The 72089-nt window shown below is 42.7% G+C and overlaps 1 protein-coding gene and 2 long non-coding RNA genes across 4 annotated transcripts; all 3 read left to right on the plus strand.

Annotated features, from left to right (window-relative positions):
- The first annotated feature begins 27067 nt into the window (after positions 1–27067).
- Positions 27068–27465, plus strand: LOC127329946 (uncharacterized). The gene is made up of 3 exons (XR_007869062.2): positions 27068–27198; positions 27275–27318; positions 27391–27465. It is a non-coding gene; the product is annotated as an uncharacterized lncRNA (long non-coding RNA).
- Positions 27466–27731: 266 nt separating this feature from the next.
- On the plus strand, positions 27732–28393 carry LOC127329945 (uncharacterized). Its single transcript, XR_007869061.2, has 2 exons — positions 27732–27854; positions 28171–28393. It is a non-coding gene; the product is annotated as an uncharacterized lncRNA (long non-coding RNA).
- Positions 28394–34307: 5914 nt separating this feature from the next.
- LOC127332220 (uncharacterized) lies at positions 34308–37835 on the plus strand. Of its 2 annotated transcripts, none has more exons than XM_051358493.2 (4): positions 34308–34466; positions 36237–36422; positions 36621–36660; positions 37520–37835. In XM_051358493.2, the coding sequence occupies exons 2-4, from the start codon at positions 36240–36242 to the stop codon at positions 37573–37575; spliced, it is 279 nt and encodes a 92-aa protein (XP_051214453.1). In that variant the 5' UTR covers positions 34308–34466; positions 36237–36239; the 3' UTR covers positions 37576–37835. The 2 variants fall into 2 exon arrangements, with proteins under 2 accessions (XP_051214453.1, XP_051214452.1); XM_051358492.2 differs by having other exon boundaries at positions 34310–34466; positions 36219–36422.
- The last annotated feature ends 34254 nt before the right edge of the window (positions 37836–72089 follow it).

Below are 72089 nucleotides of genomic sequence, written 5' to 3' on the forward strand. Positions count from 1 at the left end.
TGCGTGATTGCTGCTACACCCTACACGTACTAATTAATCCATTGTATTCGTAAGGGTCTTGAGCTATCAACTTGCTATGGGGTACCAAGCAAAAAAATATTGAAATTCTGCTAGGCAGAAACAAAGTTATCAAACAACATCGGTCTTTTCTGCGGACCTTATTGTAGTTGACTCTGATTTCGCGCAGAGTTGCACTAAATTAGGGTAAATTAATAGGAAACAGAGGGAGTACTGCCCAACTACCATATCATCCCCAAATGTAATCCTGTTACTGTTGTGTGCACTATGAATTTGTATCCAAAATTAACCGATCGTTTTCTAGCCCACAACGCATCACAACTTTCACAAAAGAGAAGCTTGATTATCATGAAAAATGAATCGCTGGTTCTTCCTAAGCTGCTGTGAGTGCATGCAGTGCGGGATCGCCAAGTGGGGAAATGCCCGATTATTAGTGTGCTCCCCTATAGTCCACTAAGGTACGTATGCTGTATGCAAACGCCAACCACCGCACAAAGCATCTTTGTCTAACTGCATAGATATGTATGTAGGAACACTAGTAGGCGAACTAGCATAAATATCCTCTTCGATCGCCCCTTTTGGAGCTTAATTAGACATCCTCTTGGCCTCATCTGCTTGCATACTCGTAGTGGTTGGAGTGGGGATGCATGATGACACGGGAGCAACGGTTCATGTCTTAGCTTCAGGCACCCTCCTGGTTGCACGGCTGAATGCGCAGAGAGTGCCAATTGACCTGCTCCTCTTGGTGATGCTAGCTAGTTAGTGGCTACGAGAACATATCTAGTGATACCACCCTTTAAATGATACCATGATACCGTACAAAAAAAGTATTTTTATACGTGCTAAAAAATTATACGAAAAATTGTGAGTGCTCATGAAGCATGTTCCTACATCATCACAAAATTTCATATCCAAACTCGACATGGACACTGAGAAACAAAAAAGAGAAAATCAGCATGAATAGTGTAATATATGAAATTTTGTGATGATGTAGGAACATGCTTCATGAGCACTCACAATTTTTCGTATAATTTTTTAGCACGTATAAAAATACTTTTTTTATACGGTATCATGGTATCATTTAAAGAGTGGCTACGTGCTCACGCCAGCTCGTCAAGGAAAACACTGCACATTGTCTGGCACAGTTTGGCTAGCTTATCTATGCACATGTAAGACACACACACAAAAATCAAACAACTTTATCAAGGAAGAACCTGAGTATGCTGCCGGTGTCAAGTGGGCGTGGAGTTTCCTGACAATGGCAAGTGGGCGTGGAGTTTCCTGACAATGGCTGAATTCACAGAGTGCCAATGGATCTGCTCCTCTTGGTGATGTGCTAGCTCGTTAGTGGCTACGTGCTCACGCCAGCGTCAAGGAAAACACTGCACATTGTTTGGCTCACTCTGGCTAGCTTGCCACATGCAAGACAAGAAAAACCCCAACAGCTTTCTCAACGAAGAATCTGAGTTTTCTGTCGGCGTGCATTGGGAACTCTTCGGAGCCACCGGTGCTTCTGGTACCGTGGTCCGTGGGAAATTTTGACAAAAGAGACTACCTACCCGAATGAATTGTCAAAAAATACCACCTCTCAGAAAAATTGCCAAAAGAGACCACATCCTCATGGCGGCAGGACCTGCCTTGCGGCACGTGGCACTTGCCGCCGTGAGCTGTGGCGGCAGGCCCTGTCGCCGAAGCTAGTGGCGGCACGTTTGGTCGGACAGGATTGTCGTTAACGGAGATAGAGCAAGGTGGGCCCTGCCGCCGTAGCCCCTGGCGGCAGGATGCGTACGTCTGCTGCCTGCAATGCATGCGTGTGCAGGAGATGTAGCTAGCTAAGTTGATTTGTCTATGCTCCATTTACATCATTAACCTAGCTTCCTGCAAATACCACTTCTGATGAGTTCTGAGCAGGAGCAGGCCAGCAGCCGTATGTAGATAACCCACGGAGCTTTGCTCAGCTGCATGCATCTCGTATAGACATTTGCCATCACGACAGCCTGCCGCCAGGGGCTATGGCGGCAGAGCCCACCTCTCTCCATCACCGTTAGGCCTGATCTTGTCCAGCCAAACGTGCCGCCACTGGCTTCGGCGGCAGGGCCAGCCGCCACAGCTCATGGCGGCAGGTGCCACGTGTCGCCTGGCAGGCCCTGCCGCCACGGAGAGGTGGTCTCTTTTGGCAATTTTTTTGAGAGATGGAGAGCTAGTGGCGCGGCATTTCTCATCACACGAGTATGTTCATTTTCGCACCCATGCTTGTGGAAAAGATCAAGGATGATCGAGGCAGCGAGGTGGTGTCTCGCCGAAGCTAAGGTCCTAAGGGTTTATTTGGTACATGCCATAAGCTTACCGTAACAAAATATTGGTAACCATTGGCTACCCAAAATATTGGCTAGAGATTTCTTGATCCCACATTGACCAAAAAGTTGTAAGATTTGTTAAGGCATTGTGAGAGGAGTTGGCAAGATTCCATTGGCAACCAACCAAGCAAAGACCAAAATATTGTAGGCTGCCAAAAAATTGATAGGCAAATTTGGGCACCAACCAAACATACCCTAAGTAATGTAGCGCCACCAAAGTAGTCTTTTGTTGTTTGCATTAGGCTTTTGGCCAAGATATGGTTTGTAAGACCTCTTAAACCTTCTACTTAATTAATTAAAATGGCAAAAAATAATAATTTAAAGTGTGTTTATTTTCTGTACTACGTAAGGCATTCACCATGTATCAAACCAAACTAAGGCCTGGATGTGTCAGGCACTGCGCCAAAAAAAAGTGCACCGTTTCTCATCCGGATAGAATTGTGAGCTTATTACCGGGCGGCAGGCCCTGTCAGCAATCAACACTTAAGAATTGTGAGCTTATTTTAGTTACAAACAGTCAAATTAGTAGGAGTAACAAAGATTGCTGATATTACTAGATGAGCAACGATACACCTATTATTCAAGGTAAAATTAACCGAAAATTCCGAACTTTCTTATTGAATCCACGAGATGACAAGTCGCTCAATGACACATAGATAGTCCATACATGGGAAACATTTTTCTTCAGAAGTAGTCCATTTGCGAAGCGCAATACCAGAACCACTGAACCAGAGTTACCAGACTAGAAAAAGTCGCGAAGCAATACCGACAGGGGCGGGCCATTAGGTCGGTTTGCCCTCGGTGCGGGCTTCGGCTGCGAGGGCCCCATAGCAGCGGCCGCTCCATACTTAGTCGCCATTGTCGCAGCAATCGACTTCTTCCCAGCGGGCTTCATTGCAACCGAAGGCTTCAATGGCTTCGGCTCGGTCGGCGGCGCGGGCTTCATTGCAACCGAAGGCTTCAATGGCTTTTGGCCAGCAGCATCGTCCGGCGAAGCCCCGGGCTTGTTCATGGCTTGAGAGACGCTGTCGATCTGCAGGTGGTGACGTATCTTCGCTGACTCTAGAACTGATTGGTGATGACGAACAACATCCCGGGCGAGTATTTATAAGCTAGCTGGAGCGGGTGAATTGATTGCAGGGCGCGATGGCCGAAGCGGCGACGACTCGACGTTTCTTGTTCTGGGGAACTCCACCGGACGGCGACGAATGCATGCGCACGGCGGGGATTGGAAGAGGGAACGCCAAAAAACCAAACTCAAACTACGATGAAGGAAGGAGAGAGAACTGGAAAATAATCCACCTGACGCGTGGCAAACCGCCATCAGCCTGTACGACCAGGTCGTATAGGATTATTAAGGCTAGTCATAATGGGGAGTAACTTAGACTAGTAACATGACATATGTTACTAATCTAAGTTACTATCTTCATAGTGGGTAGTAACTAATATGTGGTGTCATGCATTGTGTCATTTACTATGGTGTAGACTCAACTTGTCTTCGGGTGTCTGATGTTATGGAAACATAGCTAGTTACCACCTCACTCTTTTTCTTCATTCACTGCCATGCCATGTCACCAGGGCCGGCTCTGACCCATGGCAGGCATGGGCGGCCGCCTAGGGCCCAGGCCGGGGGGGGGGGGGGGGCAGGGACCGGACCTTCTCTATACTGCTATGGGCTGGAAAAATGTTTCGTATGAAATTGAGAAAGGCAAACAACGTAAAGAATTCAATGCCTGACCTTTCGGTCCAGCCCCCATCGCCATCAAGCATGAGCAAGGCCGCAAGAGATGTTCACGAGGGGAGGCCACCAGTTCGCGCAAATGCGTGACGCCGCTGTTTGTCCGATCGGTCTGACTCCCTGCCTGGCTGCCTCGATCAATTCATATATTAAAGGAATATACGATCGCTAGTTTATGTGTGGCTGTGTCTTTCCCATCTGTCTCGCGGAGTGCTTCTCGCTGGTCAGCGTTTTGCCCCTTCGTGTAAGTCCATGATGAAATCTCTTCTCTAATTTTCATCTTATTCTTGAAGGCATTTGAAAAGGTGTTTGGTTTCTTATTCAACTCAAAAAAATTGAAGTCGTTGGATGATAGTAATCTACGAAAACGTTGCACTACTTTTGCACAAATGTTTACTCAAAAAGGGGCGTCTGATGTTGATCTTGATGATTTTCTTTCTGAATTGAAAGTGTTGCAAGTAACTTTGCCGGATGATTTGTTAGCACTTGAGATTCTTCAGTTTATTACAATTGTTGATTGCTATCCAAATGTGTCAGTTGCATATCGTATTCTCTTGACTATACATGTGACTGTAGCCTCGGCTGAAAGAAGTTTCTCTAAATTGAAGTTACTGAAAAATTGTTTGAGGTCAACTATGTTACAAGATATGTTGAATGGCTTGGCTACATGTTGTATTGAGAAGGATATCATGGACAACATTGATCTTAAAATTGGTCTTGATGATTTTGCATCTAGAAATGCATGAAGTTGCTTTTCTGTGCAGCATTGAAATATAATTGGTGACAGAGTCATTGTAATTTGATATTTATTTGAGTTAATTAAACTAGTAAAAAATACTTACTATGTTTTCTACTATTGTATTGTTGTTTTTATCGTAAATATATGTACACATATTTGTGTTAAGGGGCCTTTTTATCGACTTCGCCCAAGGGCCCCGAAAAGCATAGGGTCGGGGCTGCATGTCACCAAAATATCTTGGGTTGTGTGATGTTACTAGCTAAGTTACTCCCACTATGAGCAGTCTTAGAGCAGTGTTTGGTGAGCATCCGTATCCGTCTATACTGCATTAAGATCTGTCTAAAAGTTTAATGGGGACATCAGTTTAATGGGGTCTCTTGTAGATCATTGATAGCGGGTACTCCTCTGAATAATTCGACGTGGAAAATTCTTTGGAACCTCGATGTACCGGCAAAAGTCAAAATATACTGCTGGAGGATTCTCCATGGTGTTTTGCCATTAAAAGCTATTCTGTTTAGGCGGCATATTGGTACTGATGGTTTATGCCCAGTATGTAAATTGGAAAATGAAGATGTTAAACACATGGTGTTTGTTTGTAATGAGGCGGAGCAAATCCGGAAGGGGCTCGGTATCTATAATGCTATGTTACCTGGACGCTCAGGTTCTGAAGTTCTTGGCTCACTTCTTAATGCGCCTCAAGGCCCTGTCCCAGGCTTTGACTTGATCCATATGAGAGAGCTAATTGCGGTGACTGCATGGTATATCTAGTGGCTAAGAAGATGTCGATCTCATGGCGAACAAGTACCACCTGTGTTCAAATGTGTCACCTCTATTCGGGCGATTACAGCTAATGCGGTAAAAGCAAAACCCCAGGGTAATCTGACTATGGTCAATAAGTGGTTACGACCCCGGGGTCGGTTTATAAAAGTAAATGTGGATGCAGTGTTCCTGGAACAGGAGGATGTAGGAGCTTCAGCGGCCGTTCTAAGAAATGACCAGGGTCTTTTCATTGCAGCTGCGGCGACCTTTATACCGCATGTGGGATCGGCGTCGATGGCAGAAGCTTTGGCCTTGCTCCACGGGTTAAAATTGGCTATGAATATGGGTTTCACCATGGTAGAAGTTGAGTCTGATTCTCTGGAGGTCATACAGTACTGCTCGGGTGCGGAAAGAATTTGGAATGATGCGACAGCCATTTATGCTGAGATAATCTCTGTGGCGGGAGGTATTGGTACGGTCGAATATAGTCATTGTAGGAGAGAGATAAACAGAGTAGCCCATGATACTGCTAGGTTTTGCATTGAGTCTAGGACTGATTGTAATTGGGTCGATGAACCCCCTAGCTTTCTTCTCCAACCTCTCCTCGATGATGTAACTCTCCTATGACAGTAAGGTGGCAAGTTTCTTACGTACTCTTTTCCTTCCAGGGTATCTAAGGGGGCTGGAAGGTTTTTAATGAGGCGGCTTGCTGACCTAATATATAGATGGTTTATTTAAAAAAAAAGATCTGTCTAAAAGTTTTTCTCTCTCAAACAACTTCTTATTTTTGTATTTCTCACACCACACATTGTTTGAACTTAAAATTTGCAGATCCCTTAAATATAATAATTAGAATGTGGGAAAAATATTTTGGACTTTTTATGTCATTATACATATTTTTTTTCAAAATTTTATTTTGAATATTAAATTTGAAATTTGCACACAAAAATTCTGAACTATTTTTTCTCCATTCTATTTGTTACTTTTGAGTAAATTGCAAAAAATCTAATTAAAATATTATATAATTTGAGAGATAAAAAATGAAAAATGAAAAAAAAAGAGAAGGTGCGTGGAGCGCACCTGCTGCATTCGTGTTTTCCACGAAGGAAAGCCGAAAATGAGGTGAATTGGAAAATATTAGGGTATGTTTGGTTTGTGCCCTACCTTGCCCTCCCAAATGTTGGCAAGAATTGGCTTGCCAATATTTTTGCCAAGAAATCCTACACCGGCACTTAACTAATTATTTGGCAAAATCAAGTGAGATAAATGGTGGGATACCGATTGCCAACCAAATTTTGGCAAAAAAACAAACATATACCAAAATAAACTAGGCAACCAATTTTTTGGTGGGGCTAACGTGGATAATGAACCAAACAGAAACCTTAGTGTCCAATCAACAGATCTAATGGTCAAGTTTATTCAATACTACCTCCATTCCAAAAGTTAAGGCTTATATTTTTTTTTAAAAAAAGTGAAATTAAATAAAGTTTCTCCAAACTTTTAGAAGAATCTATCAACAAATATAATATTTTATAGATATCATATGAAAACATATTTAATTATCTATCTAATGATATTGATTTATATTTTGCATGTTATTGATTTTTGGTAAAAACTTAGTCAAACATAGTTTAACTTTCTGAAAATGATACAAGCCTTACACTTTGGGATGAATGTAGTACTATACCCCCCCTCGAAATAGCCTAGGCGATAGTGCCATAATTTCGATGATTCATCAGTTCTTTTTCTTTTCTTTCCTTCTTTTTCCGATGAGGGTATTTATTCATTCACTTTACACACAGACAATACTTTTTCACGCAAGGACAATAAATAAAGCTCATCATGGAGTAAAGCAATCCCAACATAAGAATTATTACACCATATGGCACATTTGCCATGTCCTTCCTGTCCATGTGTACTTTTCTGTCACCAGTTGCTTCAGCAGCTGGGTCTGCTGGCGTGTAGGGAGTTAGAAATCCCTGGGGTGTAACAGCGCCAGAAAAGTAGCTGCTTGTGACGGTAAAGAACACGTCCGTTGGGAACCCCAAGAGGAAGGTATGATGAGCACAGCAGCGAGTTTTCCCTCAGTAAGAAACCAAGGTTATCGAACCAGTAGAAGATGAATGCCACGTGAAGGTTGTTGGTGGAGGAGTGTAGTGCGGCGCAACACCAGTGATTCCGGGGCCAACGTGGAACCTGCACAACACAATCAAACTACTTTGCCCCAACTTAACAGTGAGGTTGTCAATCTCACCGGCTTGCTGAAAACAAAGGATTAAACGTATGGTGTGGAGAATTATGTTTGCTTGTAGAAAACAAAAGAGAACAATGATTGCAGTAGGTTGTATTTCAGATGTAAAAGAATGGACCGGGGTCCACAGTTCACTAGTGGTGTCTCTCCAATAAGATAAATAGCATGTTGGGTGAACAAATTACAGTTGAGCAATTGACAAATAGAGAGGGCATAACAATGCACATACATATCATGATGACTACTATGAGATTTACTTAGGGCATTACGACCAAGAACATAGACCGCCATCCAGCATGCATCTATGCCTAAAAATTCCACCTTCAGGTTAGCATCCGCACCCCTTCCAGTATTAAGTTGCAAACAACAGACAATTGCATTAAGTATTGTGCGTAATGTAAACAATATAAATATCCTTAGACAAAGCATTGATGTTTTATCCCTAGTGGCAACAGCACATCCACAACCTTAGGGGTTGCTGTCACTCCCTCAGATTCAATGGAGACATGAACCCACTATCGAGCATAAATACTCCCTCTTGGAGTTACAAGTATCAACTTGGCCAAAGCCTCTACTAGCAATGGAGAGCATGCAAGATCATAAACAACACATATATGATAGATCAATAATCAACTTGACATAGTATTCCATATTCATCGGATCCCCACAACACAACATGTAGCATTACAAATAGATGATCTTGATCATGATATGCAGCTCACAAGATCTAAACATGATAGCACAAGAGGAGAAGACAACCATCTAGCTACTGATATGGACCCGTAGTCCAAGGATGAACTACTCATGCATCAGTCCGGAGGCAGGCATGGTGATGTAGAGCCCTCCGGTGATGATTCCCCTCTCCGGCAGGGTGCCGGAGGCGATCTTCTGAACCCCCCGAGGTAGGTTTGACGGCGGCGGCGTATCTGGAACTTTTCTCGTATCGTGGCTCTCGGTCATAGGGTTTTCGCGACGGAAGGATTATATAGGCGAAGGGGCAGCGTCGGGGGGCGCCCGAGGGGCCCACCCCGTAGGCCGACGCGGCCAGGGGCCCCACCGCGCCGCCATGTGGGGTGGCCGCCTCGTGGCCCCTCTTCGTCTCCTCTTCGATGTTCATGAAGACTCTGTGGAAAATAAGACCGTGGGCTTTTGTTTCGTCCAATTCCGAGAATATCCGTAAACTAACTTTTCTGAAATAAAAAACAGCAGAAAACAGGAACTAGCACTGCGGCATCTTGTTAATAGGTTAGTCCCAGAAAATGCATAAAAAATTATAAAGTGTGAGTAAAACATGTAGGTATTGTCATAAAACAAGCATGGAACATAAGAAATTATAGATACGTTGGAGACGTATCAACCATCCCCAAGCTTAGTTCCTACTCGCCCTCGAGTAGGTAAACGATAAAAAGAATAATTTCTGAAGTGACATGCTACCAACATAATCTTGATCAACACTATTTGTAAAGCATATGAGATGAATGAAGTGACTCAAAGCAATGGTATATAGTTTCCTAACAAAAAGATAATGACTAAACAACTGAATCATATAGCAAAAACTTTTCATGAATAGTACTTTCAATACAAGCATCAAAAAGTCTTGCATAAGAGTTAACTCATAAAGCAATAGATTCTTAATAAGAGGCTTTGAAGCAACACAAAGGAAGATTTAAGTTTCAGCAATTGCTTTCAACTTTCAATATTTATATCTCATGGATAATTGTCAACACAAAGTAATATGATGAGTGCAATAAGTAAACATGTAAGAATCAATGCACACACTTGACACAAGTGTTTGCTTCTAAGATAGAAAGAAGTAGGTAAACTGACTCAACATAAAGTAAAAGAAAGGCCCTTCGCAGAGGGGAGCATGGATTACTCATGTGCTAGAGTTTTTTATTTTGAAAACATGGAAACAATTATGTCAACGGTAGTAATAATTCATATGTGTTATGCATAAAAATTCCTATAAGTTGCAAGCCTCATGCATCGAATACTAATAGTGCCTGCACCTTGTCCTAATTAGCTCGAACTTCCATGGATTATCATTGCATTACATATGTTTCAACCAAGTGTCACAAAGGGGTACCTCTATGCCACCTGTACAAAGGTCCAAGGAGATAAATCGCATTTGATTTCTCGATTTTGATAGATCTCAACTTGAGGACATCCATACCGGGACAACATAGAAAACAGATAATGGACTCCTCTTTTATGCTTTAAGCATTCAACAACAGATAATATTCTCATAAGAGATTTGAGGATTAATGTCCAAGCTGAAACTTCCACCATGATACATGGCTTTGGTTGGCGGCCCAATGCTCTTCTCTAACAACATGCATACTCAAACCATTCAACTCATGGCAAATCTCCCATACTTCAGACAAGACGAACATGCATAGCAACTCACATGATATTCAACAAAGGTGTAACAGGTAGATGGCGTCCCCAGATAACATGGTTACCGCTCAACAAGCAACTTATAAGAACTAAGATACATAAGCGACATATTCATTACCACAATAGTTTTTTAGGCTACTTTCCCATGAGCTATGTATTGCAAAGAAAAGGAATGAATTTTTTAAAGGTAGCATGCAAGCAATTTACTTTGGAATGGCAGAAAAATACCACAGAGTAGGTAGTTATGGTGGACACAAATGGCATTGGTTTTGGCTCAAGGTTTTGGATGCACGAGAAGCGTTCCCTCTCAGTACAAGGCTTTGGCTAGCAAGGTTGTTTGAAGCTAACACAAGTATAAACCGGTACACCAAAACTTACACAAGAACATATTGCAAGCATTATAACACTCTACACTGTCTTCCTTGTTGTTCAAACACTTTTACCAGAAACTATCTAGACCTTAGAGAGACCAATCATGCAAACCAAATTTCAACAAGCTCTACAGTAGTTCTACATTAATAGATTTAAACTACATGATGCAAGAGCTTAAACATGATCTAATTGAGAGCTCAAAACAATTTCCAAGTATCAAATTATTACCACATGAAGCATTTTCTGTTTCCAACCAAATAACAATAAGTGCAGCGGCTTTCAGCTTTCGCCATGAACATGAAAAACGAAGAACACAAGTGTTCAAATGAAAAAGCGGAGCGTGTCTCTCTCCCACACAAGGATGTTTAGGATCCGATTTTATTCAGAGAATGAAAATAACAAAACGAAAATAAAAGCACACAGACGCTCCAAGTAAAGCACATAAGATGTGACGGAATTAAAATATAGTTTCACTAGAGGTGACCTGATAAGTTGTTGATAAAGAAGGGGATGCCTTGGGCATCCCCAAGCTTAGACGCTTGAGTCTTCTTGAAATATGCAGGGATGAACCACGGGGGCATCCCCAAGCTTAGACTTTTCACTCTTCTTGATCATATCATATCATCCTCCTCTCTTGATCCTTGAAAACTTCCTTCACACCAAACTCAAAGCAATCTCATTAGAGGGTTAGTGCATAATCAAAAATTCACATGTTCAGCAAGGACACAATCATTCCCAACACTTCTGGACATCACCCAAAGCTACTGAAATTTAATGGAGCAAAGAAATCCACTCAACACAGTAAAAGAGGCAATGCGAAATAAAAAGCAGAATCTGTCAAAATAGAACAGTTCGTAAAGATGAATTTTTTCGAGGCACTTAACGAGCTCAGATGGAAAAGCTCTAGTTGAACGAAAGTTGTGTACATATCTGAGGATCACGCATGAAGTTTTTCAGCATTTTACGAGTTTCCTACAGAGAGATCAACTCAAATTCGTGACAGCTAGAAATCTGTTTCTGCGCAGAAATCCAAATCTAGTATCAACTTTACTATCAAAGACTTTACTTGGCACAACAATGCAATAAAATAAAGATACAATGGTATTGCTATAGTAGTAACAAGCACCTTGACTCAAATATAAAACAAAAATAGTAGGAATAAAATAATGGGTTGTCTCCCATAAGCGCTTTTCTTTAACGCCTTTCAGCTAGGCGCAGAAAGTGAAAATCAAGTACCATCAAGAGAAGAAGCATCAACATCATAATTTGTTCTAATAATAGAATCAAATGACATCTTCATTATATTTCTAGGGAAGTGTTCCATACCTTTCTTAAGAGGGAATTGATACTTAATATTTCCTTCTTTCATATCAATAATAGCACCAACGGTTCGAAGAAAGGGTCTTCCCAAAACAATAGGACAAGATGCATTGCATCCAATATCCAAAACAACAAAATCAACGGGGACAAGGTTATTGTTAACCATAATGTGAACATTGTCAATTCTCCCCAAAGGTTTCTTTATAGAATTATCAGCAAGATTAACATCCAAATAACAGTATTCCAAAGGTGGCAAGTCAAGCATATCATAAAGTTTCTTAGGCATAACAGAAATACTTGCACCAAGATCACATAAAGCATTACAATCAAAATCATTTACCTTCATTTTGATGATGGGCTCCCAACCATCTTCCAACTTCCTAGGGATAGAAGCTTCAAGTTTTAATTTCTCTTCTCTAGCTTTAATGAGAGCATTTGTAATATGTTTTGTAAAGGCCAAGTTTATAGCACTAGCATTAGGACTTCTAGCAAGTTTATGCAAGAACTTAATAACTTCAGAGATATGATAATTATCAAAATCAAAACCATTATGATCTAAAGCAATGGGACCATTGTCCCCAACACTTTGAAAAATTTCAGCACTTTTATCACAAATAGTTTCAGCAGTTTCAGGCAATTTTGCATGCTTTGTAGTAGAAGTAGAAACATTGCCAACACCAATTATTTTACCATTGATAGTAGGAGGTTTAGCAACATGTGAAGCATCAACATTACTAGTGGTGGTAATAGTCCAAACTTTAGCTATATTATTCTCTTTAGCAAGTTTTTATTCTCTTTCCCACCTAGCATGCAATTCAGCCAACATTCTAATATTGTCATCAATTAGAACTTGGATAGCATTTGCTTTAGCAAGAATTTTGTTATATTTATCTTCATTAGGCATAACTTTCAGTTTCAAAAGATCAACATCACGAGCAAGACTATCAACCTTAGAAGCAAGAGCATCAATTTTACCAAACTTTTCCTCAACAGATTTGTTAAAAGCAGTTTGTGTACTAATAAATTCTTTAAGCATGACTTCAAGATCAGAGGGTACAATCCTACTATTGTTGTAAGAATTACCATAACCATTACCATTATTAGAAGGATATGGCCTATAGTTGTTGTTACCAAAATTATTCCTATAAGCATTGTTGTTGAAATTATTATTTTTAATGAAGTTCACATCAACATGCTCTTCTTGAGCAACCAATGAAGCTAAAGGAACATTATTAGGATCAACATGAAATTTACCATTAACAAGCATAGACATAATAACATCAGTCTTATCACTCAAGGAAGAGGTTTCTTCAACAGAATTTACCTTCTTACCTTGAGGAGTCCTTTCAGTGTGCCATTCAGAGTAGTTGATCATCATATCATCAAGAAGCTTTGTTGCAGCATCCAAAGTGATGGACATAAAAGTACCTCCAGCAGCTGAATCCAATAGGTTCCTTGAAGAAAAATGTAATCCTGCATAAAAGGTTTGGATGATCATCCAAGTAGTTAGTCCATGGGTAGGGCAATTCTTTACCAAAGATTTCATTCTCTCCCATGCTTGGGCAACATGTTCATTGTCCAATTGCTTAAAATTCATAATGCTACTTCTCAAAGATATAATTTTAGCAGGAGGATAATATTTTCCAATAAAAGTATCTTTACATTTAGTCCATGAATCAATACTATTTTTAGGCAAAGATAGCAACCAATCTTTAGCTCTTCCTCTTAAGGAGAAAGGAAACAATTTCAGTTTTATAATATCCCCATCTATATCCTTATACTTTTGCATTTCACAAAGTTCAACAAAATTATTAAGATGGGCAGCAGCATCATCAGTACTAACACCAGAAAATTGCTCTCTCATAACAAGATTTAGTAAAGCAGGTTTAATTTCATAAAATTCTGCTGTAGTAGCAGGTGGAGCAATAGGAGTGCATATGAAATCATTATTATTTGTGATAGTGAAATCACACAACTTAGTGTTCTCAGGAGTATGCATTTTAAAAGTAATAAAGCAGACCAAATTAAATAAAGTAAAACAAGTAACTAATTTTTTTGTGTTTTTGATATAAAGAAAGTAAACAAGACAGAAAATAAAATAAAGCAAGACAATAAACAAAGTAAAGAGATTGGATGTGAGAGACTCACCTTGCAGCGTGTCTTGATCTCCCCGGCAACGGCGACAGAAAAGTAGCTGCTGGCGTGTAGGGAGTTAGAAATCCCTGGGGTGTAACAGCGCCAGAAAAGTAGCTGCTTGTGACGGTAAAGCACACGTCCGTTGGGAACCCCAAGAGGAAGGTATGATGAGCACATCAGCGAGTTTTCCCTCAGTAAGAAACCAAGGTTATCGAACCAGTAGGAGATGAAGGCCACGTGAAGGTTGTTGGTGGAGGAGTGTAGTGCGGCGCAACACCAGTGATTCCGGCGCCAACGTGGAACCTACACAACACAATCAAACTACGTTGCCCCAACTTAATAGTGAGGTTGTCAATCTCACCGGCTTGATGAAAACAAAGGATTAAACGTATGGTGTGGAGAATTATGTTTGCTTGTAGAAAACAAAAGAGAACAATGATTGCAGTAGGTTGTATTTCAGATGTAAAAGAATGGACCGGGGTCCACAGTTCTGTTGGAGATATGCCCAAGAGGCAATAATAAAATGGTTATTATAATATATCTTTGTGTTTATGATAATGTTTTCATACCATGCTATAATTGTATTAACTGAAACATTGATACATGTGTGTTATGTGAACAACAAAGAATCCCTAGTAAGCCTCTTTATAACTAGCTTGTTGATTAATAGATGATCATGGTTTCGTGATCATGAACATAGGATGTTATTAATAACAAGATTATGTCATTATATGAATGATGTAATGGACACACCCAATTAAGCGTAGCATAAGATCACGTCATTAAGTTATTTGCTATAAGCTTTCGATACATAGTTACCTAGTCCTTTCGACCATGAGATCATGTAAATCACTTATACCGGAAAGGTACTTTGATTACATCAAACGCCACTGTGTAAATGGGTGGTTATAAAGGTGGGATTAAGTATCCGGAAAGTATGAGTTGAGGCATATGGATCAACAGTGGGATTTGTCCATCCCGATGACGGATAGATATACTCTGGGCCCTCTCGGTGGAATGTCGTCTAATGTCTTGCAAGCATATGAATAAGTTCATAAGAGACCACATACCACGGTACGAGTAAAGAGTACTTGTCAGGAGATGAGGTTGAACAAGGTATAGAGTGATACCGATGATCAAACCTCGGACAAGTAAAATATCGTGTGACAAAGGGAATTGGTATCGTATGTGAATGGTTCATTCGATCACTAAGTCATCGTTGAATATGTGGGAGCCATTATGGATCTCCAGATCCCGCTATTGGTTATTGGTCGGAGAGAAGTCTCAACCATGACTACATAGTTCACGAACCGTAGGGTGACACACTTAAGGTTTGATGTTGTAATAGTAGAACTTGAATATGGAATGGAGTTCGAAGTATTGTTCGAAGTCCCGGATGGGATCCCGGACATCACGAGGAGTTCCGGAATGGTCCGGAGAATAAGATTCATATATAGGAAGTCATATTCCAAGTTTGGAAATGATCCGGTGCATTTATGGAAGGTTCTAGAAGGTTCTAGAAAAGTCCGGAAGAAATCACTAAGGAAGGAGGAGTCCCGGAGGGACTCCACCTCCCCATGGCCGGCCAACCCTAGAGGGGGGAGTCCAAGGTGGACTCCACCAAGGGGGCCGGCCACCCCCCTTCATGGAAGGGTGGGAATCCCACTTGGGTGGGAGTCCCACCTTGGGTAGGTTTCCCTACTACATGGAAGGTTTTGGGTTCGGGTCTTATTCGAAGACTTGTAGTCCAACACTTGGGGTTCCACCTATATAATGAGGGGCATAGGGGAGGGGGCCGGCCACTATAAGCCACCAAGCTGGCCGCACCCCTTGAGGCCGGCCACCCCCTCTCCCAAACCCTAGCCGCCCCCTCTCTCCTCCACCTCTCCCGCACGCTTAGCGAAGCTCCGCCGGAGTTCTCCATTGCCACCGCCACCACGCCGTCGTGCTGCTGGAGTCAAGGAGGAGCTACTACTTCCGCTGCCCGCTGGAACGGGGAGAAGGACATCGTCTTCATCAACACCGAACGTGTGACCGAGTACGGAGGTGCTGCCCGATCGTGGCACCGTGATCAAGATCTTCTACGCGCTTTTGCAAGCGGCAAGTGATCGTCTACCGCAGCAATAAGAGCCTACTCTTATAGGCTTTGGAATCTCTTCAAGGGTGAGACTCGATAATCCCCTCGTTGCTACCGTCTTCTAGATTGCATCTTGGCTTGGATTTCGTGTTCGCGGTAGGAAATTTTTTGTTTTCTATGCAACGAATCCCTTCAGTGGTATCAGAGCCGTGTCTATGCATAGATGGTTGCACGAGTAGAACACAATGGTTTTGTGGGCGTTGATGCTCTTGTTGTCTTTAGTTTGAGTACTTTGCATCTTTGTGGCATAGTGGGATGAAGCGGCTCGGACTAACTTTACATGACCGCGTTCATGAGACTTGTTCCTCGTTCGACATGCAACTAGTATTGCATAAGAGGCTTTGCGGGTGTCTGTCTCTCCTACTATAGTGAAGATTCAATTTACTCTTCTATTGACAACATTAGTATCACCGTTGTGGTTCATGTTCGTAGGTAGATTAGATCTCTCTCGAAAACCCTAAACCACTTAAAATATGCAAACCAAATTAGAGACGTCTAACTTGTTTTTGCAGGGTTTGGTGATGTGATATGGCCATAATGTGAAGATGAATATGTATGAGATGATCATTATTGTATTGTGGCAACCGGCAGGAGCCTTATGGTTGTCTTTAAATTTCATGTTGAGTAGTTTTTCACAATAGTTGTAATAGTTGCTACATGAGGTGAACAACCATGAAGATGGCGCCATGGACCTTGACGCTACGCCGACGATGATGGAGATCATGCCCGTTGATGATGGAGATCATGTCCGTGCTTTGGTGATGAAGATCGAAGGCGCAAAGACTAAAGGGCCATATCATATCACATATGAATTGCATGTGATATTAATCCTTTATGCATCTTATTTTGCTTAGAACGTGACGGTAGCATTATAAGATGATCCCTCACATTAATATCAAGATAATAAAGTGTTCTCCCCTCGTATGCACCGTTGCACAGTTCGTCGTTTCGAAGCATCTCGTGATGATCGGATGTGATAGACTCAACGTTCACATACAACGGGTGTAAGCCATGTTGCACACGCGGAATACTTGGGTTTGCTTGACGAGCCTAGCATGTACAGACATGGCCTCGGGACAACGGAAACCGAAAGGTTGAACACGAGGCATATGGATGATATGATCAACATGTTGATGTTCACCATTGAAGCTACATCATCTCACGTGATGATCGGTTTTGGTGTAGTGGATGTGGATCGTGTACCACTTAACAACTATGAGGGATGTTGTATTAAGTGGGAGTTCATTAGTAATTAGATTAAAACATGAACTAATTATCATAAACATAGTCTGAGTAGTATTTTGAATTAATTTTGTAGTATTGGCATCTGTATTCTACCATGCGCTAGTCTTGTAATTGAGATAGAAATACTGTTAAAATCTGACAAGAAACTTTACGGACTGGTACCGTATTGTTAAAGAATCAAGAAATGATTAAGTCCTATTGCAAACTTTTAGTAAACCTCACATTGTTAATTCAAAGAGCTATGGTTTCAATTAGTACCTAAAGTTATCTTGTCTCCGTGAAACTTGAAGTTCAAATCTGTTTGAAAAGTAAGGAGCTGAAAATTTAGTTTTCAGAAATAATCAAGGTATGAGATATATGTGATATCTAAGACCTTATTGCAAGATGATAGAATATAATTTGGTGAGACTACATAAACTCATAAGTTTTATGGGAATGTAGGAAGGTTGAAGACGCAAGGCGTCCCAATCCTCCAACTATTGGGGCACTAACGATATTCGCATATCCATGAAGTGATCGTCCTTAGTATGCACCGTTGCTAAGACTCGTCGTTTCGTAGCATCACGTGATGATCGGGTGTTATAGATTCTACGTGTGCATACAACGGGTGCAAGCCAGATTTGCACATGCAAATACTGAGGTTAAACTTTACGATCCTAGCATGTACAGACATGGTCTCGGAAAAGTCGTCATGATATGATGGATAAAATTATGAGTGAAATTGTTCATCATATTACAAAGTTACTAATAGTGAAATCTGAAACACTTGTCATATGATGATCAACTTCAAAGTAAGAACCTCAAGGTTATTGGTATTTGACCAACAAACCTAGAAGTTATTGAAGGTGAAGTATTTTCTGAATAATGAGGAAAGCTAAAAGAGAAACTACAAAAGATATTTTGGCAGAAAGAAAAGAGAAGACTAGAAAGTCTAGCTCAGGTGTATATACATGATATACATGTTATGGCTGTATTCCTAGTTTTGTCACACAATTAAATTCTTGGGTATTAGTACCATATTGGTTGGTATGAAATGCCATACAAAACAACGCAATACAAGAATACAATGGCCTAAGTGACTGACAAGGAATATGATAGGAATGCACTTCTGGAACAAAAATAAAATGTTATTATGTTCGTCGTTGGCATCCTATCTAGCCCTTAGAATTTATAATAAAGAACTTAATAATTGTTATTTTGCTATGGTCAAATGAAAACAATGAGTTGTTCAAATTATGACATTACTCCATGTATGATGGATAAGTTATTATAAATCTTAATGGTGAAACACACATACATAATACTGACGCTAAAATGCCATAAGGAAAATGATTTGAATTCCACTTATTTGTGGAACCGCCATTTAGGTCATGTTAGAAAGGAACGCATGAAGGAACTCCATGCAAATGGATTTTTGGAGTCATCTGATTTTTGAATCATTTGGCGCTTGCAAATCTTTTCTAAAGAGAATGACTGAAATACCGTTCATAGACCAAGAGTTGAATGGGCAACTAACTTAGTGAAAAAATACATGATGATGTATGTGGTTCACTGGGCATAGGTTGTGCGGGAGATTCTTCTACTTCATGAAAACTTCCAACAATGAATTGAGTATATATATGTGGATATATTCGATAAGGATGGAGTTTGAAACATTTGAATGGATTCAAATAAATTTCAGCATGAGGTGGAAATCATCGTAATAGAAAAGTCAAATATCTATGATTGGATCATAGTGGAAATATTTGAATTACGAGTTTTAGCGAACATCTAAGAGAGTTATGAAATTGTTCTACAACTCACGTTTCTTGGAGTATCATAGTGATGATGGAGAATCCGAGAGATGTATCCAAACCTTGTTGGATCAATGATGAGATAAAATTTTGATGCCATTATATTTTTTGTGGATTATGCTTTAGAGACTACCGCTTTTACACTGAATAGAGCATCATCATGATCCGTTGAAATGACACCATACGAGTTATGGCATGGGTATGAACCCTAATAGTCCTTTCTTAAATTTTGGAATGCATAGCATAAAGTAAATAAGTTTACAACCAAAATCGGATGAATGTCTTTGTTGGTTATCCCACAGAATTGATTGGGAATTCTTTCCACTATGGAGACAAAGACAAAAGTGTTTGTCAATGTTTCTTACTTATTTCCAAGAAATTGTTTTTAGCGAAGTATTTGAGTAGGAGGACAATAGAACTTGATAAGGTTTATGAACCTGAGCATAAATGATCAGAGTAGCGCAGCATCGGAATTGGTTCCGGAAGCGGTCACGACGATCATGGCTCCCATGTCTACAAAATGTTATAGTCATGGAGATCGAAGTACTTATTGAACCTTGTAGATATGGTTTACTTTGTGATCAAATAAATGATTTTTGAACAAAGGATTGTTTTTGAACAATGATAAACCAACTACATACAAAGAAGTTATGATGGGCCCTAACTCCGTTAAAATGGCTATACGCCATGAAATCCAAGATAGATAAATACTTTTTGAAAGTAAATAAATCTATGAAATTGATAGACTTGGATGAAATGTCCTTAAAGAAGCTAGGCTTGTCGAAAAGTTGTTTACGCCAAAGTTCAAAGAGTTAACTACGATAAGATTAGATCTTCCGTAGCAATGCTTATAGTCTATGTGGATTATTCTAGTATTCACTACATATTTCTTTTATGAGATATGTTAGTAGGATGGCAAAATATATTACTTAATAGAAGTGTGTATTAAAGGTGTATACAAGATACAACCAAGAGTTTTGCTAGTCCGTAGAATACTAGATAGGAATACAAACTTCAATTAGATGAAGTGAGTATTGCGGAGTTGGAATCTTCACCGGATGAAATGATCAAAGAGTTATGATTTCATTAGAGACGATGAAGAGGCTTGCATTTGCAAGAAATTAAGTGGGAGCGCTAAGACATATTTGTAATACTTTATGTAAGTGACATATCGTTGATTATAAATAATGTAATTATATAATTGATTAAAAAGGTTTCATTGAGAATTAAACTTCAATGAAAGGATATGAACTGAAACATATTTAGTGTCAAGATCTATGAAGATGGATTGAAACACATAAAAGTTTAAGTTAAAAAGTACATAGAATGAATATTGAAGTAGTTCAATATAAAGAAGGTGTTCTTTTCATGTGAAGGTTTTACAAGACTTGAGTGTATTTGACACTCAATGAGTAAAAACACATGAGTGATTTTAGATCACGAATTATATGTACAATATCAGATGTCCTATGCTCTAAATGGTTAGGAGCATATACCAGAATGATTCATGTGATGATCATTGGATAAACAGTAAGAATATCCCTGAGTACTTTAGAAAAACCAAGGATATATAGTTTTGTATGAGTAATGACAAACAAATCGCTGTAAGGTGTTGCACCGATATTAGTTTGGTCACATATAAAAATAAAATTTCAATCTCAAATTAGGCTAAGTGTTGTTTAAAAGGTAGCACAATGCTAGATTTAGAATAGTTCTAAAATATTGTGACGGATTCTACAAAAGAAGGCAGAGTATGTCATTGTTTTGACAATGATTGAGGATGTTAAGTCAAGAAGTTCTTTGTGAACTTGGTGTAGTTCCGATAGTGTCAGAATTTTGAAGCTATATTGTGTAAGACAATATTAGTGACATATTTCAGACCGCGGAATTAAGGTTCCACCAGAAGACCAAACATATTTAATGCCGACTCATTTGGAAAATGAGTTATGCGTTGAGACGCAAATGAATTGCAAAATACATACGTTTCTGAGCATGTCAGATCCGTTGACTAAAACTTCTCGCGTGAGCAAAACATGATAAAGCACCGGAAGGCCAAGGTGTTATATCTTTACAAATGTAAACTAGATTATTGACTCTAGTGCAAGTGGGAGACTGTTGGAGATATGCCCAAGAGGCAATAATAAAATGGTTATTATAATATATCTTTGTGTTTATGATAATGTTTACATACCATTCTATAATTGTATTAACTGAAACATTGATACATGTGTGTTATGTGAACAACAAAGAGTCCCTAGTAAGCCTCTTTATAACTAGCTTGTTGATTAATAGATGATCATGGTTTCGTGATCATGAACATAGGATGTTATTAATAACAAGATTATGTCATTATATGAATGATGTAATGGACACACCCAATTAAGCGTAGCATAAGATCACGTCATTAAGTTATTTGCTATAAGCTTTCGATACATAGTTACCTAGTCCTTTCGACCATGAGATCATGTAAATCACTTATACCGGAAAGGTACTTTGATTACATCAAACGCCACTGCGTAAATGGGTGGTTATAAAGGTGGGATTAAGTATCCGGAAAGTATGAGTTGAGGCATATGGATCAACAGTGGGATTTGTCCATCCCGATGACAGATAGATATACTCTGGGCCCTCTCGGTGGAATGTCGTCTAATGTCTTGCAAGCATATGAATAAGTTCATAAGAGACCACATACCACGGTACGAGTAAAGAGTACTTGTCAGGAGACGAGGTTGAACAAGGTATAGAGTGATACCGATGATCAAACCTCGGACAAGTAAAATATCGTGTGACAAAGGGAATTGGTATCGTATGTGAATGGTTCATTCAATCACTAAGTCATCGTTGAATATGTGGGAGCCATTATGGATCTCCAGATCCCGCTATTGGTTATTGGTCGGAGAGAAGTCTCAACCATGACTACATAGTTCACGAACCGTAGGGTGACACACTTAAGGTTTGATGTTGTAATAGTAGAACTTGAATATGGAATGGAGTTCGAAGTATTGTTCGAAGTCCCGGATGGGATCCCGGACATCACGAGGAGTTCCGGAATGGTCCGGAGAATAAGATTCATATATAGGAAGTCATATTCCAAGTTTGGAAATGATCCGGTGCATTTATGGAAGGTTCTAGAAGGTTCTAGAAAAGTCCGGAAGAAATCACTAAGGAAGGAGGAGTCCCAGAGGGACTCCACCTCCCCATGGCCGGCCAACCCTAGAGGGGGGAGTCCAAGGTGGACTCCACCAAGGGGGCCGGCCACCCCCCTTCATGGAAGGGTGGGAATCCCACTTGGGTGGGAGTCCCACCTTGGGTAGGTTTTCCTACTACATGGAAGGTTTTGGGTTCGGGTCTTATTCGAAGACTTGTAGTCCAACACTTGGGGTTCCACCTATATAATGAGGGGCATAGGGGAGGGGGCCGGCCACCATAAGCCACCAAGCTGGCCGCACCCCTTGAGGCCGGCCACCCCCTCTCCCAAACCCTAGCCGCCCCCTCTCTCCTCCACCTCTCCCGCACGCTTAGCGAAGCTCCGCCGGAGTTCTCCATCGCCACCGCCACCACGCCGTCGTGCTGCCGGAGTCAAGGAGGAGCTACTACTTCCGCTGCCCGCTGGAACGGGGAGAAGGACGTCGTCTTCATCAACACCGAACGTGTGACCGAGTACAGAGGTGCTGCCCGATCGTGGCACCGTGATCAAGATCTTCTACGCGCTTTTGCAAGCGGCAAGTGATCGTCTACCGCAGCAATAAGAGCCTACTCTTATAGGCTTTGGAATCTCTTCAAGGGTGAGACTCGATAATCCCCTCGTTGCTACCGTCTTCTAGATTGCATCTTGGCTTGGATTTCGTGTTCGCGGTAGGAAAATTTTTGTTTTCTATGCAACGAATCCCTTCAAGTTCACTAGTGGTGTCTCTCCAATAAGATAAATAGCATGTTGGGTGAACAAATTACAGTTGGGCAATTGACAAATAGAGAGGGCATAAAAATGCACATACATATCATGATGACTATCATGAGATTTACTTAGGGCATTACGACCAAGAACATAGACCGCCATCCAGCATGCATCTATGCCTAAAAAGTCCACCTTCAGGTTAGCATCCGCACCCCTTCCAGTATTAAGTTGCAAACAACAGACAATTGCATTAAGTATTGTGCGTAATGTAAACAATACAAATATCCTTAGACAAAGCATTGATGTTTTATCCCTAGTGGCAACAGCACATCCACAACCTTAGGGGTTGCTGTCACTCCCCCAGATTCAATTGAGACATGAACCCACTATCGAGCATAAATACTCCCTCTTGGAGTTACAAGTATCAACTTGGCCAAAGTCTCTACTAGCAACGGAGAGCATGCAAGATCATAAACAACACATATATGATAGATCAATAATCAACTTGACATAGTATTCCATATTCATCGGATCCCCACAACACAACATGTAGCATTACAAATAGATGATCTTGATCATGATATGCAGCTCACAAGATCTAAACATGATAGCACAAGAGGAGAAGACAACCATCTAGCTACTGCTATGGACCCGTAGTCCAAGGATGAACTACTCACGCATCAGTCCGGAGGCGGGCATGGTGATGTAGAGCCCTCCGGTGATGATTCCCCTCTCCGGCAGGGTGTCGGAGGCGATCTTCTGAACCCCCCGAGGTAGGGTTGACGGCGGCGGCATCTCTGGAACTTTTCTCGTATCGTGGCTCTCGGTCATAGGGTTTTCGCAACGGAAGGATTATATAGGCGAAGGGGCAGCGTCGGGGGGCGCCCGAGGGGCCCACCCCATAGGCCGGCGCGGCCAGGGGCCCCACCGCGCCGCCATGTGGGGTGGCCGCCTCGTGGCCCCTCTTCGTCTCCTCTTCGATGTTCTGGAAGACTCCGTGGAAAATAAGACCGTGGGCTTTTGTTTCGTCCAATTCCGAGAATATCCGTAAACTAACTTTTTTGAAATCAAAAACAGCAGAAAACAGGAACTGGCACTGCGGCATGTTGTTAATAGGTTAGTCCCGGAAAATGCATAAAAACATTATAAAGTGTGAATAAAGCATGCAGGTATTGTCATAAAACAAGCATTGAACATAAGAAATTATAGATACGTTGGAGACGTATCAGGGTCGCACATATCTTTGAAGAACTAGTGAACTGGCTCTTTATTCTTTCAAGATACTCCCCTACGGAAGCACACTCTGCAATTGAGCCCACAATAGCGTTCTCAATTGTATTCTTTATAAATGTCACTTAGCCACTTTTTATACTGCCATGCAGCATCATCTTTCTTGTCATTTCTGACTAGATCTTTTGGTCTGGCCGGCTGTGGGAACCCAGTCCACCTCAGCATAAATCGACCTTCTTTTCTCCATTCAGTGTAGTTGTCACCTCTGAGGGTTGGACATCCTTGATGCAGCTCATCAAGTACCCTCCTTTAAACCACAATGAAATAAGATCATCACAACAATTGCATGCAATAATCCAATGTTGGTCAAAATTAGAACATACAACTGTTTGTGCAATTATATCTATATCACCGTTTGATAGAAATAGAGATAGATGCACCTCTTATTGCAAAAAATCACGATCATGTCATTAATAACGTTGGTCAAAAAATAACACAACCATAATTGTCACAATAATCACTTTAATCATTTCTTTAAAATTTTAATTATCACTTTTGCATTAAAATGCATCTTTAACTATTTGCAGCGGAAACTTTGAATTCATTAAACTTTAAAACTTTCAGAAGCATCTCTGTTACCTTTTATTTTCTAAAACAAATATCTCGTTGGTTCAATTTGCTCAGAAAAAATCTTGACAAAATGCTTCTTTTACTATTTGCAGCGGAAACTTTGAATTAATTAAACTTTAAAACTTTCAGAAGCATCTCTGTTACCTTTTATTTTCTAAAACAAATATCTCGTTGGTTCAATTTGCTCAGAAAAAATCTTGACAAAATGATTCTTTTACTATTTGCAGCGAAAACTTTGAATTCATTAAACTTTAAAACTTTCAGAAGCATCTCTGTTACCTTTTATTTTCTAAAACAAATATCTCGTTGGTTCAATTTGCTCAGAAACAATCTTGACAAAATGCTTCTTTTACTATTTGCAGCGGAAACATTAAATGTAAACTATTAACTTTTGGACTTTTCAGAGGCATATCTTTCACTTTTTAAATTTCTGAACAATTATATCGTTGGTCCTATTTATTCAGAAAAAACTAGACAAAATTTGGCCAAAAAAATGACCCAAAACTGCCTAAAAAAGCCTCTGTAAATAATAAAACTGCAAAAAACTGTAAAAATTGTAAAACGCGGCCCGCTGCCCACGCGGCCCACCATGCGCTGCGCGACGCGCAACCTACGCGGCGCCCACGCTGCTGGCAGGAGTGGCCCGCACGCGGTGAGCGGCACGCAGCGACGCGGCACCCACGCTGTGGCCTGCTACGCGGCCCAGCGTGCGTCACCCACGCTGCGCGGCCAGCTGGACACACGCGGCCTGCCATGCGGCCTGCTACACGGCCCGAACACGGCCTGCCCGCGGCCTGGCCAGCGGAGCACACGCGGCAACTTTTCTGGCCGTCGGATCGAATCCGACGGCTCCCCTCCACTTTCGCGCGGTATAAAGCGGCCGAACCGGCCGGAAAACCCTAACCCTAAACATTTCCCCCCGACCCCTGTCTCTTTCCTGCGTCCGACGGCTGGAGAAGGGTGGCCGGCGCCTCCCGCCGGCGACGGCGAGCGCACCACGGCCGGTTCCCCCACTCCCACAGCCACCCTACGACCCTTTCTTTCCTCTCTGGCGGCGCGGAGGCTGCTCCTCCCGTCCGCGCTCATGGCCCCTGGCGCCCTTTCCGGCGACGGCCGGGCTCTCCCGCGCCTCTCTGCTGGCGACGGCAGCTCGAAACCGCGCCATGCAGCAGCAGGGGCCGGTCCCTTTCTCTTTTCCGTCCTCTGCATCTCCCACCACCAAAACCCGTGGGTCGACGGCGAGCAGGAGACGAGCTATGGAACCCCCTGTCCCCCTTGCCTGCGGTGCGTGCACCCGAGGGTGGGCGCACCACCGTCAAGCGTCACAGAGGTGGTTCCCTTTTCTTTGCCGGCGATGAAACTGCAGCGTCACTGGTAAGCCGGTGAGTATTTTCCTTTCTTTGCCCCGCCTCGCTTGCGCAAGTGGAGTGGCCCTTCTTCCCGATGCCTCGGCATGCCGATGCGCATCGGGATCGAGAGGGGCGGCGCGGCCTTGCGGCGGCGCTAACTTTGCCGGCGAGCCCGAGGGCCTCGGCCGGTGATACTTTTCTTTCTGTTTTACGAAAAAATAGAGTTTCTGTTCGGTGGGGATGAACTAGGGTTTTCTTTTTTGTAACCTTTACCTGAGCACATGATCTACCAGATCTACTACGCTAAATATCTGTGCCAGGATGAACAAGATCCAGGGGTTAATTACCTTCTCCCTTGTAGGAAGACGAACCCGTCGACGTTGACGTGGTGACGGCGGCGGGTCCGTGAGGGAGTGGTGGCGGCGGAGCTTCCCGTCGGCACTGTGCTGAACCCATATCGGTGGGTGTGTTGGTGGGGCGAGTGGCACTCCGGTCAACCTCGTAATGTGTGCCACCGCCCCCACCACTGTATATATAGCACAGGCGACAGGGGCCCACCAACCAGATGCGGTTGGGCGCCCGCAATCAGGGCGCGGACAAGGTCAAGGGTCCGAGTTCAAGCCGTTGGGATCGGACGCGAGGAGATCATCCTAACACTGAGTACCCAGTTCTATCTTGCATTGCTCGTGATGTGCTTGCTATCAAGCATCAACGGTGGCATCAGAGTCGTCTTTTAGTGCTGGTGGGAGAACAATTAGTGATCCTAGGAACAGGCTAAAGAGTGACACGGTCGAGGCGCTGATATGCCTCCAAGATTGGCTAAAGGCTGATGGTAAGTTTTTCTAATACTGAATGGTAGAATTAAAATCTCAACTTTATTACTGACTTATGATTTTGCAATTCTTCAGATCCTAAAACAACCAATAAAGATGTTGAGGAGGAAGAATACTTGGTAACTTATAGCTAATACTGAATGTGAGTAAATAAATCATCTTTGTCTCACATGCCTCAAACTAACTGGCAGGTTTTCTACCAAGAAAGCGAGTGCCATGAAGAGACTACGCCAACAGAATTAGCTTGTGGAACTCAACAAACAGGTAAACATTTGTCAGAGCTACTAGTTGCTTATAATATGTACTAGGAAACCTTACTTGTTATTTATATTCCGTTTAAATAATTGTTGTGCACTGAAGCTTGTAAAGTGAAACAATATCAGGCTCATCTCTGAAACTTGTAACTGTCTTGGATGTGACCCGTCGTTAATAGTTTTCTCGAACTGTGCAGAGTGCTTCGTTAGAGCTCCTTGATGCTTGTCACTACAGTTATGTTTTAAGTATGTTATGAGCTGTTCTGTACTGAGTACTGACTAGCTTGTTCATTTTTGCCAGCCGGGTCTGTGTCAACTCTCATGGTCTGATCAGGAAGTACGGGCTCATGTGCTGCAGGCAGTGCTTCCGCAGCAATGCCAAGGACATTGGCTTCATCAAGGTATACTTGCCTTATCCTGCTCTTTAGTGAGTTCTTCAGCAAGTTTTGAGTACTTCATTAGGTATCGTTTGCTTGAACTGCTGTATCCTTAGGATGTTAAGGCTCCTCTTTTACTGTTGTGAGTTATAGATAATCTAGTGTTCTTGTGATCCTTGAATCAAATCTGTCAAATAAGGCTGTGATCACTACAATTATATGCACTATTTGGTTTTCTATTGTATTCTGTGTTCACTACAATTACACTTGTAGGTGAAAGTATAGTTCAGAACCCCTTATATGTGTAAAGTCTTTTAACTTGTCATTCTTTTCCTTACAGTACCGTTGAAGACTCTTCATGTTTGTGACTGAGATCTGTACCTACATCAGAGGAATGGATCCTTCATTCAAGGCTTAATTTATGTGCTTTAGTTTTTTGTTCAGAGTACTATGCTAGTAAACTTGTTGAAGTTTTGGTGAGACCCATGTGGTTGTTAAAGTGACTATGTGATCAAACTTGAAGTAATTTCTGTATTCGATGACATAACCCTGATCCAACTTGGCTATACGAGGTTATGTTCAGCTGAGTTCTGTAGGCTCCGGTTTAGAGTTATGCAAAAAAATGGTTTATGATTTCCTGATTGTATTGAGAACCTGAGAGTTCATAAAATTGTAGCCATTCCATCAAAAAGTACACAGCTCCGTTCTACCTGTGAAAGCTAGCAGCAGGCGGCCTACTTGTCCGCCAGAAATAACGGCCAGGAGAATCAGCGGACACGGACGCCGCTAATTATACGATTAGTGTTGGCGGATGGAGCGGATAGGGCGGACGGGCCGGCGGCCTGTCCACTTGCACCGTGACTAATTGGTGCATGCATTCTCTTTCTCTCCCTCATTAAATAAAATTATGCCTTAGAGGTGGGGGTTATGGGACAAATAGTTTTTGGGAATATGACTTACACTCTAGGACGGAGGGAGTAGTAGTAGTTTTAACGAACTAGTATTTTATGACCCACGGCAAAATTGGCAGGCGCACATCTAATAAAGAAAATTTCCTTTGGTTAACATTCCTTGTAATATCTTTTCCTTCCAAGGAACCTTATTATAATGCCTTCTTTATTTCTTGTACAAACAATCTATGTATGTGGCTAGAGAATTTGGATCTTATTAGGGTTCATAGAGAGGAAAAAACTGATATCACCAACGGGAATGGAGAAAAGTATAAACGGAGAGCCCATATCTTGACCTAGAACTTGGTTAGTTTGCGCCGGTGATTTGAGTGAACGAGGTTGTTGGTTGTGGCATTTGGGAAGGTGAGTGAGAGGGGGCCAGGCCGGAGCCTATTTGAACGTCAGAGGTACGCGAGGCAACATCTACGCACATTAACACCGCCGACACCCTCTCCCTCTCGCAAACACGCGCACTCTCCCTCTCGCAAACACGCGCCCTCTCCCTCTCGCAAACACGCGCCGACACCCCTCTCCCTCTCGCAAACACGCGCCGCCGACACCCTCTCCCTCTCGCAAACACGCGCACTCTCCATCTCGCAAACACGCGCCGACACCCCTCTCCCTCTCGCAAACACGCGCCGCCGAGACCCTCTCCCTCTCGCAAACACGCGTCGCCGACACCCCTCTCCCTCTCGCAAACACGTGTCGCCGATTAGGGTTAGGGTTTGGTTTGTGTTTGATTAGGGTTAGGGTTTGGTTTGTGTTTGAACATTTACTTATCGATTTAATTCTTTTGCAGAAACAATGGATCAATTCGAACGGGACTTGGAACAGGAAGACATATTCGCGGACATAATCCGCGATGGTACAGAAGCCGACCGAGCCGACTCCGGTGATGGAGAAGCCCGCGGCTCCGGTGATGGACAAGCCGACGGCTCCGGTCATGGAGAAGCCGACGGCTCCGGTGATGGAGAAGCCGACGGAGCCGGTGACGGAGAAGCCGACGGCTCCGGTGACGGAGAAGCCGACGACGGCTCCGGTGACGAGGTATTAATGGAATTCTATATGTACATATGTATTGAGGCATTAGTATAGAGGCATTAATGCAATTCTATATGTATTCTCTTAGGCCTCCGAAGATAAGATAGAGAAACGAGGCCCGGCAAAGAAGTTGACCAAGAAAGACCACTTCACAATTGAAGCTATATCACCGGAAGGCCAACCGGTGGTACCCGAGAATGTCGGAGTGAAGTTCAAAAATCAGTGCGGAGTTGTGGTTAGAGATCGTATCCCGATCACTGTCAGAGAATGGAACAAGACGAAGAATGTGTCCGAAAATCAGGTTGCCGATAGGTACAAAGACACACTTTTCAGAGACCTCATGGCACATTTCACTTTGCCAGATTTGGGATCGGAGTCTGAGAATGTTAAGCAGCGAGCGCTAGTGAAGAAATGGGCTCTTAAGAAGATGGGGGAACTTTTCCGGGCGTATAAGAACCGGTTATGGAAAAATTATAAGAAAGACAAGAAGCCTCCATTATTCGAGAACTACCTAGCGAAGCAGGAGCATAACTGGGAAGAATTTGTGAGGTACAAAGAATCAGAGGAGGCAGTGAACCTGTCAGCGAAAAACAAGAAGAATGCAAGCGAGAAGAAATATCACCATCATACGGGGCGAGGGGGCTACGGAAGAGCCATGCCTAAGTGGGATGCACAAGAGGCTGAGATGGAGCTGAACGGGATCACTCCAGAACCCACGCGAGAAGGATGGGACACAAGGGCTCGAAATTGGTTCCTCGCGCATGGCTGTGAGTATGACATGAAGACAGGGAACATTGTTGAAAGTGACACCAGGGTTAGGGTACCCAGGCAAAAATGGATTGAAGTGACGACAGATATAAAGGCGGGAAAACTAAAGTTTGCTCCCGATAGAGAGAAAGACTTGCTGATGCTTGTCCTCGGTAATCCTGAGAAGGGAGGACGAACAAGAGGCTTCGGCCCTAGTGTTCCGTGGTCGCTTGGGTTTCCGGCCGACGCGGAGACTTATAGAAGCCGAGCGAGAGCTAAACAACGCCAGCTGGAGGTGCAGAATGACCGGATGGCCGAGTTCCAACGCCGACATGACCAGCAGCGGTGGGAGCTTCAGCAGACAGCCGGGAGATAAATGAACTAAAAGGACAGCGCCCGCCAGATAATACCGCTGAAATATCTCAGCGACGAGACAGCGAGCGTGGCCGACTCGGAGGCCCCTCCTACACGGATGATGATAGATGCCGGTCTGGGCGACCCCTTGGATGGAATCAAGGAGCAAACACCTTGTGATCTCCATGAGGTGTTCAGGAAGGTTTCTGTTAAGGTGGCGGTCGGCTATGTCTTACCGGCATTTGGACCTGAAGGTGAGCCGGCAACATGGCATGGCAATCCGATTCCAGCTGGCTATGCTCGTGTCGGGGTGGATTCAGTTGTCCCGTCGTGGGAGACATTGGAGCTCGATATCCCTGGAGGTGATGGGGGGCTTACACTCGAGAGAGGTCTTTGGGAGAAATCATTATCTGGGAAAAGAAGAACATCAGGCTGCCAGGCTGGGTAGCACCTAGTACCGGTCGTCCCAGCAGGTCACCATCACCTCCTCCAGGTGATCGCATGCCACCATCACCTCCTCCTACTGATCACATGTCGCCACCATCATCACCCCGTGGGTACGACGTCGACCACGACATCGGTAGTCCATCTCCATCTCCAGCGCCGCCGCCTCCGCCCACTAAGACTCGGAATGCACCCAGCCGGAAGCATTTCAAGAGTCATGTCCGCAAGAGGTCGCCCCTCCCAAAAGTACCAAAGGTTCCTCCCCCCCGTCCTTGGGATCTTACTGTCGAGGAAAATGCGGCCGCTGTTGCGAAACACAACTATGATCATTTCCATAAGCCAAAACCTCCAGCGCCGAGCCATACACAGAGAAGCAAATAGAATATGCTACTAGTTTTCTGAACACACCATCGCAGTATGAGTTACACGAGAAGAAGGATGACTATACACGCACTCTTGCGAAGGTAATTGACCAAAAGAAGGATGAAAAGGCTAAGGAGAAGGACATTGCTGGCACGAGCAAATCATCAGCTAGAAGTGCAGATGAGATAAGGTCAAGTTCAACAAGTGCACCCCTCAAGGCCAAGCAAACGACAAAAGGCAAAAAGAGAAAGGAAGTTCCCCTCCTCGGTGCTCAGCCCAAACAATCGATCCCAAAGACTCAAAGTGCTTAATGTTCCCAAGCTGTACCAGGAACATTATGGTGGTATCGATATGGAAGAAGCTGCAACCCTAGCGGCTGCCTGTAAAGTTTCCGTGGAGGAATTGCTGCTTGCAGCAGATGCTGACATACCCACTGCTGATATAGCTCCTAAATTTGTCTACGGGGCCGACTTGGTCAGCAGAGAGCAGCTGCATAAACTGCCAACACATATGCGGAATTTGCATCAGTGGTACCTTGATGCATGCAAGGAGAAAAAAATGTACATCGTGGCGAGTATACCATGGGAATATTACTACCGAAAGGAGGAGATCCATATTGAGATGAATGAACTCGCAGCTTATTCAATCTAGAAGCCCTCGACAAATCTCTCATGAGTTGCTATTGCTTGTAAGTTATTAACTACATATAAGTTCATTTTCATTCAGTTCATGTTCGTTTTCATTGCATATATATACTCATTATATCTTATGGGTTCTCTTTTGCAGACTGAAGATCGGTGAGTGCAAAAGTAATAATATTATCAATGTTGGGTTTGTTGACCCAGATAAAATACATGTTGAAACGGTGAAGCATAAACGCGAAGAAACGGGGGAAACCTACTAAGGTTTTTGGGGCAGCAATATTTCGTGATTCAATATTGTTTCCTTACAACTACGAGTGAGAGTCTTAATGATCTTTTATGCACATTCAATTTTTCTTACTCGATGTTAAGTGTAATTCCTGACGTATATGCATAACATGTGCAGCTTCCACTGGATTCTACTAGACATTCAACCTGATAAGGGAATAGTTGAAGTAAAAGACCCACTGAGTAGAGGCCTGGACGGGTTACAGGACTTGCAGAAGTTGCTCCAAGTGTAATTTCCTTCATCGCCGCGCTTTATCTTTCGTGAGATATCAATTAATTATCCACTCATTCAATCATTCTTTTGCCTGGCAGGGGTTGGCAAGCTTTGAAGAATGTTCATAAGGAGATTACCTTTGCAAAGAAGCTAACATTTAATCCTGTACCGTGCCCCCAGCAGCCACAAGGGACGAATCTATGTGGATACTACGTTTGCGAGTCCATTCGCATGTTAACCACTGAGAAGCAGAACAAAAATAAATTTGACGTAAGCAATAACATTCACAACTTTATTTATTATCATCAATATTTCGTTATCAAGACTGATATAGTCATACTCATCTCATTTTCGTATATAGGTCGACTTCATGCGGGACAGACTCCAACCAAAGGAACACGCACTAGGAATCGCGGAGGAACTGGCGGGACTTTTGGTTAGAGAAGTAATAAACAACAAAGGCTTGTTTAGTCCAAATAGTTGTTCTACCTCCAAATAGACGGTCGTTAGTACCGTTTGTCGATCGTGAGCTCCATGTATATATGTAGGGAACCTACGAATATGTGTAAGGGGAATCGACTTCTGCTTCCAATATTTGTTTGATCGATCTATATATATATAATGAATGAATGTGTACAACTTCTAGTAGCGTACAAATATATGCAACTTTTATTTTCGGATGAAAAAAATGAAATAACAGGCGGTCGGTGGCGGGGGGAGGGGTGCTGCACCCCTCAAACCCTAAAGCAGAAGCGTTGTGCGCGCGCCACGTAGAGGGCCTTTTGTCGCGGGTGGTAATACCGCCCGCGACAAAAGGGCCTGTGCCCTGCGCGCCAGGCGGCTGCCACGTGGTGGACCTTATGTCGCGGGTCGTAAGTGACCCGGGATAAAAGGCCTCCCTTTTATCGCGCCTTGCTTGTCGCGGCTGGCCGCCCGCGACAAAAGGCCCTAACCACCCGGATCAAAAGGCCTGTTTTCCACTAGTGAAAGCCACGGTGATGACAGGACGTCCCTCCTGCCACCACCTCGGCAACCATCATTTGACATATACACATGCACACTACAGTAGCTTACGCAAACTTGCCGCATAGGAAAGCTGCGGCGATGACAGGATTCATTTGTTAATTTTCATACCCAAATATAAAAGTATGTAGCTTACGTAAAAATCATAAGTCTCAGATGAGTAGTCTAAATAAAACTCTTTCCTTCTAATTTTTTCTAACTTAGTGGTCAGGTAACTATTTAACTTAGTGTCTAAATAGATTTAATCAGGTTCCGTTAAACCCAGGTCCCAAAAATCCGCTTTAAAGGAGTGCCCTTTTTTCCCCTAAACATCACCGAGGAAAGGGTTCGGCTTCTGGGCTCTCTGGTCCAGAAGAATTTGGAACGAAGGTCCAGCCCGTTTCGTTTCCAAGCGAGCTGAACACGGACTCTCCTCGCACATTCTAAATCGGGTTCGGGTCCGTCCGTGCGTTTGGATCCGGGGGAGAGAGACAGAAGAGAAGAGAAGAGAAAGGCGACCGCGGCGACGAGGCCCGCTCTTCATCCTCCAGCGATCGCCTCCGGAACAGCCGCCGCGCGCCAGGAAGAACCGGTGAGCCTCCCCAATCGACTAATCGTGCTTTTCTTGCCGCGGTCCGACCATTGCCGTCCGTGATTGATAGCTACCTAGTACATCCCTTATGCTGGTGTAAATCCTTAGGGTTCGTTCCATGAATATGTGAGCTGAGCTCGTCGGGAGAGCGGCCGGTGTGCCTTCTAACCCTTCAGGCAGACGGGCCAAGTGGGATTAATGACGACCCGCTGGTTCGTATGAAAGAAAAATAGGATGTTTGTTCTGTATAGAGTAAATCGTCATCACTCCTCAGTGTGTGTTGGGTGTGGATTGATGGAGCCATGTAGGGCTGGGGGTTACCTGGGAGCAAAGCTGGCTGGGTCTGTTGGCTGGGGGAGCAACGCTATTAAACAGCTCAGGACGATTGTTCAATTTTGCGTGTGCTTAGGTGACCGATTCTTGTTTACTATCAAACTTAATAATGGTACTGTACTAGCTAGCATCAGTTTAGTACTCGGTTAGCGAGGTTTCATTGGGTTCAGCTGGACCCACTGTAACATCCTGGCTCTGCCCCTGCTTTCAGGATGAACTTCTTGAGCACTAAAAGGCACATGTTTGTTCTTTGGGTGGAATGTTCTTGTAGAAGAACTAGGAGCAACTCCTATGTTACCAATAACGTGAGAGCATCCCGTTGCCTTGCCACTCCATCACCTTTCGCCCTTGCAAAATTTATTCTCTTTGCTGTATTTTGGGTTTCACTAGCTTTCGCATCAAAGCTGCAGCTGTTAGCCTTTTCTCAGCATGTTGATCAATACTGTAATAGGCAACATAACTTGTGCCTACTATATACATGGCATAGTTCTTGAGGAAGAAGAATGACATACCACTGTCTTATTTTTAGTTTGTACTTGGTAAATCTGTGATTGAAACCTTCCTCGTCCTTGTGATGCATTGCGCTCATGTACAAACTTTATAATACAATGCTTTTTGTGACATGTAAAAATACAATTTATGCTGGTGTCAATTGTATATCTGTATTGATATGGCATCGGTTTTAAAAGATGGTGCATCAGAGTTCATGCTAGTTCATGAACCTTGCTGTTGTATGATAGGTCACAGGTTGTTGTAGTCATTTTCGTGTTTCTAAAACAAACTTTGGTATGTTAGAATTTTTACCACAAGACTAACTTTATAGAATCAGCTTGCACTAAAAGTAGAAAACAGAGTTCCTGTTCTTACTACCTTCTCTCAAGATTCATATTCCAAAGTCCAAAATAATATACTGGCTGTTGGTGCTTATTGTGTGCAATCAATTAAATTGCGGAGAGGGGCAGGAAATATGCAAGCAATTCTTAGTAATATCTCATAAATGTGCCTTTTGGTGGTTGGTGCTTGTTGTGTACATGTAGCTATGCATTTAGGATGTATTTTCTGCTCCATGATGCCTATTTTGTTATTTTTCATACGGAAGCATCACCGATGCATTTCATGATAACATAAGTTATTTTTCATACGGAAGCATCACCGATGCATTTCATGATAACATAAGTTGGGTACTAACTAGTTCTGTAATTTTCCTATGAGTAAAAGCCTGTGCGCAAGGAAAGTTACTTTCTGGTAGATTAAATTCGTTGGCTTTATATGAGCCTGCAATCTTATACATTTTTTGCTAAATAGCACAGCTGGGTGCGTAGACCTAATTCAGATCTTTGTAGTAGAACAGATAGAATGCTGTTATATGCCACTCAGCTTAATATCATTTCAAAATATCTACTCACTGATATTGCATAGGCATCTTCCTCTATGCAGGCAATGTATATCCGAGTGAAGCGAAACAAGACGACCTACTTCATACAATTTGATCCAACTGAGACAACTTTAAGCATTAAACAAAAATTGCATTCAATAATTGATCAGCCTCCCAGTAATCAACGACTGATCTTGTCGGCAACACATGATGTACTGGATGACTCAAAGACGTTGGCAAATCAGAAGGTACCATTGTACAGATATTAAGCACATAGTGGATGCATCTTGTCACAATAAAAAGGGAAGATAATTGTGGACTGGCCAACAAACGTGTGATTATATCATTATTAGATTAGCTCATATGCTGTAGTTACTACAGATTTATTATTTCTGAATGTCTGTCCTGTTCAACACATAGTTAATGTTGTCTTTTCCTATCTGCAGGTTGAAAATGATGCTGTTGTTGCATTAACACTGAGACAAGGTTCTATTCTATACTCGGACTGCTTAAGAGCATTAATTGTTTGTGTTGAACTTAACCTCTTCATTTAACTGTATGTGATGCATTGCCATGTACGTGGTTGCTGGCCGGGCTTCATAGTTCTATTACATGACTTCCTGAATAAGGAAACGACTTAGTTTGTAAAAGAGCTTCATTTCTAGTAGTGTTTGCTTTCTTGGTGACTTGAAGTTTCTCTGGGGTAACTTTTTCTTAGTCTGATGTCATGATCCATGATTCTGCATTGATTGCGAAGTACGTGTTACTAATCATAATTTTAAACAAAAAAGTTGGGGGTACTTATTGCAGTAGAGACTCAGTGATCAAGAACAAAATCAAGTATAGAGACAATTTGATTGGTAGCGAAAGCTATGATATCATGGTGATTACCTTTGATTTTCTATTTTACTACCTCCTTTTATTAATGCATGTCGTCCTATAATGCGTGCTATGAAACCTAACAGAAAGGAAATCAAGGTGGGAGAGTTTAAAACAATATCATTAGATGTGTTATGCATATCTGGGTGAAAAGCAATGGTCTAAATATTTTTGAAGTTTCATGTGGAACACTACCCATTTTCTAAAAATGACATGTATTTCCATACTGAGCGTGTACTAATGTACTTGAGACTGTACAAAGAGAACGGAGAGTCTTGTGCACCTGAGCAAGTTTTACACTGCCCTATTCTGAATCATGGAAGTTACATGTGTCTATGCCTTTTGTTAAAAAAGGTCAATAAGATTAGGCTTTCAACTGGGTGTACTTTCTTGTCCTAGCAATAGCTGTTGCACCGATATGAAGCACGTAGAAGCCTGACTGTTGTTTATCTGTTTGTCTTATCAGATGATAATCAGTTCGAGGATGTTTACATCGCAGCGCCGGAAGACTCGCCATCATGATTTAGACTCTTGGGCCTTCTGTACTATATTATGATGTTTGCAAGGACCTCTTCTTTTTCACTTTGTGAATCGTGTATCTTGTATCCTGTTGGGTTTGTAGAATCTTGTTAAGGATGCCGGGCAACGATTATGTATTCCATTAAGCCTTGATTTTATCGCCTAACCGATGTTCCTGCCTACTTGATTTATTTGTCTCGTGTTCTCACTAGAGCACAATGTTGGGCAGGATGATGAGATGAATTAATTGATTTTGATGGACCTGAGCTATTCCCTGTACAGATTTATGCAAACATACTTTTGTACTGAGGTTGAAAATTTTCATGAAGTTATTTTTTCATTTGACAGATTTGTGCACAAAATAATTAAATTGATCCTCAAAACAATGTTTAGAAACAACTTTAAGCAGCACTATTTCACATCCTCCTAGTTGCTTACTGGAGTTTGTAAGTATGGGAGTTCAGTCTGGGATTGTTGTAACGCTCATTTTGGTTGTGATTGTTACTGGAGTTTGTAAGTATGGGAGTTCAGTCTGGGATTGTTGTAACGCTCATTTTGGTTGTGATTGTTGAGAAGATATTATCTTTGAAGCTAGCAAAGAAAAGGCATGTTGTTGCTAATACAGTACTCCACAATCGGGGAAAGGTTTTACGGAGTACCATTTCTCAATGGGGTGCGATTGCATATTATATTTCGACCATTTCACAGCGTTCGAACTTGACATCACGCCTATGATCATCTTTTACATAGAACAGATGCTCGATCAAAGACAAGGTAAGGAATGAGGTATGCCAAGGTAAGGAGTGAGGTATGCCAGAGTAACTAGATGCGCGTCACATGTACGGTAGATTTCTCGAGGGAGTCATATAAAAAGACACGACATTTGGTAGGTTCACAGCGTTGGAACATGACATCACAAACTCTGATCATCCTTTTTTTACGTAGGTCAACCTAAGCCAAGGTAAGGAATGAGGTACTCCGTAAGTCAAATCAATTCGTTGAGCGTAAGCGCTTGCATGCTGATGGTGATGGAACGGACGCAACACCACGGAAACCTCCACAGAATAAGCCTCCATATGTGACGTCAGCACCTGCGTGGACGTCACTGTCCCCTCCTCACCGGTCCGGCCATATATATACACAACTCCTCGAGATGCTACGACCAAGACATCCAGCACTTGACTGCCTGCGAAGCGAATTGACTGAGCGAGAACTGCCTAAGATCGATCGTCGACCCACGCGTGCCAACTAAATTGATTGATGGAAGGTAATCAGCATCGGCAGGAGTCTCCGGCGCCGCTGCCGGCGGCGGCGAGGAGCAGGACACGGCGGGACCCCGCCCAGGATCACGTCTACCGCGTGCCGCCGCAGGACTTCGCCCACACCGTGCAGAGGCTCACCGGCGCCTCTCCTCCACGCACGCCTCCTCCTCTTCCTCTTCCTCGTCGGGGTGATCAGCAGCCATCGTCAGCGCCACCGCCGCCGCCGACATTCTCCATGCAGGAGGCCTACCTGGAGTGGTGCGACTCCAACAGCGTCCTTCTCAGCCCCGGGACAATGGCCGAGCTAGACCGCGCCGCCCGATTCAATCCAGGGATAGATAATTAGCTAGCCAGCCTCATTCGTACATATACACAGGTACACTACATGCTAGCTAGTTGCTCGACTTCAGCCTCTTGTATTCGGACGTGCTGTGGGCTTTCGTGATTTTGTCCAGCAATGGAACAGCGAGTATTCCCTAGCTTGGACCCACTCGCTGTATTAAACAGGCTGGTGTGTAGTATGTTAGTGGTGAACACTATAATTGTTTCAGTATCAGATCTACATTACGCATGATTTGAATTTTACGTAGTTTCGCACATAAAGGAGGACTGAATTATGGCATTTGCATTGACGGATGCACACAACTATTTTTTACTACCTCTGTTCCGAAATGTAAGACCATGTACTATGTGCATCCAAAGCGAATCATAGTGGGCATATGATGCAGTTCATCACATAGTAGAGCATCGGTTCTTTAAATCTGACAACAAAAGCGAACCAAGTATTTGATTCGGTTCCTTGCATGCATATGTGGGCCCCTTGGCAGGTATGTGAGGAAGAATGGTTGGATAGAGAGAGAAAACTGCTGGTAGTTTAATAGAAAGTAGGACCCACAGCCGGTTCACTACATAGCAACAAACTTGCTACCGGTTCCTATTCTGACATATTTTTCATTGAATCGACTCCACATTGTACATGGCCTAAGCCATTTCAAAAAAGCTAAAGGCTTACATTTCAAAACAGAGGTCATATTTGAGAAAGTGAAGACACGATCACAACTTCATTCAAACTTATCATAGCATATCGAATAAATAAATCCTGATATAAGCGTGAGCAATGTATAGTTCAGAATATTCTTCAATATTCTAGAAGTATCAAGAAGTAACATGAAGCTTCTAGAAGACTATGGAGTATTTCATGTTGAAGAGTGAGACCGAGGTATAGCCTAGATGGTAAGGATGTCCGGATGCTTAGAGCATCTATAGTCAAGCCCCCCATATGACGTCCGGTAGCGGCGCCGGATCGGACGTATGTGGGTGTCAGCACGGAGGGCGTCAGACACACCCCCAATACGGCACCCCCAAAAGGGTTTTGACCCATTTTTGGCAATTTGAAATAAAAAAGCATATAGTCTTAGCCATATAATTAATATTTTCGCTTAATATTTTCGCTTGGTGCAACTTCGAATACCACACAAGTATTAATATTTTCGCTTAATACAATTCTAGCATGGAGTATAAAAATTTATCATGAAAATAAAATATGGTAATAACTATATTAGTATTGCCTCTAGGGCATATTTGGGCCGCACCATACCCAAACCTTGTTTGGGGCTAATTTTGGATCCGCGGTTGGGCGTCAATTTCTATCCGGCAGACCCAATAGTTGTTTGGAGAGGGCTATGTGGGGCGCGAATGGAGATGCTCTTACTTTCCCACCTGAGCTCGAGCCTAGCTACGTGCTTCCAATTTCAGGTCACCACACACACTCTTCTTAAATTAAAACACTTCGAGCTTTGTTCTCACAACAACATTGTTTTTTCTTTAACTATGAAGTGGGTATTTGAGAAAAATGTTCGAAGCTTCCAAGAATTCTTAAGATACACTAGTAGAAACAAGGGCTTTGGTTTTTTGCCCCAGATGTCTTTTGCACCGGATTTGGCACGAACCGGTGCTAAAAGGGGTCATTAGCACCGGTTCGTGGGGCGCAGCCGGCCAAGGGACCTTTTGCACCGGTTTGTGTTACGAACCGGTGCAAATGATCTATCTTTTGCACCGGTTCGTAACACAAACCGGTGCAAAAGGTTCGTCGCCAGGCACGTGTCAGCCGAGGAACCTTTAGCACCAGTTCGTGTTACGAACCGGTGCAAATGGTCTATCTTTTGCACCGGTTCATAACACGAACCGGTGCTAAAGGTCCCCAGCCCTATTTCAGCTCAGCTGCCCGGCCAAACAGCACACTCACTTCATTTTCGCTAGGATAAGGTGTGTGTGTGTTGAGTGCTAAGTTGCTTCTCTTTGGCATGCACATAAGGTGCTCGATGAAATGTGTGAGAGAGTGATGCCGCTTGATGTTACACACAACAAAAATGAGATGAGGTGTGATACGCGTACAACACGCGTCCGTTGGGAACCCCAAGAGGAAGGTGTGATGCGTACAGCGGCAAGTTTTCCCTCAGTAAGAAACCAAGGTTTAATCGAACCAGTAGGAGCCAAGAAGCACGTTGAAGCTTGATGGCGATGAAATGTAGTGCGGCGCAACACCATGGATTCCGGCGCCAACGTGGAACCTGCACAACACAACCAAAGTACTTTGCCCCAACGAAACAGTGAGGTTGTCAATCTCACCGGCTTGCTGTAACAAAGGATTAGATGTATAGTGTGGATGATGATTGTTTGCAAAGAACAGTAGAACAATTGCAGTAGATTGTATTTCAGATGTAAAGAATTGGACCGGGGTCCACAGTTCACTAGTGGTGTCTCTCCCATAAGATAAATAGCATGTTGGGTGAATAAATTACAGTTGGGCAATTGACAAATAGAGAGGGCATGACCATGCACATACATGATATGATGAGTATAGTGAGATTTAATTGGGCATTACGACAAAGTACATAGACCGCTATCCAGCATGCATCTATGCCTAAAAAGTCCACCTTCAGGTTATCATCCGAACCCCTTCCAGTATTAAGTTGCAAACAACAGACAATTGCATTAAGTATGATGCGTAATGTAATCAATAACCACATCCTCGGACATAGCATCAATGTTTTATCCCTAGTGGCAACAACACATCCATAACCTTAGGGGTTTCTGTCACTCCCCCAGATTCACGGAGACATGAACCCACTATCGAGCATAAATACTCCCTCTTGGAGTTACAAGCATCAACTTGGCCAACGCATCTACTAGTAACGGAGAGCATGCAAGATCATAAACAACACATAGGTATGAATTGATAATCAACATAACATGGTATTCTCTATTCATCGGATCCCAACAAACACAACATGTAGCATTACAGATAGATGATCTTGATCATGTTAGGCAGCTCACAAGACCCGACAATTAAGCACAATGAGGAGAAGACAACCATCTAGCTACTGATATGGACCCATAGTCCAGGGGTAGACTACTCACTCATCACTCCGGAGGCGACCATGGCGGTGTAGAGTCCTCCGGGAGATGAATCCCCTCTCCGGCAGGGTGCCGGAGGCGATCTCCTGAATCCCCCGAGATGGGATTGGCGGCGGCGTCTCTGGAAGGTTTTCCGTATCGTGGCTCTCGGTACTGGGGGTTTCGCGAGGAAGGCTATTTGTAGGCGGAAGGGCAGGTCAAGGGGCGTCACGAGGGGCCCACACAGTAGGTCGGCGCAGCCAAGGGCTGGGCCGCGCCGGCCTAGTGTGTCGCCACCTCGTGGTCCCACTTCGTTAGCTCTCCGGTCTTCTGGAAGCTTCGTGTGAAAAATAGGCCCCTGGGCGTTGATTTCGTCCAATTCCGAGAATATTTCCTTACTAGGATTTCTGAAACCAAAAACAGCAGAAAACAGCAACTGGCTCTTCGGCATCTTGTTAATAGGTTAGTTCCAGAAAATACATAAATATGACATAAAGTATGCATAAAACATGTAGATATCATCAATAATGTGGCATGGAACATAAGAAATTATCGATACGTAGGAGACGTATCAGCATCCCCAAGCTTAGTTCCTGCTCGTCCCGAGCAGGTAAACGATAACAAAGATAATTTCTGGAGTGACATGCCATCATAACCTCGATCATACTATTGTAAGCATATGTAATGAATGCAGCGATCAAAACAATGTAAATGACATGAGTAAACAACTGAATCATAAAGCAAAGACTTTTCATGAATAGTACTTCAAGACAAGCATCAATAAGTCTTGCATAAGAGTTAACTCATAAAGCAATAAATCAAAGTAAAGGTATTAAAGCAACACAAAGGAAGATTAAGTTTCAGCGGTTGCCTTCAACTTGTAACATGTATATCTCATGGATATTCTCAATGTAAAGTAATATAACAAGTGCAATATGCAAGTATGTAGGAATCAATGCACAGTTCACACAAGTGTTTGCTTATTGAGGTGGAGAGAGATATGTGAACTGACTCAACATAAAAGTAAAAGAAAGGCCCTTCGCAGAGGGAAGCATTGATTGCTATATTTGTGCTAGAGCTTTGGTTTTGAAAACAAGAAACAATTTTGTCAACGGTAGTAATAAAGCATATGTGTTATGTAAATTATATCTTACAAGTTGCAAGCCTCATGCATAGTATACTAATAGTGCCTGCACCTTGTCCTAATTAGCTCGGATTACCGGGATTGTCATTGCAATGCACATGTTTCAACCAAGTGTCACAAAGGGGTACCTCTATGCCGCCTGTACAAAGGTCTAAGGAGAAAGCTCGCATTGGATTTCTCGCTTTTGATTATTCTCAACTTAGACATTCATACCGGGACAACATAGACAACAGATAATGGACTCCTCTTTAATGCATAAGCATGTAGCAACAATTAATGTTCTCATATGAGATTGAGGATATATGTCCAAAACTGAAACTTCCACCATGATTCATGGCTTTAGTTAGCGGCCCAATGTTCTTCTCTAACAATATGCATGCTCTAACCATTAAATGAGTGGTAAATCGCCCTTACTTCAGACAAGACGGACATGCATAGCAACTCACATGATATTCAACAAAGAGTAGTTGATGGCGTCCCCAGAAACATGGTTATCGCACAACAAGCAACTTAATAAGAGATAAAGTGCATAAGTACATATTCAATACCACAATAGTTTTTACGCTATTTGTCCCATGAGCTATATATTGCAAAGACAAAGAATAGAAATTTTAAAGGTAGCACTCAAGAAATTTACTTTGGAATGGCGGAGAAATACCATGTAGTAGGTAGGTATGGTGGACACAAATGGCATAGTGGTTGGCTCAAGGATTTTGGATGCATGAGAAGTATTCCCTCTCGATACAAGGTTTAGGCTAGCAAGGTTATTTGATGCAAACACAAGGATGAAGCGGTGCAGCAAAACTCACATAAAAGACATATTGTAAACATTATAAGACTCTACACCGTCTTCCTTGTTGTTCAAACTCAATACTAGAAATTATCTAGACTTTAGAGAGACCAAATATGTAAACCAAATTTTAGCAAGCTCTATGTATTTCTTCATTAATAGGTGCAAAGCATATGATGCAAGAGCTTAAACATGAGCACAACAATTGCCAAGTATCACATTATCCAAGACATTTTAGCAATTACTACATGTAGCATTTTCCAATTCCAACCATATAACAATTTAACGAAGAAGAAACTTCGTCATGAATACTATGAGTAAAGCCTGAGGACATACTTGTCCATATGCAACAGCGGAGCGTGTCTCTCTCCCACACAACGAATTCTAGGATCCATTTTATTCCAACAAAACAAAAACAAAAACAAAAACAAACTGACGCTCCAAGCAAAGCACATAAGATGTGATGGAATAAAAATATAGTTTCAGGGGAGGAACCTGATAATGTTGTCGATGAAGAAGGGGATGCCATGGGAATCCCCAAGCTTAGACGCTTGAGTCTTCTTGAAATATGCAGAGGTGAACCACCGGGGCATCCCCAAGCTTAGAGCTTTCACTCTCCTTGATCATGTTGTATCATCTCCCTCTCTTGATCCTTGAAAATTTCCTCCACACCAAACTCAAAACAACTCATTAGAGGGTTAGTGCACAATCAAAATTTACATGTTCAGAGGTGACATAATCATTCTTAACACTTCTGGAAATTGCACAAAGCTACTGAAAGTTAATGGAATCGAAATATCCATCGAACATATCAAAACAGGCAATGCGAAATAAAAGGCAGAATCTGTCAAAACAGAACAGTTCGTAAAGACGAATTTTATTGAGGCACCAGACTTGCTCAAATGAAAATGCTCAAATTGAATGAAAGTTGCGTACATATCTGAGGATCACTCACGTAAATTGCCATAATTTTCTGAGTTACCTACAGAGAATTTTGCCCAGATTCGTGACAGCAAAGAAATCTGTTTCTGCGCAGTAATCCAAATCTAGTATGAACCTTACTATCAACGACTTTACTTGGCACAATGATACGTCCAATTTGCATCACTATTTTATATCATAATTTGCTGTTATTCATTGATATATTTTATATTTGGACATAATACTTATGTTATTTCATCTATTTTGCATGTTTCATGATTATTGGAGGATCGAGCACCGGAGCCAGGATTCTGCTGGAAAAAGCGCCGTCAGAATGCAATATTTCGGAAGATCAACAGTTGATGGAAATTATATCAAAAATCCTATTTTTCCAGATGATGAAGGGAGCCAGAAGGGGGAGCCGAGGGGACCCGAGGTGGGCCCACCCCATAGGCCGGCGCGGCCCAAGGCCTGGCCGCGCCGCCCTATGAGGAGGGGGCCCACAGCCCCCTCTTGCCTCCTTTTCTTCGCGAACGCCTTCGTCCCGAAGACCTAAGCTCCAGAGGGTACCTCGCGAAGAGTTACAGCCGCCTCTGCGAGGCGGAGAACACCAGAGAGAAAAGAGCTCTCCGGCGGGCTGAAATCCGCCGGGGAAATTCCCTCCCGGAGGGGGAAATCGACGCCATCGTCACCGTCATCGAGCTGGACATCATCTCCATCACCATCATCATCATCTCCATCATCATCACCGCCGTCTCCACCGCTGCACATCGTCACCGCCGTAGCAATTTGGGTTTGATCTTGATTGTTTGATAGGGGAAACTCTCCCGGTATTGATTTCTACTTGTTATTGATGCTATTGAGTGAAACCGTTGAACCAAGGTTTATGTTCAGATTGTTATTCATCATCATATCACCTCTGATCATGTTCCATATGATGTCTCGTGAGTAGTTCGTTTAGTTCTTGAGGACATGGGTGAAGTCTAAATGTTAGTAGTGAAGTATGGTTGAGTAATATTCAATGTTATGATATTTAAGTTGTGGTGTTATTCTTCTAGTGGTGTCGTGTGAACGTCGACTACACGACACTTCACCTTTATGGGCCTAGGGGAATGCATCTTGTACTCGTTTGCCAATTGCGGGGTTGCCGGAGTGACAGAAACCTAAGCCCCCGTTGGTATATCGATGCAGGAGGGATAGCAGGATCTCAGAGTTTAAGGCTGTGGTTAGATTTATCTTAATTACTTTCTTGTAGTTGCGGATGCTTGCAAGGGGTATAATCACAAGTATGTATTAGTCCTAGGAAGGGCGGTACATTAGCACAGGTTCACCCACACAACACTTATCAAAACAATGAAGATTAATTAGCCGTATGTAGCGAAAGCACTAGACTAAAATCCCGTGTGTCCTCGAGAACGTTTGGTCATTATAAGAAAACAAACCGGCTTGTCCTTTGTACTAAAAAGGATTGGGCCACTCGCTGCAATTGTTACTCTCGCACTTTACTTACTCGTACTTTATTCATCTGTTACATCAAAACCCCCTGAATACTTGTCTGTGAGCATTTACAGTGAATCCTTCATCGAAACTGCTTGTCAACACCTTCTGCTCCTCGTTGGGATCGACATTCTTACTTATCGAAGATACTACGATACACCCCCTATACTTGTGGGTCATCAAGACTATTTTCTGGCGCCGTTGCCGGGGAGTGAAGCGCTATTGGTAAGTGGAATTGGTAAGGGAAACTTCTACTGTTTGTGCTGATTTTATTTCTGCCTGCTGCCATAATTCATTATGGAGAGATCTCCTTTTGAATGTTTATTTGGGAAATCTGCTACTACTGCAAAGTTAGTGGATGAGGCGCCAGGTGAGGAAGAGATACCATACAAAATACCTATGAAAATTATTGAACGCGTAGTGAGTAACCGTTATACAGGGGATGGAACTGTCTACCCTGGAGATCATTTACTGTTCTTGCATGAGTTATGCGGTTTATTCAAGTGTGCATGTATTGCTATGGATGAAGTGAGGAAGAAACTATTCTCTATATCGATGTCTGGTAAAGCGGCGCATTGGTATAAATTACTGGATAATGGGGATTCTCTTGAATGGAATGATATTGTGCCCCGGTTTTATTCTAAGTTCTATCCTCCAAGTGAAATTCACAAGGATCGGAACCGCATATATAATTTTTGGCCTCATGATGGAGAGAGTATTGCCCAAGCGTGGGGGAGATTGAAGTCTTTAATGCTCAAATGCCCCATTCATGAGCTTCCTGGTAATGTTATTATTGATAATTTCTATGCAAGACTTTCTTTTGAAGACAAGACCTTGCTGGATACTTCTTGTTCTGGATCATTCACGCGCAACAAAGAAGAGTTTAAAAGGGACCTTCTTAATCGGATCCAGGAAAATACTGAAGGATGGGAGAACGACAAAGATAGAGAATCAGGTATAAATTATGATTATAAATGCATTGAAGCTTTTATGGATACTGATAAATTTCGTAATATGAGTGCTACTTATGGTCTTGATTCTCAAGTTGCTGCAAATCTTTATAAAGCTTTTGCCTCTCATTATGAATTGCCTAAGAAGAATTTTGATAAGTATCATGAACCGTATAAAGATAAAATTGATTCATCTATTAATAAATGCGTTGTAGTTGAAACTATTGATCATGTTATTCCTGAAGCTTATATTGAAAAAACTCCTTTCCCTGCTAAAATGAAGGAGTACTCTGTTATAAATAGTGCGGTTCATAAAAGTGAAAAGAAACCTATAGAACCTGAAGAACAAATAAAAGTTGAACCTACTGTTGCAATAGTTAAAGATCTTGTGACTGAAAATGTGAAGGATGGTCATATTATTTTCTGCGAAGATGCCTCTAATATTGTTTCACATCCTAATAAGTCAAAGAAAGCTAGTGTTCCTATGCTATCTGTTAGAATTGGTGATCATTGCTATTATGGTTTATGTGATATCGGTGCAAGTATTAGTGCTATTCCTTATGAGCTTTACACGGAGATTATGCACGAAATTGGTTCTTGTGAACTTGAAGATATTGATGTGGTTATCCAGCTGGCTAATAGAGAAACTATTTCTCCAATTGGTATTGTTCGAGATGTGGAAGCCCTATGCGGTAAGATTAAATATCCTGCTGACTTTTTGGTACTTGGCTCTGCTGCTAGTAAATATTGTCCTATCATTTTTGGTAGACCTTTTCTAAATACTTGTGGAGCTATTATAGATTGCAAGAAAGAGAAAATTTTGACTAAATTTGCTGGTGAATCCTATGAGTTTAACTTCTCTAAATTTACCAAAACTCCTTATAAAGCTGATTTGCCTAATAATGATTTTAAAATGGAACAGTGTGCATCTATTGTTCTTGTTCCTAATAATCCTTTGCAGCAACATTTGGAGAATAGCGAGAGTGAAGTTTTTAGGGAAGAAAGAGATGAGCTTGATGAAATTTTTCTTCGCCAACCTATTCTTAAGCATGATTTACCGGTGGAAGATCTTGGTACAACACCACCACCAAAGGAAGATCCTATCTTTGATTTAAAACCATTGCCTGATAATCTTAAATATGCTCATATTGATGATAAGAAAATATATCCTGTTATTATTAGTTCTAAGCTTACAGAGTTTGAAGAAGAAAGGTTATTGGAAATATTGAAGAAATACCGAGGTGCTATTGGCTACACACTTGATGACTTGAAGGGGATTTCTCCCTCTATTTTCCAACATGCCATTAATATGGAAGATGATGCGAAGCCTGTTGTTGAACCTCAGCGTTGTCTAATTCCTAAGATGAAGGATGTGGTAAGAAATGAGGTATTAAGACTTCTTGAAGCTGGTATTATATATCCTATTGCTGATAGTAGATGGGTTAGTCCTGTGCATTGTCTTCCTAAGAAAGGAGGAATGACTGTTGTGCCTAATGATAATGATGAGCTCATACCTCAAAGAGTAGTTGTAGGGTATAGAATGTGCATTGATTATCGAAAAGTTAACAAAGTTACTAAAAAGATCATTACCCTTTACCTTTTATTGATCAAATGTTAGAAAGGTTATCTAAAAATACTCATTTTTGCTTTCTTGATGGTTATTCTGGGTTTTCACAAATTGCTGTTAAAACTAAGGATCAAGAGAAAACCACTTTCACTTGTCCCTATGGAACTTATGCTTATAGACGTATGCCTTTTGGTTTATGTAATGCTCCTGCTACTTTTCAAAGATGCATGTCTGCTATTTTTCATGGTTTTTGCGAGAGTATTGTAGAGGTATTCATGGATGATTTTTCTGTCTATGGGAATTCTTTTGATAATTGCTTGCGGAACCTCGATAAAGTTTTGCAGAGATGTGAAGAAACTAACCTTGTTCTTAATTGGGAGAAATGCCACTTTATGGTTAATGAAGGAATTGTATTGGGACATAAAATTTTCGAGAGAGGTATTGAAGTTGATAGAGCTAAAGTTGAAGCAATTGAAAAGATGCCCTATCCCAGGGATGTTAAAGGTATTCGTAGTGTTCTTGGTCATGCTGGGTTTTATAGGAGGTTTATTAAAGACTTCTCCAAGATTTCAAAGCCTCTTACTAATCTTCTTCAAAAGGATGTACCTTTTGTTTTTGATGATGATTGTAAGGAAGCTTTTGAAACTCTAAAGAAAGCCTTAACAACCGCTCCTATAGTTGAACCTCCTGATTGGAACTTACCGTTTGAAATTATGTATGATGCTAGTGATTTTGCTGTAGGCGCTGTTCTTGGACAGCGAGTAAACAAAAAATTGAATGTTATTCATTATGCTAGTAAAACTCTTGATGCTGCTAAAAGAAATTATGCTACTACTGAAAAGGAATTGTTAGCTGTAGTCTTTGCTTGTGATAAGTTTAGATCTTATATTGTTGATTCAAAAGTTACTATACATACTGATCATGCTGCAATCAGATACCTTATGCAAAAGAAAGATGCTAAGCCAAGGCTTATTAGATGGGTACTTCTGTTGCAAGAATTTGATTTACATATTGTAGATAGGAAAGGTGCTGATAATCCTGTTGCTGATAATCCTGTTGCTGATAATTTGTCTAGATTGGAAAATATTGCTTATGATCCTGTTCCTGTTAATGATAGTTTTCCAAATGAACAATTGGCTGTAATAAAGGTGAGCTCGCGAGACAGTCCTTGGTATGCTGATTATGCTAACTTTATTGTTTCCAAGTACTTGCCTCCAACCTTTTCAGCTCAGCAAAGGAGGAAATTCTTTTATGACTTGAGACATTATTTTTGGGATGACCCACACTTATATAAAGAAGGAGTGGATGGTATTCTGCGAAGATGTGTTCCCGAATATGAACAACAAGAGATACTGAGTAAATGTCATGGTAGTGCTTATGGAGGACATCACGCCGGAGATAGAACCGCGCAAAAGGTTCTACAATCAGATTTTTATTGGCCAACTCTCTTCAAAGATGCAAGAAAGTTTATTTTATCTTGTGATGAATGTCAAAGGGTTGGTAATATCTCTAGACGCAATGAAATGCCTATGAATTATACTCTTGTTATTGAACCGTTCGATTGTTGGGGATTTGACTTCATGGGACCTTTTCCCTCTTCAGAAGGTAACACTCATATACTTGTTGCTGTTGATTATGTTACTAAATGGGTGGAAGCCATACCTACAAAAAGTGTTGATGGTGAGACCTCTTTAAGAATGCTTTTAGATATTATTTTTCCTAGATTTGGAGTTCCTAGATATATTATGACTGATGGAGGTTCTCATTTTATTCATGGTGGTTTTAGAAAAACTCTTGCTAAATATGGTATTAATCATAGAATTGCTTCCGCTTATCATCCTCAAACTAGTGGGCAAGTAGAATTATCAAATAGAGAGATTAAATCTATCTTGGAAAAGACTGTTAATAAAACTAGAAAGAATTGGGCTAGTAAATTGAAGGATGCACTATGGGCTTATAGAACTGCTTATAAAAATCCCATGGGAATGTCACCTTATAAAATGGTTTATGGAAAAGCCTGTCATTTACCTTTAGAACTAGAGCACAAAGCTTATTGGGCTGTTAGAGAATTAAATAAAGATCCTAAACTTGCCGGTAATAAGAGGTTGCTGCAATTGAGTTCTCTAGATGAATGGAGAAGTGAAGCTTATGAAAATGCTAAACTCTTCAAAGAGAAAGTTAAGAAATGGCATGATAGAAGGATTATCAAAAGAGAATTTAATATTGGGGATAAAGTCCTATTGTATCGGTCTCGTCTCAGATTCTTTGCAGGGAAATTACTCTCGAAGTGGGAAGGACCATATGTTGTTGAGGAGGTGTATCGTTCAGGAGCAATTAAAATTAGCTCTCTCCAAGGCAATGCTACGCAAGTGGTGAATGGACAAAGACTCAAGAATTATATCTCAGGTGATTCTTATAATGTAGATGTCGATATTATTCGAGTGGAAACACCGGAGGCTTTCATCAAAGGACAAATTGACAGTCCGCCAGAACTCGACTTTGAATAGGTAACAGTACTGGTAATAAAAAGTTCGCAATTTACTTTCCGAACAATGTTTTTGCTGTTTTTGGAAAATATGAAAAATTACGAGATCGAAACGGAGTGGAGGAGACGCACGAGGGCGTGCCCCCATAGGCCGACGCGGGCCCCAGCCAGGCCGCGCCGCCCTATGAGCTGGCCGCCTCGTCGCCTCTTTCCGACTCTGGTTCGACCTGGTACTTTCCTTTTGTCGTGAAATTTTTTGCTATATAATCCCCCGGACCCCTGGAGGTCCGTATATCGTTTTCTCGACGTGTTTTGTTTCGAGCTGTTTCTGCCAGGATTTGTTTTCAATCTAGGAGCACCATGGCCTCCAGCAACAAGGGCAAGAGGCTTTCGGAGGAAGAAGTGAAAAGGGTATCATCAAAACAAGAGCAGCAAGCCGTTGGGAGTAAGCAAATCTTGGTGGGATCTGTTGACACTCGATGTTCTTTCTCTCATAACTTGCAGGGGTCCTTACCACCTGCTCTTAGCCTCGACTCTTTCCCCGTGTTGGAAGAGGCTCTGCGGACTACCAATGAGTTTTGTGATCAATACTGGGCTCTAAGAAGAGAAGTGGAGATACTCCAGGAGGAGAATTACCGTCTCTGTAGAATGTTGGAATATTACTCGATTCCCATCACAAGGTCGCCACCGCCAACTTCAGATAACAATGAATCTCTTCGAGTCTTAGTGCAGAATTGCCAAGCTGAGAAACTGAAGCTGAAGGAGATCTGTAAGAAGCGCGGGAGGAGTTCATCACCACCATCGCCGAAGGAGTAATTCATCATCGGTATTGGCATCCCCTTGGTTTGTTCCAAGCTTGGGGGAGTGCCGCGGTATCACATCATCACTATCTTTTACTTTTTACTATCAAGTAGTGTCATATCATGAGTAGGGAAGTTATCATATAAGATGGGTTGCAGTTTGGAAGTATCTCTCCTTTAGTTGGTTGTCTATGTATCCCTTGTTGTGAGTTATCGTTATGAAATATTAATGAGAAGTATTATCATTTACATATTGCACATCTTATTTTAGGTTGCAATCTCTACTATATGATTTACCTTGTTGTTAGTATTGGTATCACTTTGGGAGCATTGAATAAATCTATTTGGTTTTGGCAAACTTAGCATTGGTCAATAGCAACAACACTTTGAGGTTTAAGTAGAAAAGAGAAATACATGTAATTGTTTCATTGTCTTCCTTTCTTGCTAGCTCATAGCTTATTATTCTGAAGTTAAAATTGTTTGCGCTTACAAGGAAGATGCATGATTGTTTCTATCACATGTATATTTGTTTGTTTCCCTTGACTCTTATGCTTGCTAATTAACCTTGCTAGCCAAAAACCTGTACTGAGAGGGAATACTTCTCGTGCATCCAAACCTTAACCCAAACCTATGTCATTTGTGTCCACCATATCTACCTACTACATGGTATTTCCTGCCATTCCAAGTAAATACTTCGTGTGCTACCTTTAAATAATTCAAAATTTACTATCTCTTATTTGTGTCAATGTTTTATAGCTCATGAGGAAGTATGTGGTGTTTTATCTTTCAATCTTGTTGGGCAACTTTCACCAATGGACTAGTGGCTTCATCCGCTTATCCAATAATTTTGCAAAGAGAGCTGGCAATGGGATTCCCAGTCCCAAATTAATTAACCTAAATAGACACTCCTCCATGGTATGTGATTGATGGACGGCACCCGAAGGATTCGGTTAGCCATGGCTTGTGTAAGCAAAGGTTGGGGGGGGGAGTGTCATCATAATAAAACTAAAATAAAAAAGGCACTCCTTCATGGTATGAGATCGTTGGCAGGCACCCGAGGATTCGGTTAGCCATGGTTTGTGAAAGAAAGGTTGGAAGGAGTGCCACACAAAATTAAAATAAAATGGGAGCCGCTCTTTGAAGGTTTGTCTGGCAAGGGGGTTAGAGTACCCACTACCAGTCGTTGACAACAACAAACACCTCCCAAAATATTACTTTTATTCTCTTTATATGATTTCAAAACTGAAAAAGCTCTAGCACATGATTTAATCCCTGCTTCCCTCTGCGAAGGGCCTGTCTTTTACTTTATGTTGAGTCAGTAAACCTATTTCCCTCCATCTTGAGCAAGCATTTAAGTTGTTGTGATCAAACCATTATATTGTGATTTACTTCATCATGTCTTTTACTTTTCCTTGTTTAGTACAAGTTTTATCTGAATGAATATAGATTTGCAAGTTATCAATGATCATGAGGAGACTATTATGATTGAGTATGCAAGTTGTGCCATATAAACTTTAACATGAGAGCGCTGCTCAATAGATAAGTATAACCTGTTAATTGTTCTCTGACCAAGAACAGAGTTTGCCATCACCAACTATGATTTCTTATGCACCTTTATTTGTGATTACCTTATACTTGTTTCAAGTTAAAATATATGAGGAAGATGTTTACTAGAATGTCTTGTGTGAATGAATATGATGCTTTTTGTCCGTATTTTATTTATCGACTCTTCACTCCATAAACATGTGGTCCTGTTTACTGAGTTCAGTTTCGCTTGGGGACAAGCGAAGTCTAAGCTTGGGGGGAGTTGATACGTCCAATTTGCATCACTATTTTATATCATAATTTTCTGTTATTCATTGATATATTTCATATTTGGACATAATACTTATGTTATTTCATCTATTTTGCATGTTTCATGATTATTGGAGGATCGAGCACCGGAGCCAGGATTCTGCTGGAAAAAGCGCCGTCAGAATGCAATATTTCGGAAGATCAACAGTTGATGGAAATTATATCAAAAATCCTAATTTTCCAGATGACGAAGGGAGCCAGAAGGGGGAGCCGAGGGGACCCGAGGTGGGCCCACCCCATAGGCCGGCGCGGCCCAAGGCCTGGCTGCGCCGCCCTATGAGGAGGGGGCCCACAGCCCCCTCTCACCTCCTTTTCTTCGTGAACGCCTTCGTCCCGAAGACCTAAGCTCCAGAGGGTACCTCGCGAAGAGTTACAGCCGCCTCTGCGAGGCGGAGAACACCAGAGAGAAAAGAGCTCTCCGGCGGGCTGAAATCCGCCAGGGAAATTCCCTCCCGGAGGGGGAAATCGACGCCATCGTCACCGTCATCGAGCTGGACATCATCTCCATCACCACCATCATCATCTCCATCATCATCACCGCCGTCTCCACCGCTGCATATCGTCACCGCCGTAGCAATTTGGGTTTGATCTTGATTGTTTGATAGGGGAAACTCTCCCGGTATTGATTTCTACTTGTTATTGATGCTATTGAGTAAAACCGTTGAACCAAGGTTTATGTTCATATTGTTATTCATCATCATATCACCTCTGATCATGTTCCATATGATGTCTCGTGAGTAGTTCGTTTAGTTCTTGAGGACATGGGTGAAGTCTAAATGTTAGTAGTGAAGTATGGTTGAGTAATATTCAATGTTATGATATTTAAGTTGTGGTGTTATTCTTCTAGTGGTGTCGTGTGAACGTCGACTACACGACACTTCACCTTTATGGGCCTAGGGGAATGCATCTTGTACTCGTTTGCCAATTGCGGGGTTGCCGGAGTGACAGAAACCTAAGCCCCCGTTGGTATATCGATGCAGGAGGGATAGCAGGATCTCAGAGTTTAAGGCTGTGGTTAGATTTATCTTAATTACTTTCTTGTAGTTGAGGATGCTTGCAAGGGGTATAATCACAAGTATGTATTAGTCCTAGGAAGGGCGGTACATTAGCACAGGTTCACCCACACAACACTTATCAAAACAATGAAGATTAATTAGCCGTATGTAGCGAAAGCACTAGACTAAAATCCCGTGTGTCCTCGAGAACGTTTGGTCATTATAAGAAAACAAACCGGCTTGTCCTTTGTACTAAAAAGGATTGGGCCACTCGCTGCAATTGTTACTCTCGCACTTTACTTACTCGTACTTTATTCATCTGTTACATCAAAACCCCCTGAATACTTGTCTGTGAGCATTTACAGTGAATCCTTCATCGAAACTGCTTGTCAACACCTTCTGCTCCTCGTTGGGATCGACATTCTTACTTATCGAAGATACTACGATACACCCCCTATACTTGTGGGTCATCACACAACAAAACACAAAAGTAAGATAAGGAGAGGTTGCTACAGTAGTAAACAACTTCCAAGACTCAAATATAAAATAAAGGTACTGTAGTAAAAACATGGGTTGTCTCCCATAAGCGCTTTTCTTTAACGCCTTTCAGCTAGGCGCAGAAAGTGTGTATCAAGTATTATCAAGAGACGAAGTATCAACATCATAATTTGTTCTAATAATAGAATCAAAAGGTAACTTCATTCTCTTTCTAGGGAAGTGTTCCATACCTTTCTTCAGAGGAAATTGATATTTAATATTACCTTCCTTCATATCAATGATAGCACCAACAGTTCGAAGAAAAGGTCTTCCCAATATAATGGGACAAGATGCATTGCATTCAATATCCAAGACAACAAAATCAATGGGGACAAGGTTATTGTTAACGGTAATGCGAACATTATCAACTCTCCCCAAAGGTTTCTTTCTAGAATGATCAGCAAGATTAACATCCAAATAACAATTTTTCAATGGTGGCAAGTCAAGCATATTATAAATTTTCTTAGGCATAACAGAAATACTTGCACCAAGATCACATAAAGCATTACAATCAAAGTCATTGACCTTCATCTTAATGATAGGCTCCCACCCATCCTCGAGCTTCCTAGGAATAGAAGCTTCGCGTTCTAGTTTCTCTTCTCTAGCTTTTATGAGAGCATTTGTATTATGTTTCGTGAAAGCCAAGTTTATAGCACTAGCATTAGGACACTTAGCAAGTTTTTGTAAGAACTTTATAACTTCAGAGATGTGGCAATCATAAAAATCCAAACCATTATAATCTAAAGCAATGGGATCATCATTCCCAATGTTGGAAAAAATTTCAGCAGTTTTATCACAGGCAATTTCAGCAGTTTTAGCAGTTTCAGGCAATTTTTCGCGCTTTGCATTTGAAGTGGAAACATTGCTAATACCAATTCTTTTATTATTAATAGTAGGAGGTGCAGCAACATGTGGAGCATTAGCATTGCTAGTGGTGGTAATAGTCCAAACTTTAGCTATATTATCTTCTTTTTCATTTTCTTCTCTTTCCCACCTAGCACGCAATTCGGCCATCAATCTTATATTCTCATTAATTCTAACTTGGATGGCATTTGCTGTAGTAACAATTTTATTACTATGATTTTCATTAGGCATAACTTTCGATTTCAAAAGATCAACATCAGCAGCAAGACTATCGACTTTAGAAGCAAGTATATCAATTTTCCCAAGCTTTTCTTCAACAGATTTGTTAAAAGCAGTTTGTGTACTAATAAATTCTTTAAGCATGGCTTCAAGTCCAGGGGGTGTGTTCCTATTATTGTTGTAAGAATTCCCATAAGAATTACCATAGCCGTTGCCATTATTATAAGGATATGGCCTATAGTTGTTACTAGAATTGTTCCGGTAAGCATTGTTGTTGAAATTATTATTTTTAATGAAGTTTACATCAACATGTTCTTCTTGAGCGACCAATGAAGCTAACGGAACATTATTAGGATCAACATTAGTCCTATCATTCACAAGCATAGACATAATAGCATCAATCTTATCACTCAAGGAAGAGGTTTCTTCGACAGAATTACCTTCTTACCTTGTGGAGCTCTTTCCGTGTGCCATTCAGAGTAATTAATCATCATATTATCAAGAAGCTTTGTTGCTTCACCAAGAGTGATGGACATAAAGGTACCTCCAGCAGCTGAATCCAATAGGTTCCGCGAAGAAAAATTCAGTCCTGCATAAAAGGTTTGGATGATCATCCAAGTAGTCAGTCCATGGGTTGGGCAATTTTTAACCAAAGATTTCATTCTTTCCCATGCTTGTGCAACATGCTCATTATCCAATTGTTTAAAATTCATTATGCTACTCCTCAAAGATATAATTTTAGCAGGGGGATAATATCTACCAATAAAAGCATCCTTGCATTTAGTCCATGAATCAATACTATTCTTAGACAGAGATAGCAACCAATCTTTAGCTCTTCCTCTTAGTGAGAAAGGAAACAATTTTAATTTTATAATGTCACCATCTACATCTTTATACTTTTGCATTTCACACAATTCAACAAAATTATTGAGATGGGCAGCAGCATCATCAGAACTAACACCAGAAAATTGCTCTCTCATAACAAGATTCAGTAAAGCAGGTTTAATTTCAAAGAATTATGCTGTAGTAGCAGGTGGAGCAATAGGTGTGCATAAGAAATCATTATTATTTGTTGTTGTGAAGTCACACAACTTAGTATTTTCAGGAGTACCCATTTTAGCAATAGTAAATAAAGCAAACTAGATAAAGTAAATGCAAGTAACTAATTTTTTTTGTGTTTTTAATATGGAGTGCAAACAAGACAGTAAATAAATTAAAGCTAGCAACTAATTTTTTTGTGTTTTGATATAATGCAGCAAACAAAGTAGTAAATAAAATAAAGCAATACAAAAACAAAGTAAAGAGATTGGGATGTGGAGACTCCCCTTGCAGCGTGTCTTGATCTCCCAGGCAATGGCGCCAGAAAAAGAGCTTGATACGCGTACAGCACGCGTCCGTTGGGAACCCCAAGAGGAAGGTGTGATGCGTACAGCGGCAAGTTTTCCCTCAGTAAGAAACCAAGGTTTAATCGAACCAGTAGGAGCCAAGAAGCACATTGAAGGTTGATGGTGATGAAATGTAGTGCAGCGCAACACCAGGGATTCCGGCGCCAACGTGGAACCTGCACAACACAACCAAAGTACTTTGCCCCAACGAAACAGTGAGGTTGTCAATCTCACCGGCTTGCTGTAACAAAGGATTAGATGTATAGTGTGGATGATGATTGTTTGCAGAGAACAGTAGAACAATTGCAGTAGATTGTATTTCGGATGTAAAGAATTGGACCGGGGTCCACAGTTCACTAGTGGTGTCTCTCCCATAAGATAAATAGCATGTTGGGTGAACAAATTACAGTTGGGCAATTGACAAATAGAGAGGGCATGACCATGCACATACATGATATGGTGAGTATAGTGAGATTTAATTGGGCATTACGACAAAGTACATAGACTGCTATCCAGCATGCATCTATGCCTAAAAAGTCCACCTTCAGGTTATCATCCGAACCCCTTCCAGTATTAAGTTGCAAACAACAGACAATTGCATTAAGTATGGTGCGTAATGTAATCAATAACTACATCCTCGGACATAGCATCAATGTTTTATCCCTAGTGGCAACAGCACATCCATAACCTTAGGGGTTTCTGTCACTCCCCCAGATTCACGGAGACATGAACCCACTATCGAGCATAAATACTCTCTCTTGGAGTTACAAGAATCAACTTGGCCAAAGCATCTACTAGTAACGGAGAGCATGCAAGATCATAAACAACACATAGGTATGAATTGATAATCAACATAACATGGTATTCTCTATTCATCGGATCCCAACAAACACAACATGTAGCATTACAGATATATGATCTTGATCATGTTAGGCAGCTCACAAGACCCGACAATTAAGCACAATGAGGAGAAGACAACCATCTAGCTACTGCTATGGACCCATAGTCCAGGGGTAGACTACTCACTCATCACTCCGGAGGCGACCATGGCGGTGTAGAGTCCTCCGGGAGATGAATCCCCTCTCCGGCAGGGTTCCGGAGGCGATCTCCTGAATCCCCCGAGATGGGATTGGCGGCGGCGGCATCTCTGGAAGGTTTTCCGTATCGTGGCTCTCGGTACTGGGGGTTTCGTGACGAAGGCTATTTGTAGGCGGAAGGGTAGGTCAAGGGGCGTCACGAGGGGCCCACACAGTAGGTCGTTGCGGCCAAGGGCTAGGCCGTGCTGGCCTAGTGTGTCGCCACCTCGTGGCCCCACTTCGTTAGCTCTCCGGTCTTCTGGAAGCTTCGTGTGAAAATAGGCCCCTGGGCGTTGATTTCGTCCAATTCCGAGAATATTTCCTTACTAGGATTTCTGAAACCAAAAACAGCAGAAAACAACAACTGGCTCTTCGGCATCTTGTTAATAGGTTAGTTCCAGAAAATGCATAAATATGACATAAAGTATGCATAAAACATGTAGATATCATCAATAATGTGGCATGGAACATAAGAAATTATCGATACGTCGGAGACGTATCAAGGTGCCGGAGCGAGACTTAAGCTTTCTCCTCTTTCTTTCCTCCTCGATCAAGGTTAAGCAACAACTTTACCCTTTCATTTGTACGGTGCTAATTTCCACTATTTATAAATATTATGATGTTTTGTAATTGTTTATTGATAAACTTAATTATTTATTTGATGTAGATGAACCGGCGGCAATGGATGTACGTTGACCGACGTCTACCCGAGTTCAGATCGGGCCTGGAAGAATTTATCCGTGTGGCTCAGGAAAACCCACAGGCGGATGGTTTTATGTGTTGTCCATGTGTTGATTGCCATAACTTGAAGCAATACCCTGAATGGCAAGTCATTCACTCCCACCTGCTTTGGAAAGGTTTCATGCCCAGCTATAATTGTTGGACCAAGCATGGAGAAAGAGGGGTTATGATGGAAGACGAAGAAGAAGAAGAAGAGGATGATGATATGTACCCTAACTACGATGATACTGCAACAGGGCATGATGAAGATGAAGATGCAGGAGGAGGTGATCAAGATGAAGAGGCATCAGATGAGCCCGTTGATGATGATCTTCGTCGGGCCATCGCCGATGCACACAGAGATGTAGAAACAGAAAACGAGAAGCAAAAGTTAAAGGGCATGTTAGATGATCACAAAAAGAAGTTATACCAAAATTGCGAAGATGGCAACACAAAGCTCGGTGCCACCCTGGAGTTGCTGCAATGGAAGGCAGAGGCTAGTATATGTGACAAGCCATTTGAGAAGTTACTGAAAATAATGAAGAGGAGGTTTCCAAAGAATAACGAATTGCCTGACAGTACGTACGAAGCAAAGAAGGTTCTCTGCCCTCTAGGATTAGAGGTGCTGAAGATACATGCATGCATTAATGACTGCATCCTCTACCGCGCTGAGTATGAAAATTTGGAAAAATGTCCGGTATGCACTGCACTTCGGTATAAGATCAGGCGAGATGACCCTGGTGATGTTGAGGGCGAGCCCCCTAGGAAGAGGGTTCCTGCCAAGGTTATATGGTATGCTCCTATAATACCACGGTTGAAACGTCTGTTCAGAAATAAAGAGCATGCCAGGTTGTTGCGATGGCACAAAGAAGACCGTAAGAAAGACGAGATGCTGAGACACCCCGCTGATGGGTCGCAGTGGAGGACAATCGATAGAGAGTTCCCGGATTTTGCAGATGACGCGAGGAACTTAAGGTTTGGCCTAAGTACAGATGGAATGAATCCTTTTGGGGAGCAGAGCTGCAGTCATAGCACTTGGTCTGTAACTCTATGTATCTATAACCTTCCACCTTGGTTGTGCATGAAGCGGAAGTTCATTATGATGTCAGTGCTCATCCAAGGCCCAAAGCAACCCGGCAACGATATTGATGTGTACCTACAGCCATTATTTGAAGAACTCTTACAGTTGTGGAGCAAACCAGGTGTACATGCATGGGATGAGTACAAACAGGAGTCATTTAACCTACGAGCGTTGCTTTTCATGACCATCAATGATTGGCCTGCTCTTAGTAACCTTTCAGAACAGACAAACAAGGGATACAATGCATGCACGCTCTGTTTAGATGAGACCGAAGGTGCCTATTTGCATAAATGTAAGAAGGTTGTGTACCTTGGGCATCGTTGATTTCTTCCAAAGAGGCACCCGTCAGAAAGAAAGGCAATCATTTCGGAGGTGAGGCAGATCGCCGGTTGAAGCCTGAACTTCGTACCGGTGATGCTTTACTTGATATGGTCAAGGACATAAATGTAATCTTTGGGTCCTGGCGGTCAATCTGTTCCGAATGACGTCGTTACCGGACATGCACCCATGTGGAAGAAAAAATCTATATTTTGGGATCTACCCTATTGGAAAGTCCTAGAGGTCCGCTCTTCAATCGACGTGATGCACGTGACGAAGAATCTTTGCGTGAACCTGCTAGGCTTCTTAGGCGTGTATGGGAAGACAAAAGATACACCAGAAGCACGGGAGGACCAGTATCATATGAAAGTCCCAAAAGACAAGCAAGAACAGGATTACAAGGATACAAGGAGTCGCTTAAGTCCTGCGAGCTACGCTCTTACCAAAGCAGAGAAGGATATCTTTTTTGAAGTCCTTTATAGTATCAAGGTGTCGTCTGGATTCTCATCAAATATAAAGGGAATTATAAATATGGCGGAGAAAAAATTCCAAAACCTGAAGTCGCATGACTGCCACATTATTATGACGCAGTTGCTTCCGGTTGCACTGAGGGGGCTTCTGCCGGAAAATGTTCGAATACCCATTGTGAAGCTATGTGCATTCCTTAATGTGATATCTCAGAAGGTAATCGATCCAGCTAGTCTTCCAAGGTTACAGAAGGATGTGGTGCAATGTCTTGTTAGCTTTGAGTTGGTGTTTCCACCATCTTTCTTCAATATTATGACACATCTCCTGGTTCACCTTTTCGAAGAGATTGCCATCCTCGGTCCTGTCTTTCTACACAATATGTTCCCCTTCGAGAGGTTCATGGGGGTCTTAAAGAAATATGTTCATAACCGTGCTAGGCCAGAAGGAAGCATCTCCAAGGGCTATGGAACAGAGGAGGTCATCGAGTTCTGTGTTGACTTCATTCCTGACCTTAAGTCGATTGGTGTTCCTGAATCGCGACATGAGGGGCGACTAAGTGGAAAAGGCACGCTAGGAAGGAAATCAATGATATGTAGGGGCGGCATTTCTTTCACTCAAGCACACTACACAGTTCTACAAAGTTCCACCTTGGTGGCCCCGTATATCACTGATCACAAGAATATTGTACGCTCCGAACATCTGGGGCAGTCTGAAGATTGGATTACGCATAAACATATGCAGACATTCGGCGGTTGGCTCCGAGAACATCTCATTAATAACAACGATATTGTAGATCAGTTGTACATGTTGGCCGGGTCACCATCTTCGACTATAGTGACTTTCCAGGGGTACGAGATAAATGGAAATACCTTCTACACGTTCGCCCAAGATAAAAAAGAGCACCAACCAAAACAGTGGTGTTCGCATTGATGCAACAAACACTAGCAGTGGGAAAAAGGACACATATTATGGTTACATAGAGGAGATATGGGAACTTGACTATGGACCTTCTTTTAAGGTCCCTTCATTTCGGTGCAAATGGTTCAAGCTGGATGGAAAAGGGGTAAAGGTAGACCAGCTGTACGGAATGACAACAGTGGATCTCAACAATCTTGGTTACAGAGACGAACCATTCGTCCTAGCCAATGATGTGGCTCAGGTTTTCTATGTGAAGGACATGTCCTCTAGACCGAAGAAAAGAAAACATAAGGAAACGAGCTCATCCGATGAGCCAAAGCGTCACACATAGTTCTTTCAGGGAAAATAACCATCGTGGGAGTCGAGGACAAGACAGACATGTCAGAAGATTATAATAAGTTTGCTGAAATTCCGCCCTTCACAGTGAACATTGATCCAACCATCGCGTTAAATGCTGAAGATACTCCATGGTTACGGTCGAAGCGATCATAATGTATTAATTATTATCCTGTACCTTGAGCTCATATTGTGAAGCGTTTGTTGTGATATGTATCAGTAAATGCAATTATCCAAGTTTATTATTTTTCTAGATACACATGTTTGGAAATTTATCCTCAGCTACTGGTTGTTGGGTGTATACTAGCAGCTTCCGAGCGGGACTTGCGGGAAGAGTTACTCGGGCGGAGCTTCCGAAGATGTCTAAGACGGCCGTCCATCTAAGACATCTTCGAGAAACTCCGCCGGAGAGGCTCTTTCCTTCGAGGTCGCCGTCGTCGGGTTATATACTAGCTCCCTGGAAGCTCTCTATGCTCTCCCCTCCTTACCCTGAGCTACTGTTTGTTGGGTGTATACTAGCAGCTTGCGGGAAGAGTTCTCGGGCGAAGTTTCTGAAGATGTCTAAGACGGCCAGCAATCTAATTAAGACATCTTTGAGAAACTTCGCCGGAGAGGCTCGTTCCTTCTTGGTCGTTGCATCTTCTCTCTTTGTTCTCTCTACTCTCCCCGGAGGGGCTATATATAGCGGTGTGTGCCTCCAGATAATCCCCTCCCCCAGATGAAACCACCCCAGATAAGGCAAATAACAGATAAGCCTCCCCCAGATTTTGCCCCCCCATCTTTTGCACCGGTTCCAGCCAGGAACCGAGATAAAAGGATATATAAACTAATCCACCATCTTTATCACCGGTTCCAGCCAGTAACCGGGATAAAACGACAACAACTTTATTGAAATTTAACAAGATACGTTAACTAAACTTAAACTAAAACAACGACAACACGGCTTTATTGAAATTTAACATTAACTAAATTTAAACTAAAATAACAACTTCTACTAGTTCTTCCGCGCATCCGCTGCTGCCCTGCTAGCTGCCGCCTCCTGCCGCAGCTCCTCCTCACGACGACGCTTATGCATCTCCTCACTATCCAGATCCGCCACACGCGGCCGCTTATGCAGCTCCTGGAGACTCTGCCTCTCAAATGCTTCTATGGTAGCCGCTAGCGCCGCCTCCTCCCACTCCTCTATCTCTGCGAGCTGCGGGTCCACCTCATCCGCTGCTGCCCTCCTGGCTGCCGCCTCCTGCCACAGCTACTGCTGCAGCTCCTCCCACTCCTCTATCTCCGCGAGCTGCGGGTCTACCTCCACCGGCGGCGGGTGCGGCTTTGGAGGCATTGTGCAATGGGCTAGGGTTCAGTGATGAGTGAAATGGGAGACACAGGGGCGTACTATTTATAGAGGGCGTTTAGGCGGGAAATCTCCGCGCTGCGCGTCGTGGCGAGAAAATATCCCGCGCGGCGTCGTGGCGGGAAAATGTCCAGCGCGGCGTCGCGGCGGGAACATATCCCGCGCGGCGTCGTGGCGGGAAAATGTCCAGCGCGGCGTCGTGGCGGGAACATATCCCGCGCGGCTTCGTGGCGGAAACCCGCGCAGCGTCGTGGCGGGAACTCGATCCCGCGCGAAACAGATAAAAAAGGCGGGAAGATAAACAGATAAGCAGCAAAAATTTCAGTCCAACTGGGGACCTTTTGCACCGGTTCGTGGCTGGAACCGGTGCAAAAGCCTTTTGCACCGGTTCCAGCCACGAACCGGTGCAAAAGGTCCCCAGTATAAACTGCCGCGCGCCCACCCTTCTTCTCCATTCGCGCGAGGAGCAGTTTGGAGGAAACTCTGCCAAAAAATTCGCGCCCGCCGCTGCGCGCGCACGCCGCCGCCTTGCTCTCCGCGTCCGTCCGCCGCCGCCTCCTCCCGTGCCCTCACCGCCCGGGCGCGCCGCCGCCTCCTCCTCCTCGTCCGCGCGCAGCCCGCGCCGCCGCGCGCCCGGCCACCTCCGCCCGCCGCCGTCCGCCGGCCCCCTCCGCCCGGCCACCTCCGCCCGCCGCCTCCTCCTCTCCGACGCCCCGCCCGCCGCCGCTCGACAGAGTCGAGGTGAGGCGCGCGCCACCCCCTGCCTCCATTTTTTGTTTTAGTTTTTAGGAAATTTTAGTTAGAAATTTTAGTTAGTTTAGGACATTTTAGTTAGTTTAATTAGGAAAATTTGGATGTGTTAAGAAAATTTGGATGTGTTAGGAAAATTTGATGTGTTAGGAAAATTTGGATGTGTTAGGAAAATTTGGATGTGTTAGGAAAATTTGGATGTGTTAGGAAAATTAGGAAAATTTTAGTTAGTTTAGGAAATTTTAGTTAGTTTAGGACATTTTAGTTAGTTAGTTTAATTTTAGATGTGTTAGGAAAATTTGGAAATTCTAGTATTTAGATGTGTTAGAAAAAATTTAAATGGAATATGTAAGTACTTTGTTGATTGGTATGTGTTAGATGGAATATGTAAGTACTTTATTTTAGATGTGTTAGAAAAAAATTAGATGGAATATGTCAGTACTATATTAGTATGTGTTAGAAAATATTTAATTACTTTGATTCATATTCATAAGTACTTTATTCAAATTCAATATTATATTTGTTAGTTTGCATACGATGCCGCGGCCTCCGCGTCCTGGAGCTAGGACAATTTTAGAGGAGATGCAGCAGATGGGGGAAGTCCGGGACTGGGCTCCGCCGGGGTGGCACTGGGAGGTGTTATCTTCCGGGGCGTGCACCTTGGTGCGGAATCCGGGTCCCGTCGTCGACCCGGATATTCTCTGGTGGAGGTCTTATGGGCCACGTTCGTTTCAGAGGGAGCCGGCCCCGCCGGAGGAGGTAGCTCAGCGCATTGAAGCGGAGGACAAGCACGTTCGCCATTACATGTATGCATTAGACAACATGTATAGGACCGGATGGAGCGTTATGCAGGGATCTCATGTTAGCTATGCTCCCGTTGTTGTTCCGTGGCTTTGGGGGTACACCCAGCGCGGCTCAGGACCCGGTCGGCGCCCTCTAGGACCCGGTCGGCGCGGTTGAGTGGTTGTAGTAGTGATTCATGTATTAGGGTTAAATAAACATGAACCCGATCTATGTATGCATGTAACTGCACTATCTGCTTTCAGCACTATATTATCGATCCTTAGTTAAGAACTATATATGTATTGAGCATTATCCTTAATTAGTACCTATATATATGTATAACTCTAATATTTTGATCATGTATTGAGCATTATTCTTAATTACTTGTAAGTCTTTGCAGAAACTTGTAAGTCTTTGCAGAATCTAGCTTCGTTGTGTTTATAGCATTAAAATAACTTTTAAGTCTTTGCAGAAACTATGGAAAGAGACCTAGAACAAGAATACCTCGTCGAGGAGATTATCCGCGATGATGACGATATCACATCTATTTACCTAAACCAATCCGGCGAGGGAGACGAGCGAACCCGAGGAGACGGCTCCGATGAGGAAGATGAGCAAGACCACCGTGGAGACGGCTCCGGTGAGGAAGAAGGTGACGACTGCGAGGGAGAAGCTCACGACGCCGAGGTGTATATATATTAATTAACCAAGCCTACAGATATGTGCATATACATATATTAACGTTGTTTCTTCTTTTAGACCTCCCAATCAACACACTCTACTGGCAGAACTAAACGAGGCGCGGCCAGAAAGATGGAAGAGCATGAAAGGTGCATCATCACAGAAATCGCTATAGATGGCGAACCGATTTCTCCCAAGCATCACGCAAAAAAGTTTGTAAGTCAATGCGGAGTTATTGTTAGGGACACTGTCCCGATCACCACTCAAGAATGGAAGAAACCTGCAAAGGCGGACGAAGGAGTTACTTACGTCGATACGAGATCCAAAAATCTGATGTTTAGGAAACTCATGGTAAATTTCATATTTCCGGAGCCAGCTGACTCTGATAGTGAGAATAAAAGGCCAGACCCTGAGGATCCCGAGCTGAATAGCACACAACGAAGAGTCAAGAAGTGGGCTCTTAAGAAGATGGCAATGCAGTTCAACGACTACAAGAAGAAATTGGACAACTCCTTTGTCAAGAAAAAGAAGACTCCAGATTTCAACGGCCCCTATGAGAAGATAAAAGACCACCGGGAGGCATTTGTGAAGTACAAGACATCGGAGAGGGCAAAGACAAGGTCAGACACCAACAAGAAAAATGCTGCTAATAAGATGTACTTCCATACCATGGGGCGAGGAGGCTACAAGGCTGGCAGACCTAAGTGGGAGAAATGGGAGAATGACCTAATTGCAAAGTGGATCCAGCCAGAGGTACGGAAATGGAACCAGCGGTCAAGGGATTGGTTTTACGCGCATGGGGGCACATTGGACACACAAGGGTTCTGCATATATACACAAAGGCATCGGGAAAACCCACTTCCCATCGAAGCCTTTAGAAATGCTGCAAAGGAAGTTGAAGAGGGGAAGTTCCGTCCCGAAAGAGAGAAGGACCAGCTCACACGCGCCCTTGGGAATCCTGAACACCCAGGACGAACACGAACCATACCAGGTGGCAAGCCGTGGTGTATTGGGTTTCCTGCAGAAACGAAGAAATATCCCGATAGAAGCCGTCAGAGGCAAAAGGATGTGGTTCAAGAACGCGTTGCTAAGCTAGAGGAGCAAGTGAGGATGATAATGTCAGGCTCAGTCACAGTCACCCAACCTCAACCTAATCCGCGGATAGAAGAAGTTGCATTCGATGCTACCGGCCAGGGATCTCAGCGGAAGAGCAGCGTGGCTTCCACGGAGCTGCCTGGTGATGATGCAGATGTGGATCCACAGATGGCTCCTCCCTCCCCTGTGGATCCGCAGATGCCTCCTGATCTCTACCCTGTGGACTTTATCACAGAGTCGACACCTTGTGAGCTACATTTCCAAACGATGGGCTACTTAACGCTCAAGGCGGCGATCGGCTATGTCTTACCGTCAGTACCTGATCAAAGATACCACTTCAAACCGGTTCCACCTGGATACGCTGTTGCCGGGGTGGATCAAGTTATGGATGGGTATGGGCCGCTGAGGCTTGACCACCCTGCCAGTGAAGGGGATTTGCTAGAGCTGGGAGAGGCCAAGAACACTACAGTTCTATGGCGAAAGGAATTCATTGTGATTCCGGGTTGGAAGGCGCCAACAAGGTCTCCACCGAGCCAACATTCTCCACCGATGCAGCCGTCTCCAGTGCGTGAGCCTTCCCCGCCGGCGCGTGAGCCATCTCCGCCGCCGCGTGAGCCTTCCCCGCCGGCGCGTGAGCCATCTCCGCTGCCGCGTGATCCTTCTCCGCCGCCCAAGTCTAAGAGGAAAATTAGGCAGACCGCTACGACACAGTTGAGTCGTAACAAATCACCGAGACGCAAACAAGAGCCCCTCCCAAGAGTGCCTAAGGTTGCTCCCAAGAGACCTTATGACTATACAGTTGAGTAAAATGCCAAGATCGTAGCTGAACAGTACAAGAAACAAATGTTGAAACTGAAAAAGCCCCAGCTTGAGCCGGAGCCAGCTATATCTCTGGAAAAGAAGTTGAAACTGCTGAAGAACCTTCATCAACCTGAGCCAAGTCTTTCATCGAACTATGACCGGTCTATTCGCAAGTCAAATGTGTTAGCAAGAGAGCGGTGGGAAAAAAGTAAGGTAGAAGGGAAACCAGTTCCCCAACTTGGAGCCCAGAAAAACTCGTGCCCCCCGCTCCAAGTGTATCCCGATGTCCTAGCGTGCCTTGATCCAACGATGGTAAAACTATACAAAGATGATGCAGATGCGGCCGGTATGAGTATTCCTGAGTACTTAAGCCGCATCGAAATCATGTACACGGACGATGTCCAATTAGCATACCATTACACATACGGGGAACCTCTTGTCAGAGCTGCGGAGTTGCCTAATCTATCAACACAGCTGCGAAGACTACATAATTGGTACTTGGATGCATGTAAGGACGGTCAGAACTGGATCATGGTGGCAATAAGAGATGAGCACTACGGGCGAACTGACGTGATGAACATCGAATTTTGTGAATTATTTCAGTTATTCAACGAAGACGCCCTCGAAATCTCTGCTGAGTGCATATTGTCTGTAAGTATTATTTATGTAATTAAGTCTCTACCGCGGCTCGTCCATTATTGCATGCATATAACCATACTCTCACTGTATTATGCAGAATGAAGATTCGCGAATGCCGCAAGGGGCAAATCTATGATCTTGGGTTCGTTGACCCATATACCGTGAATGGGTATACTGTCGACAACTCTCCCAAGGACACGGAGAATAACTTGGTACATGTCTTAAGGAAAAACTCATACAAAAGGGCAATACTATTTCCTTACAACTTCGCGTGAGTGTTACTCTCTTCACACATTAAATCTTTTTCGCTTACTCCATGTGTTAAGTGTAATTGATGAGTTATGCATATATATATATATATGTGTGTGTGATGACCCACAAGTATAGGGGGTGTATCGTAGTATCTTCGATAAGTAAGAATGTCGATCCCAACGAGGAGCAGAAGGTGTTGACAAGCAGTTTCGATGAAGGATTCACTGTAAATGCTCACAGACAAGTATTCAGGGGGTTTTGATGTAGCAGATGAATAAAGTACGAGTAAGTAAAGTGCGAGAGTAACAATTGCAGCGAGTAGCCCAATCCTTTTTAGCACAAAGGACAAGCCGGTTTGTTTGCTTATAATGACCAAACATTCTCGAGGACACACGGGATTTTAGTCTAGTGCTTTCGCTACATACGGCTAATTAATCTTCATTGTTTTGATAAGTGTTGTGTGGGTGAACCTGTGCTAATGTACCGCCCTTCCTAGGACTAATACATACTTGTGATTATACCCCTTTCAAGCATCCGCAACTACAAGAAAGTAATTAAGATAAATCTAACCACAACCTTAAACTCTGAGATCCTGCTATCCCTCCTGCATCGATATACCAACGGGGGCTTAGGTTTCTGTCACTCCGGCAACCCCGCAATTGGCAAACGAGTACAAGATGCATTCCCCTAGGCCCATAAAGGTGAAGTGTCGTGTAGTCGACGTTCACACGACACCACTAGAAGAATAACACCACAACTTAAATATCATAACATTGAATATTACTCAACCATACTTCACTACTAGCATTTAGACTTCACCCATGTCCTCAAGAACTAAACGAACTACTCACGAGACATCATACGGGACATGATCAGAGGTGATATGATGATGAATAACAATCTGAACATAAACCTTGGTTCAACGGTTTCACTCAATAGCATCAATAACAAGTAGAAATCAATACCGGGAGAGTTTCCCCTATCAAACAATCAAGATCAAACCCAAATTGCTACGGCGGTGACGATGTGCAGCGGTGGAGACGGCGGTGATGATGATGAAGATGATGATGATGGTGATGGAGATGATGTCCAACTCGATGGCGGTGACGATGGCGTCGATTTCCCCCTCCGGGAGGGAATTTCCCCGGCGGATTTCAGCCCGCCGGAGAGCTCTTTTCTCTCTGGTGCTCTCCGCCTCGCAGAGGCGGCTGTAACTCTTCGCGAGGTACCCTCTGGAGCTTAGGTCTTCGGGACGAAGGCGTTCGCGAAGAAAAGGAGGCGAGAGGGGGCTGTGGGCCCCCTCCTCACAGGGCGGCGCGGCCAGCCCTTGGGCCGCGCCGGCCTATGGGGTGGGCCCACCTCGGGCCCCCCTCGGCTCCCCCTTGTGGCTCCCTTCGTCATCTGGAAAAATAGGATTTTTGATATAATTTCCGTCAACTGTTGATCTTCCGAAATATTGCATTCTGACGGTGCTTTTTCCAGCAGAATCCTGGCTCCGGTGCTCGATCCTCCAATAATCATGAAACATGCAAAATAGATGAAATAACATAAGTATTATGTCCAAATATGAAATATATCAATGAGTAACAGCAAATTATGATATAAAATAGTGATGCAAATTGGACGTATCAACTCCCCCCAAGCTTAGACTTTGCTTGTCCCCAAGCGAAACTGAACTCGGTAAACAGGACCACATGTTTATGGAGTGAAGAGTCGATAAATAAAATACGGACAAGAAGCATCATGTTCATTCACACAAGACATTCTAGTAAACAACTTCCTCATATAACTCAACTTGAAACCAGTATAAGGTAATCACAAATAAAAGGTGCATAAGAAATCATAGTTGGTGATGGCAAACTTCGTTCTTGGTCAGAGAACAATTAGCAGGTTATATTTATCTATTGAGCAGCGCTCTCATGTTAAAGTTTATATGGCACAACTTGCATACTCAATCATAATAGTCTCCTCATGATCATTGATAACTTGCAAAGCTATATACATTTAGATAAAACTTGTACTAAACAAGGAAAAGTAAAAGACATGATGAGGTAAATCACAATATAGTAGTTTGATCACAACAACTCAAATGCTTGCTTAAGATGGAGGGAAATAGGTTTACTGACTCAACATAAAGTAAAAGACAGGCCCTTCGCAGAGGGAAGCAGGGATTAAATCATGTGCTAGAGCTTTTTCAGTTTTGAAATCATATAAAGAGAATAAAAGTAACATTTTGAGAGGTGTTTGTTGTTGTCAACGACTGATAGCGGGTACTCTAACCCCCTTGCCAGACAAACCTTCAAAGAGCGGCTCCCATTTTATTTTTATTTTGTATGGTACTCCTTCCAACCTTTCTTTCACAAACCATGGCTAACCGAATCCTCGGGTGCCTGCCAACAATCTCATACCATGAAGGAGTGCCTTTTTATTTTAGTTTTGTTATGATGACACTCCCCCCAACCTTTGCTTACACAAGCCATGGCTAACCGAATCCTTCGGGTGCCGTCCATCAATCACATACCATGGAGGAGTGTCTATTTAGGTTAATTAATTTGGGACTGGGAATCCCATTGCCAGCTCTTTTTGCA

This window comes from Lolium perenne, chromosome 4, assembly GCF_019359855.2.
Source record: "Lolium perenne isolate Kyuss_39 chromosome 4, Kyuss_2.0, whole genome shotgun sequence".
Classification (NCBI taxonomy): Eukaryota; Viridiplantae; Streptophyta; class Magnoliopsida; order Poales; family Poaceae; genus Lolium; species Lolium perenne.

Bases quoted from the DNA above. Each gene is read 5' to 3' on its own strand.
- LOC127332220 (XM_051358492.2), top strand. From the start codon at position 36,231: ATGCAGGCAATGTATATCCGAGTGAAGCGAAACAAGACGACCTACTTC. The intron at 36,423-36,620 runs GTACCATTGTAC...TCCTATCTGCAG, and splicing joins AGACGTTGGCAAATCAGAAG to GTTGAAAATGATGCTGTTGT. The intron at 36,661-37,519 runs GTTCTATTCTAT...TTGTCTTATCAG, and splicing joins TGCATTAACACTGAGACAAG to ATGATAATCAGTTCGAGGAT.